General features: G+C 35.2%; 8 protein-coding genes across 8 annotated transcripts; 1 reads left to right on the top strand and 7 right to left on the bottom strand.

The window, feature by feature from the left end:
- Nucleotides 1–7868: 7868 nt before the first annotated feature.
- On the top strand, nucleotides 7869–8834 carry LOC131909315 (olfactory receptor 8U3-like). Its single transcript, XM_059260833.1, has one exon. The coding sequence runs from the start codon at nucleotides 7869–7871 to the stop codon at nucleotides 8832–8834; it is 966 nt and encodes a 321-aa protein (XP_059116816.1).
- A 6528-nt stretch (nucleotides 8835–15362) lies between these two features.
- Nucleotides 15363–16295, bottom strand: LOC131908216 (olfactory receptor 5M9). The gene has a single exon (XM_059259265.1). It carries the CDS (start codon nucleotides 16293–16295, stop codon nucleotides 15363–15365), a length of 933 nt encoding a protein of 310 aa, XP_059115248.1.
- Nucleotides 16296–20545: 4250 nt separating this feature from the next.
- LOC131908215 (olfactory receptor 5M3-like) lies at nucleotides 20546–21490 on the bottom strand. Its single transcript, XM_059259264.1, has one exon. The coding sequence runs from the start codon at nucleotides 21476–21478 to the stop codon at nucleotides 20546–20548; it is 933 nt and encodes a 310-aa protein (XP_059115247.1). The 5' UTR covers nucleotides 21479–21490.
- Nucleotides 21491–27579: 6089 nt separating this feature from the next.
- Nucleotides 27580–28512, bottom strand: LOC131907762 (olfactory receptor 5M3). Its single transcript, XM_059258860.1, has one exon. It carries the CDS (start codon nucleotides 28510–28512, stop codon nucleotides 27580–27582), a length of 933 nt encoding a protein of 310 aa, XP_059114843.1.
- Nucleotides 28513–35710: 7198 nt separating this feature from the next.
- Nucleotides 35711–36643, bottom strand: LOC131908214 (olfactory receptor 5M3-like). Its single transcript, XM_059259263.1, has one exon. It carries the CDS (start codon nucleotides 36641–36643, stop codon nucleotides 35711–35713), a length of 933 nt encoding a protein of 310 aa, XP_059115246.1.
- Nucleotides 36644–44241: 7598 nt separating this feature from the next.
- LOC131908213 (olfactory receptor 5M8-like) lies at nucleotides 44242–45183 on the bottom strand. Its single transcript, XM_059259262.1, has one exon. It carries the CDS (start codon nucleotides 45181–45183, stop codon nucleotides 44242–44244), a length of 942 nt encoding a protein of 313 aa, XP_059115245.1.
- A 9343-nt stretch (nucleotides 45184–54526) lies between these two features.
- Nucleotides 54527–55483, bottom strand: LOC131908212 (olfactory receptor 5M5). Its single transcript, XM_059259261.1, has one exon. The coding sequence runs from the start codon at nucleotides 55481–55483 to the stop codon at nucleotides 54527–54529; it is 957 nt and encodes a 318-aa protein (XP_059115244.1).
- Nucleotides 55484–62817: 7334 nt separating this feature from the next.
- LOC131907761 (olfactory receptor 5M11-like) lies at nucleotides 62818–71221 on the bottom strand. The gene is made up of 2 exons (XM_059258859.1): nucleotides 70631–71221; nucleotides 62818–63792 (listed from the first exon to the last, which is right to left on the bottom strand). The coding sequence occupies exons 1-2, from the start codon at nucleotides 71219–71221 to the stop codon at nucleotides 62818–62820; spliced, it is 1566 nt and encodes a 521-aa protein (XP_059114842.1).
- Nucleotides 71222–72089: the final 868 nt, after the last annotated feature.

The following is a 72089-nucleotide window of genomic DNA, read 5'->3' as shown; positions in this document are numbered from 1 at the left end:
TTCAGGCAACATACCCATACACATAAAACATAATAAATCTATTTTAAAAAAAGAAACAAGAGAATGAGTGATTATAGTGTTTCACTATATTTGCAAGTAAGGAAATAATCTTAGTTGAAAAACAAAAGTTGCTTTGGCTAAGATATTTGATCTTAATACAGTAGAAAGAAAAATACAGCAGAAAGAAAAAAGATACATCAAGCAATCAACATTGCATGCACAAATGTATGTAGTATATATGGGTCAAAAAATGTATCCAGTGGTACTTGTGAAAGTTCATCACAGTAGGTACAAGGGAGAGACCGTGACTTGTTCCACTGTGGGTGAAGTTCAGGGTCTACTCTGAAAATAGAGTGGAAAAGTGAGGTTCCACAGGATGGAGGGTACAAGTGGATTTGAAATGACTGTCAGGGAGCAGAAGGAATAAAGGGGATCCTGCCTAAACAAAACTGACAGCTATTAATGGAAACAGGCCATGTTGATCAGACATCTCATGATGGGATGGATGAGGAGGTTGATTGCTTATTGAGAGTGATTTTTTTTTAAGCTAGAAGTGATTGGAAGTCATTGCTGAACTGACTTGGCAGGGTTCTTTTCTAAAGCTGAATAATACAAACACAGATGGGTCTAGAAAGAAGCCTGATACCCCAAATAAAATTTGATCAAATAAATAGCATTAACCTATCTTTTATTTATCTATCTTTCTGTCTATCTATCTACTTAAACAATACAATATTCATTTATTTCATTTCTAGAAGTTACATGAGTATATGCAAGTTTGTTATAGTTCCTAAAAGGATAATATATTTTGTGCTTGTGTGCCTAATCATCATTGAATAAATATAGATGTATAATTATGTACATATATGTGTGTGTGTGTGTGTGTGTGTGTGTGTGTGTGTGTGTAAAACAGTGACTAAAAGCATCAATCTTTCATATAGGCAAACTATATACATAATTTGAGACTTCATTTTCTTATCTGAAATATTAGAAAATTTAACCTAAATTATGTAGCACTTGTAAGGATCAATGGCACAATGTATAAACACATTTTTAGTGACTTGCTTAGGACATATCATAGGCACTCTTATCGTTAATATTGAAATTAAATTGTTCTCTGTTGTAAATAGTATTTTCATTTTGTAATTGAGGTTTGGACTTTATGATCTTCCCATGAGTTCCCAGGCAAATTGTAAAAGACTCTGGGCACAGACTGAAAGCCCTGCTCGAAATTTTCCCACTAAACTATTTGTTTCCCAGAGGAGAGTGCTTCAATGTAGAAGAAAGAGCTGTCCCTAGGGAGTCATAATTATCTCAACATATTCAAACTAAGTTCATTAATCTTAATGAAAAAGTTGAAACTTTGTGTTTGCTGAAACTGTTTTCAGATAATATGTCCCCACAAAAAAGCAAAAGAACCCTTCACTCTAATAAGGCCCCAGGAAACTGATTATCAAGTAAACCGAAGTTTTAGTATAGGGAATTCTCTTTGCAATGAGGAGTTTTATAATAAGACCCAGAGAGACAATTTCATCATCAACACTGAAATAAACTCTGGCTTCAGTTTCTTTTCCCAAATGATCAATTGTTTAATTAGAATCAAGAAATGAAAAACTGCACTTAAAGAAAATGGCACTTTGCTTGCTATCTTTTTTCATCTGAATTTTTGAGGTCTGACTAGAATTAGAATGATGAAGCTCTCTGTTTTCATGTTTTAAATTATGGCCCACAGCAGGGACTTAGGAACTCTTAAAGTCTGTATTGAGATATTACAGTGCACTGCATAATTAGAGAACATGATTACTCATTAAAACTTTTCAGATTCACTAGGAAACTGCAACTACTAACCTAATTAAAATGTTTGACATTCACTATGACTAGAAGTTACTGCAAGACAGAATGCATTAAAGGAAACGAAAAGGTGGCTCCTCCTTTACTCAACAGAGAAATCCAGGAGTCAATCAGTACAGGCCCAATTCACCTAAAGATATGAAATAAAACTCATGTACATCTTAACAATGTGTAGTGAGATATTCTGTGTGAGAGGCTTGAGTAAGTGTGATAGTCTGCAAGCTGCAATGATTAAGTAGATTATTGATTCCTGCTTATGCATAATAGCATTTTGAGCTGAGCTTAATTAAGTTGCTTATGACTATGGCTTGATCATTTTCTGAAACACAACCAGCCTCAAACACCTATGTTTCCATAAGCCACCCTGATTTATCTCTACTGACATAAATTTGCTTAAATGAGAAGTCTGAAATTTTTGGTATAAAATATACAGAAATAATTTCATGCATGCTGGTTTTCAAGGGAAAACATCACAGAGGATATCTACACACAGGCACTCAGCCTGCTTGAATTTCACAAGAAACTCTGAAAGTAATGTTAAGAATTAAGTAAGGGAAGCCTATGTGCACTGGAATTTGGATTAAAATGAAAGAGAAGGTGAATAAAAAACAGAAGTCAGTACGGTCTACACCAATGCAATAGAGACTATTGACCAATGTTTAGAATAGAGAAAAATACCATATTGATATTTTTGACCATTGTTTAGATAAGACAGAAATACCACATTAGTTTCTAATTTTTTTTCGTCTATTACACAAATTTGCAAATATGACTGAAAATGAAATTGCATTTTGTCAGTATTGAAACTTGAAGTCAAGAGCTATTTTGTGTTCATTGAATCAACCCATGAGAAGGCCCCAGGAAAAAATACCACCATGCTGTGTATACTGTAGGAGGGGTTCAAACTAGAAATTGTGATTCTATATTCAACATCATTTAGGAGTTATCAACGGAAAAAAAGTATGGCCATAGAGAAAATGGACATTAAAAGTGTAATCTGGTAGAAATAGATAGTGAAAATTTTAAATTTTGTCAAGATAATATGTCTATTTTCTTTATGTTATAAACATTAATCAAATAAAGTTTTCATAGTTTGAATTTGTTGGTATAAGTCGATACATTAACAGCAAAAGAGAAAGAAAAGAGACCTGAAGAGATGGCTGAGCACTTGCTGCTCTTGCAGACCTGAGTTTGGTTTCCATCACACAAAGGTGGTTCACAACCTCTATACCAAGCTCCAGGAAGTCTGACACTCACTTCTGGCCTCTGTTGATACCTGCACACATGTATGAACACATACAAACAGACACAAGCACATGCACATATATAAAAATAAAAATAAATCAAAATATAAAGAGGAAAGACATTCTTTCAATGAAATAATAGTATTAATTTCAGTATTTATTAATAAACAGAAATATAGAATTAGGAAAGCAGCAATAAAAACACAACATAATAAATTTCTGTGTTGTGAATAAATTTTGATTATCATGTAAATAAATGAAATTGAGAAGTAGAAGTTGCTTTTATCGTCACATGTTTCTCTCTAATCTCTAGTGTAGGGCTCTTTGGGAGGGTGGCAGGTAACTGAAGACATATAGAAGAGGCAAAAAACTAGCAAAGAAATGAAAGTGAAAAGACTAAAGTACTAGCAAAGAGGAGACAGTTTCCTATTATTTCTGAAGATTGTATGAGAAGGGCTAATGAAAACTATTTAAATAGTGACATGGTATTATGAAGCCAGTTACAAATATTTATGTATACAAACCAATGTACCTATGTTTAATTGTTTAGTCATACATCACTGTCAGTCACAAAATCCTACTGACTATAACACAGGAAAGAAAGAGCAGGTGCTGGGAAAATGGCTGAGTAGATAAAGTGATTATCTTTATAATCTGCATAACTTGAGGATGTAAGTTCAAATCTCAACCCTCATGTAAATGCCCAGTGGGCATGGTGATCCTTCATACATACCCTCATACACACTGTAAACACATATACATATATAAAAAGAAAAGGATCACAGAATTGCTATAAAATATAAATACTTGAGAAAATTCAGTATAGTATATTTGATATATATAATATATATATTAATTAATATAAATAATAAATTAGCACTGTATATTTCACAAAAGGATACTTCTAATATTTCAAAGAAGTCCATTCTACCTTGAAACTAAATTGCAAATGTCTAATTAAAATCAAATAACCAGTGGCTTTTCTTTTTAAATATGTATTCTAAACTTGTGCACACATAAATTTACACAGGTATGTAACATATATAATTTATAAATACATGCATCATAAAATATGAATGATTTTGTTGTATTTTTCAAGAATACATAATGTAAGAAAACAGTTTGTGTCATGGTAAGAGATGTTAATTCTATAACAGTTTTAATAATATGGCTCACAATGGTGAATAAAAGCAGTGTAGCTGTTAACACATAGGTGGGTGGAGGATGTAGTGGCCTTATCATCAGCCCAAAATCCAAAAGAATAGGTGTGAAGGATATCAGAGTTCAGAGAAAGGATTTTTGTCACATGAGGTTTCCATGCACTATGCATCAAATAGGAACCAGATTGAAATAGCAACAGTATGTTGAACCTGATAGTCTAGATTCAGAGGACGGCACTGTGTGGGGAGATGCTTCAAAATATATATGTATTGTACCTACTTGTTGAGTAACTAAAATCAATTAAATTTAATAAAAATTAATTTAATAAATTAAGAATTTCAGCAAAAATATGACAAAATAAAATATAATAAGATAAAACAAGACAAACCAACAGAAAGAAAAGAGACCAAGAAAAGGAATAAGAATCAGAGTTCGTTCACAAACTTGGGAATCCCATAAAAGTACTAACCTAAATTATTTTTTTTCTTCCTTTTGTGTCAGATGACATTATCACTCATTTAAAAGAAAAAATTATGTAAATAAATGTTGTATTTATTACTAGTTTAAAAGTCAAAATAAACGGTGGGAAAAACCAAGTTTTCCCTATCTTAATGAGTATTTACAATGAGTGGATGGTTACATATATTTTACACTGTATTTTGAGTATAAATTTATATATACTTTATGACATGAAAGATTTTTTTACAAAAATCAAAGAAATAGTAAATTATCTTACATGTATTAGTATTTTTTAAATTCCAAGATATTTAAACTTTATGAAGCAACTAGTTGATTTTAATTGCTTTTGGAGATTTTTATAAAATTATCATTTCTCACTTCACTTTCGTCCTCCAAACCTTCTTCTTGTCTATGTTTTTAACTCAGGACCTCTCTTTTATTAATCATTGTTACATGCATATAAGTATATAGTTGATTTTTATTAAATTATTTTAGTCAAAAACATTGTCTAAATTCCTATTGTGAGTGAATACTGTAGATAACTTGTTCAATTCCTTAAATGGTCAGTTGTTTAGACAGTCACTTTAAGCTTGCACTGATTATATGAAAGTATGAGGAGTATACATTTTTAAAAGTAAATGCTTAAATATATGTACATGTTTGCATATATATGCATATAGATGTAATAATATTTAAAAATATAGGCCATGGATTTAGGAGGCAGAGGACACAGGAGAGTTTGAAGTGGATGGGATGGGTGAAAGTGATGTAAATATAGTGTTAATGTATGAAGCTCTCAAACAATATTTTTAAGACAAATATTAGCTGTGTATAATTTAAATAAAGATAATTTTTATCATTTTCATTTTTATACTCACAAAAGAAAAAAATGAGATAAATTATATATTTAAAAATCTCTAGCTCTACCCCTGGTGTATGAGCTGGGTTTTTGGAGCCCATTACCTATGGTGGGACACCTTGCACAGCCTTGATGCAGGGGGAGGGGCTTGGAGCTGCTTCAACTGAATGTACCAGACTTTGCTGACTACCTATGTGAGGGCTTACCTTTTTGGAGGAGGGGATGGGAGCCTGGTTAGGGGGTGAAGGCTGGGGGAGGAGTGGGAGGAGGGATGAGAGGAGGATCTGTGGTTGGTAGTTAAAACAAATAAAAAAATTTCTTAATAAATAAAAAAGTTGTAAAAAAAATGTTGAAAAAATCTCTAACTCATAGATATAAAACACAATATTAGGAGCTGTTAAAACAAACTATTCAATTGAAATCCCCTAACTAAGCTGGAAACAAAGCAAGAGATGAAGGTAAAAACAAAGTAATTACAATAGAAAGAGGTGTGTTACTTCCATGGTTTACTATTCATTCAAGCTCAGTCTTGTGCTGTTTGCACAAATTAGAATTCATACAGATAAGCAAATTCTGTTACTCCATGGTGAGTGAGATAATTCTAATTCAAATATGACCTCATGATACCTTTGCCTTCAGAGGCCAGTCATTTTCTCCTTAGAATTACCAAATGCCAATAAGACCCAGGAGAGCCAGTGGCCTTGGAGACTACTGTGTAAAGAATACTAGGAATTCACACTGAAAAAGAAACATCACAGTGACATATATACGCTAGCATCACTCACTAACTTAGAGAAGAGCCTTATAGAGAATGGTAGCACTCAGGCCATGATTTCTTCCACAACCAGGTAAGAAGAGACATTCTACTGATGGTTTGCTGTAGACCCTCCCTCAAGTCTTCCATTAATTTTCCTACTCAGAAATTGTCCAGCTGTGCTGAAGCTACACAAAAAAGCTGATGCCCACACATACAGCATTTCAACAATCCTTTGCACAAAGTAAATATTCCCTCAACTGCTCCTGGGCTCTTGCAAATGCTAGAGAAAATTTGATTAATAGAATAAACTGTTCTTGTGCAAAAATAACATTTTTTGATTGAGAATTGTCTTTCTCATAAAAGAAATTTTGAACGGTTTGAAAGAAAGTATATGTCAAATACAGACTCGTGAATGGAGACAATACACAAGAAGGAAGGTAGTCTTTTCAAGATGTGAAATTTAGAAAAAAAAATGGTTCTGATGGGACTTCATGTGTTTAATAACTTTTTCTTTTACTATGGATGTTCCAGGAAGGAAAACAAGCTTTATTTCGGTGAACTTTCAAAGGAAAGTACCCTGTGCCAACAAAGTCCTCATTGTTTTCTTCTCAGGATCCAAAGAGAGAACACGGAGGACTGGAAATGAGGTGCAATCTTTACATCCCCACAGCCAAAGTTGAGCAATATTGATCAGTATTAATCACTGTCTAGTTTCCTATTTCATTTGCCTCCCAAAGTGCTGATCTGAATTATTGAAATTGTTTTAATTACCCAGGTGAGTTCATCAGATTCATTCTACCACCCTTCTTTCAAAATGGGCTTTGGCTCTACCAATGAGAAGTTAGATGGTTGGGGGAGAAACTTTCTGGTGGCATAGATAAATAGGTAGGTAGGTAGACAGACAGATAGATAGATAGATAGATAGATAGATAGATAGATAGATACATACATACATACATACATACATACATACATACATGCATGCATACATACATACATGCATACATACATACATATATGTATACATAGATGATAGAAATATATTTATATGTATATAGCAAAACAGTAGTAAATATATATGGTTGGTGTCTAGGTTTTGAAGAATACATCAGTTAAAACATATATAATATTAATTTTAGGTTAAAATGGAGAAAAGTAAATTAAAATGATAAATCTCCATATCACCCACACCAAACTATTAGAAAAGTTTTCTTATTGGCAATATGATTGTGGATGATAGGGTAGTGTTTTTTCTGTTTTAGATATTATATGCTAGGGAAATATCAACCACTGAACAATAACCACAGCCCAATTAGTTTCTTTTTATTTCTACAATTTACCTTTGTTTGCTTTAGAAAATTAGAAGCCATTGGGAGAGTTGAAAATTGACATATTTGCCATGCTACTGTATTGAACAACATTGTCTCACAAACCATAACACAACACAGTTGTATTTGATTACAATGTCTTTGTCTCCCCCAAACATTTTTCTTAGTCTTGTCTTGCTTTTGCTTTTCAGCTGTTAACACTTGAAGAAATGATTGGAAAGAACAACACTGGAGTGACAGAATTCATTCTTTTAGGGTTTACAGTCCATAGAGAGATAGAAATCATTCTCTTTCTGCTCATTCTAGTGGTCTACAGTCTGACTTTGGTGGGAAATGTAGGAATGATTACATTAATCAGATTGGATTCTCGACTCCACACCCCCATGTACTTCTTCCTCAGTAATCTGGCCTTTGTGGACCTTTGCTATTCCTCTTCAGTGGCCCCTAAGTTCCTGGAGACCCTCCTCACCAATAGACGGTCTATATCTTTCTATGCCTGTGCAACCCAGCTCGGTTTTTTCCTGAACTTCTTGATTTCAGAGATGTTCCTCCTTGCAGTAATGGCTTATGATCGCTATGTGGCCATTTGTAATCCTCTGCTGTACATGGTGGTCATGTCCCAGAAGGTGTGCCTACGGCTTGTAATGGGTCCCTACTTTTACAGCTTTGCTGTTGCTTTGCTCCACACAGTAGTTACATTCAAACTGATTTACTGTGGTCCCAATATCATCAATCACTTTTATTGTGATGATGTCCCTTTGATGGCTCTTGCCTGCTCAGACACCAGCCTCAAGGAGATTTTGATATTCATCTTTGCTGGATTCAACATGATAAGTTCTTTGACCACTGTCCTGATTTCTTACTTATACATTGTGGCTGCTATCTTGAGAATCCAGTCCACAGAAGGGAGGTGCAAAGCCTTCTCTACATGTGCTTCTCATCTCACTGCTGTGACTATATTCTATGGGACACTCATCTTCATGTATCTGCAGCCAAAATCAAGCCATTCCCTCGACACAGACAAAATGGCCTCAGTGTTTTACACAATTGTCATTCCCATGCTCAATCCCATGATCTACAGCTTAAGGAATCAGGAGGTAAAGAATGCTCTGAGGAAAGCCCTTGAAAAATGCTATGTAGTACCTCTAAGGCACCTTAAGAAAGGAATTTCTTGATCAGGACCAATGTGATGTACAGACATATCTTTTGTATCTCTGAAATAAAGTAATTTTTATCATACTTCTAATAAGTAAAGACCTTCCATTTTCTACGTACATGTTAGAGTTCGGTAGCATGACAAACACAATGGAAGATAGGTAGAGAAGTAGACAGATAAGAGATAAATGATACAGACAGACAAATAGATTGATGATAGATGGATGTATAGATAGAGATAGATAGATAGATAGATAGATAGATAGATAGATAGATAGATAGATAGATAGACAGATAGGTAGATAGAAAGATAGAAAGATAGATAAATAGAAGATATATTTCTAGGGGATGATTTAGTTGATAAAGCACTTATCCTACAAGCATGAAATCCTGACTCTGAATCTGCAGTTCCCACTTAAATTTGAACATGGGAATGGACATCTATAATCCCAGTACTCCTATGGGAAGATGGGAGGGTGAGACAGAAGTATCTCAGAAGCTTATAAGCCAACCAACATGGTATAGTCAATGATGAACAGTAGGAGGCCTTGTCTCAAACAATGTAGGAAGTGAAAGCCAACATCAGAGGTTATTGTCTGACCTCCACACAGATATCTTGGCACAGGTGTGCCTGTGCTTACACATGAACACACACACACACACACACACACACACACACACACAAGATTTTTTTTCAAATAACACTAGTTTAAGGTTGTAATAAATGATTGTTGACTGCATGTGTAGCTCTGATGTCACTGAACAGAAAGCTCCTATACAGTTGATAAATCTAGCTTCTGGCTTTCTACTTTCTTTCCTGTTTAGTACATTAGTAAAAGATAATAGATGAACCAAAGATGTGATCTTCTAAGAAACCTTTTTAGAATTTATTTCTTCTTTTTTTGTGCAAATAAGTGTTTTGTCTGCATATAAGTAAGTTCATCATGTGCATATCTGGTATGTTTGAAAACTAGAAGAGAGTGTCAGATTCCCTGACTCACCAGTTGGTGCTGAGTCTTTAACCCAGCTCCTATGTAAGAAAAGCAAGTGCTCTTAACCACTGAGATATTTCTCCAAGCCCTTGGATATCTCATGATCCTATGTAACTTCTTGCTCCTTATCTGTACCATATATGCTAGCCATCACTTTTTATTGTACCATTAACAACCACATTTTTTTTTTGGAAATTACTTTAGGTAGCAGTTAACTTTATGTGCCAAGTGGACTATACAATGCCAATTCTTTATTTCTAGATGTGTCCATGGGGGTGTTTTTAGAAGACATTAGCACATAAAATCTGCAGAGGAGACAACTCTCATTAATGTGAGCAGACATAGCCTGATCTGTTGAAGACAGAAACAGAACAAATAATGTAGTGGAAGGGTGATTTTCTCTTGCTTCTTTGAGCTGAGATATCTGCCTTCCCTCAGGCACCAGATCGTGGTTTTCGAGACTTTAGACTCTGGGATGTATGCCATCAGCTTGTTTTAAAGCCTTCAGCCTGAGCCTGGAAGATATTTGAGTTCACAAGATATACAACTCATATTGAATTCAATCATCATCTACCAATACATATGATATTTATTTGCAAGTAACTTATTTTGGAACATATCAGGTCTATCTATCTATCATCTATCATCTGTCCATTTATCTAATCCCTTTATATTTATCACTTTAGAAAAACTTTCTTGGAACCAATTAACACATACACTGACAAGTTGTCATTTTCATTACAGAAATCTGAAAATCAGTTTCTGGAGACTATTTCTTTCTGTTACCTATCTGAAGCAAAACTGAAAACTTATGTCTCAATTACCTAAGCAAAGTAGTGATTTCAATTTTTTTTCAATTCTTGAAAAAAATGAAGATATTGCAATAGAGTGAGTATAAAATGCAGTGTCTTAAAACTAATTAGCCAATACTGCAGCTGTCAGGAGTCTAAGAGTCGAGCTCTGCTTGGGAGTAGTAGTTAAGAAAGTAACACAAAACACATAATGAGGTAGCTCACATGTGTTAGAATGTAATAATCCATGCCTTCTAGGAGTAACGTTTTCTGCCTGGGAGGGGACCTTTGTACAAACTACATTTTTGAAATCATACTTTAAATTATCTAAAAACTAGTAGGTCTTCATGGGTTTGTCCATATATGTTTAATTTTGTTTAACTCACCACTTCCCTTCTATTCCTCATCTCTCTGCCTCCCTTCCATATAAACCTTTAAACACAATATCCCCTTGACATCTTTCTTTCATATCTCAAGTATTCTGTTATCTCCTCCAAATATTTTAATTGTGTTTCAAGAGAGTAAGCTTCTATCTGTCTTCTGTATATGTCCTTCGTTTTGATTAACCCATCTTTCACACTGCCTCTTCATTTTTTTTGAAATCTATGCCTGCCTCCATGCTTATCTGTTCCCAGAAGTTCCCTTTTCTATTTTCATTTTACCTCTCTTCTAATATCTATGTTTGCTAGTGAGGACTCTTTAGAGTTTCCTAGTTTTCAAATGTGCTCATGTCAAACACAAAAAACAACAGAATTGAAACTAGAATCCACATGAAAGAAAATATGAAGTATTTGTCTTACTACATCTTAGGACACTCAGTGTCCTAAGTTATGTTACAAAAAAGAATTAAGTCAGGAACTCATCTTTGAAAATTTTATGGGCTTAAGTCATTCTATATTATCTTAGAACAAATGTCATGATTAAATTTGGATGTTAGAGATTAATGAGATGATGTTTTCATCACATTGAACTATGTGTTTTGTGATTTTAAATTTAAAAAAGTCTTTTGGATGTTAAAATTCAAATTTCATGCCAAGTACATGTGATATTAAATATTACATTCCTTTTCAGCCATTTAAATATGTATTTTAGTGCCCAGGCCATATGAAAACAGAATGAACAGTAAGCCAGTTTTAACCCATAGGCAGCACTTAGCCAAACCACAATCTGGGTGAATAATGTCTTGAAATTTCTATTTCGATATATTCTTTTGCTTTCTGAAGTATTATTATTTTATTAAATTTTTTACATTGTACAAATGTAGGGTTGATTGTAATGTTTTGATATATGCCTGAATTGTGTACTTGTCAAAACAGCATAACTATCACAACTTCCACCTGAAACATTTGCCTTTTCTCTGAGTTGAAACATTCAAAATCTTTTTCAAGATATTCCATAACGTAATTATGAATGACTATAGTTACCCTGCTATGCTATACAAAACTAGAAATTATTTATGCTTTCCAACTACTGCTTTAGATTTTTTGAACAATGTTCTTTTCTCCTATCCTCTCTAGCTCCATTAAGCCATTACACATTTTTGGCAGAAAAGTAAAATGGTATGGACTTTATTGAAAATCACAGGTAGGTTCTTCAAAAAATTAACTGTTGGACAACTATATGACCTAGCGATCCTACAGTTAGTCACAGACTCAAAAGAAATAACATCAATATATTTAATTATTTTTTCAGCTCTCTTCACAGTATTAAATGCAAGAAATTAATAAACTAAATGTCCATCAATGGATGAATACATCATACTGGTATATATGAAGCAATACAATATTATTCATCCATTAAAATATGAAAATTTGTCATTTTCACAGAATAGGCAAGCATGGAAGTCTCAATTAAGTGAAAGAAATAGCTACAAGAATAGTTGTATTACCAGAACTCACTCATAATGAATACATGGAATGAAGTAAGATACATTGACTATATTAATTTTCAAATTTTCAAAATAATAGAGAAAATCAACCTAGAGAAGGAACAATGTATTTAGGCTCACAGTCTCAGAAATCTTAGTGCATGATTCTTTGGGCATATTTCTGTGAGCCTGTAGTAGGTCAGAACATCATGGTGGGAAGGCTGCAACAGAAGCAAGTAGACTGAGGAAGGCACTGGGATCAAAATGTCCCCTTCCAAGGCACACCTCAGTAATGAACTTCTTCCATCTGGGTCCATGCCCTAAGTTTTCATCACCTCTTACAACACCAACAGTTGATAGCAAAGTCTTTTGCATATGGATTTTGTGGAGATTTATTTTTCAAGCCATAAAAATGGCTAAATTATGGTTTTATATTTTAGAATTAATTTTTACATATGTCCCAGCCAACTTCATTAATCACCATCTTACACATTAACCATCCATTCAACTTTCTTCTCAAGGTACTAATTTAACCATTGGAGAGCTTCAATAGTTCAAAGAAGTAAGTGATAACTCAAAGACATAACATGAGCCAGAATATGATAATCAGTAGAAGGAAGCATTAGGGTACCCTAAGTGTAATAAAAGATTCATCTTTAAATGCAATGATATAGCAAGACAGAAGTTAGGGTGTGGATAATACATGAACTCATGTCATGATCTAACACAGCCATTTCAGTCACAGTACTTTTTATTCTTTGATGATTTCACAAATGTATATGAATTTTAATCACTTTCACCCCCATTATTATCTCACATGCCCCTCCCTCTCCCTCTGATACCTTTCTATTTTCCAATAAGTTCCCTTCTTACTTTTGTGTAATGTATGGGTGTACACGTGTGTGTGTGTGTGTGTGTGTGTGTGTGTGTGTGTGTATTAGTTTTATTAGATTTGCTTGCATCTGCACAGGAGATTATTTATTGGAAAAAGGAAGGGGATCAATGGTGATGCCATTGGAGTACACGATCACCTTTTCTTCAACAACTAATTACTACCATTAGTCCTTCAGAGAGCAGAGGAACATTTTTTAAAGATGAGGAGAAAGTCTATTGACTGAAGCCTTGAATAGAAAGTTTTAAGTACTTTCTATGGCTAAAGCTTAGTATTAAAACTACACCTAGCTGAAAATAAAAAGATGGAAACAAGGTTACACAGTTTGAGTATCAATTTTTTTTCTAAAATAGAAACAGAAATAATGTATACTGAAGGGATTTCTTGACATGACCATCACAAAAAACTTAGTCACTAAGTTACAGTACCAGGAACATTGTGACAAGCTACAAGTCTAGAGATTTTCCATGAGAAACTCTAGAATTGATATTTCATTCTAATTCCAATGAAGTAATTATAGGGAGTTTGAAAACATAAAGAAGTTGCAAGCACAATCACAGTTCAAATCATTAATGCCATCCTACCCTCAATATCAAAATTTAGAATTGTACGTACTAGCACTCTACATTTCTTAAGATGCATTCTAAATCTTTGGATAAGAATCATTTGACAATCACCAGGAGTATCATTACTCTCTGTGTTTAAATTACCATCTTTCATTCTCTTACTCTGTTTCCTCTTGCATATACTCGATTCTGTATCTCTGTTACTGAAATAATAGTTACTCAAAAATAATCTCAACCATCAGGAATGACTCCTTTCCATTTTGCTGTGTGCTGGTAACAGAGCAGTATTTGCCAAGTATTTATAAATGTGCCCTTTGCCTTCAGCAAGAACAAACTAAGAATGAGTAAGGGTGGATAGACCCATCAAGATAAATTAACCTTTTAGGATTTTACATTGGGCCTCAAAAGGCTACAATTTTTAACTGTACTGATCACATTTGAATGCATACTCTAGTGAGACTTTAGTGGACTGGTTAACAGCCTGAAGCAGGTGGGAGACTATTCACTTTTAAATTAATCCCCTGTGAAAGGGGAGGAAACAGCAATGTTGTCATATAGTGAGACTTTATACCTAAAAGTCAGATTAACATATCACAGAATTTATCCTTTACTTCTCTTTGGTTTGGTGAAGACAAGAAAGTCTTTTGTAGCCAGGCGGTGGTGGCGCATGCCTTTAATCCCAGCACTCGGGAGGCAGAGCCAGGCGGATCTCTGTGAGTTCGAGGCCAGCCTGGGCTACCAAGTGAGTTCCAGGAAAGGCGCAAAGCTACACAGAGAAACCCTGTCTCGAAAAACCAAAAAAAAAAAAAAAAAAAAAAAAAAGAAAGTCTTTTGTACAAGACATTTTATCATTTAACTGAGAATTCAAACACATAAGAAAGCAAATTACTGAAACACAAACAGTATTGGCTAATGAAAAGTAGATATTTCAGGAGATTGTACTATGTATGATACTTGCATATTCTCAATATAGTTTCTGGGCTAAAATTTCATTTGCATATGAACATTTTATAGTATCCTTTGTATATCAAGATCGTCAAGTTTAAAAGTCCTTGGAAATAAATGAGTTTTGCCATTCCTGCTGAAACTATAGATTTTATGGAAAATCTATAGTAAAGACAGACATGGTTAACAAAAGCCTTAAGAGGTAACATTCAGCTCTAGTAAGGGACTTGTACTTTAATACTTGTTAACCAAACTTATTTGCAAATACTTCCAATAATTGAATTAACACAAGTTCTTAAATCATGTAAGTTTTTATAATATGGTTGAGTATTTAAGAGAAAAACGTACTTAATATGGGACATTTGTGCTGTAAAGCATCACTGTGGGAAGCTGGATTTGTACAAGGGTTGTATGTAGAAAGATTTTCAAGCTAGAGATTTTATGCTTAGTCATATACATTTGAATTAACAGGCCTATAAAATATCTGCTTCAATGTCATTTTCTTAAGTTTGCCTTGGCTATTGCCTTGCTGACTGCTTCCTTCACATCTTTATTTCTGAGACTGTATATCATGGGGTTCAGCATGGGAATCACAGTGGTATAAAACACAGCCACCATCTTTCCCTGTTCCACAGACTCTTCCGTTGGTCTTCTGAGATACATGAATATAAGGGTTCCATAAAACATGGAAACAGCTGTCAGGTGTGATCCACAGGTGGAGAATGCCTTTTTCCTGCCATCAGCAGAGCGCATGCGCAACACGGCGACTACAATGAGCGTGTAAGAGATGAGAACCACTGACAGGGAATATGTGAAGTTAATTCCGGCAATAACAATCATCGTGTACTCTTTGATATGCACTCCTCCACAGGCAATCTTGATAAGAGGAGGGTCAGCACAATAGAAGTGGTTGATTTCAAAGTTTCCACAGAAATATAAACCATACGTCCACAGAGTGCAGATAAGACTCACAGAGAACCCGTAGACATAAGGCACAGAAATGAGGCGGACACAGACAGCCCTGGACATCTTGCTGCCATAGAGCAAAGGATTGCAGATGGCCATGTAGCGATCGAAGGCCATCACGGCCAGAATATAGACCTCCACGTGGACCAGGGCAATGAAAAAGTAACACTGTATCAGACACCCCACGTAGGAAATGGTTTTTGTTTCTGATAGTAAATTTTCCAGCATTTTGGGGGTAACATTGGAGGAAAACAACACATCCACAAAGGACAAATGACTTAGAAAAAAGTACATAGGACTCTGAAGCTGGGGGCTGACGCTGATCAGAATGATCATACCAATGTTGCCCAGCAGAGTGACCATGTAAACCACCAGGAACACCACAAAGAAGAGGACCTGGAGTTCCTGACGTCTTGTCAAGCCCACAAGGAGGAATTCTGTCACATCTGTAAAATTTGGCATTGCCTTAATACAAAGTCTATGCTTCCTGGAAAGAAAAAACATATTTATAAATACATTTTTTATTCTTAAAAGTTTTTATTTAATTTTCTATCCTTGGTATACACTTTATAAAATGTTGCAGATTTTTTTCATATGTCTACTGTTGGAATTAAATATACCAACATGTAAAATGGTTTGTTTGATCATGTAACAGAAAAGCTTGTGAATTTTCAAATCTGCTACAGGGTAGCCTGGTATAGACATCCAGAATTTTAATAAATCTGTTGTGAAGGAATTTTAAATGTTATAAATTGTTAGAAGGATGAAAGCTGCAGGAACTCAAAGATCCAGTTTTCCATAGTGATGCTTTACTGCATGATTATCTCTTATTTAGCATGTCTTATCCTAAATACTCAATCATATAATGAAAATTGACATGTAGTCACTCAAATTGTAATTAATTTCTGCTAATCCAATATTATTTGGGGGTAATTTACAAATTAGTTTTAATTAATATTACTCATGTGAAAATCTCTTACAACAGGAAGGGGAAAACTGTGGTCAAGATGTATTTTATGAGAGATGAATAAATAAAAAAAGAGTTGATTATTACCTCTTAGGGAAACTATTATGCAAATATTTCTTCATTGTAGATTTTGTAAAATCTATAATTTCAGCATGAATAACAAAATCAGAATTAATTCATTTCTATACTCATTTTGAGGAACACAGAAATTTGATGATATTGGTATACAAAACATACTGTAAAATGTTCATACACAAATTAATATTTATCAGTGAAGCTGCATTGAGAATATACAAATATCCTTAGTACAGCCTAAGGTTCCTTCAGTTTATGACATTCAGGTGAAGTCATGAGCTTTCCTATGTAAAACACCTTGACTTAAAAGTAAATAATTCATATTTTCTCATTAGGATTTAACTTGGCAGTACTTGTAAATAGTATGCAAGTTTTACATATAAAATATATAAACTACAGCATCATGGCATTTAAGAAACGTGCACTAGGGCCGGGTGGTGGTGGCGCACACCTTTAATCCCAGCACTCAGGAGGCAGAGTCAGGCAGATCTCTGTGAGTTCGAGGCCAGCCTGATCTACAGAGCTAGATTCAGGACAGGCACCAAACCTACACAGAGAAACCCTGTTTTGAAAAACCAAAGAAATGCACACTAAAACTAACTCCGTTTGTTCAGTAATGATCAAATGTGTGCTCTTTCAGTACATATAATTACAGCTCTCTGGTAACAGGGATTCTCTTGATAGTGGAATTCCTTAAAATGCCTAATATATATATTTTCACACATACAATGTCTAGTGACACAGTTCCAGGTTTAGAATATTTGTATAAACAGTCAATTATTTTTTTCATAAATGGTGCTATAAATAGTTTTCTGTCTGCATGTCAGTTTTATAAATGAGGGCATGGAAACAGTTAGAGATTTAGAAGCTCTCCTTGGGTCAGAGGTCTACTAACTGGCAGGATCATGCTGCTAAGCAATTAATTTAGTACATCTTTTGTGCTTTTAATAGACTCTTTTCAAACTCATTTGATAACTTAGCCTAATAACATTTTAATTTTAATTGAAATTTATTATTGATTATTCTTCAAGGCAGAAACAAACCATTCAATTTTCACTTAAGTTTCCATGAATTAATTTGGGTTTCTGTAACCCCAGAGATGTCTAGGCTTCAGAGACCAAGGGCCATCATTTCTTTATTCTGCCCTAAATTCTGATGAAGTCTCAGACAAATGATCAGACAAGTGACTTCTGTGAAAACACCAATTTATCACATAAATGAATGTTATCTACAAAACAGTAGAATGTGTAAGTTACAGATAAGAAAATTTGAATGTACTAGCACTGTACTTTTCTCATAAAGATAAACAACAAAATTATATATAACTTGATTCGATACTCCAATAAATTCCCAAGTCCATTTATGCTTATATTTTTAAAAAGCAGTCCAACAAATTCTTTTGATAATAAATAAGCCAGTGGAAAATGATATTAATTTTTCTTTCAAGGTGGCACCTAGAATTACTGTATCCAACTATCAATCTATACTGTAACTATCCTAAAACATACAGACCTACCTTGAAGGACGAAAAGAACAGAAAATGGTAATTTCTCAATATTTATGATATAGTGTTGCTCATTAAGAACACTGAGGTAATCTCCCAAAGGTACTACCAAAATAATCATGAAAGAAATGATGGCTGAAACACTAGCAAGATCTCCTGGGTGGAAGTCGAATAAACTTGATAGAGTAAGAGCTCTGTGGTCAGCAGTCTTGACATCTTCTCATTTCTTTCCCGCTGGCACATGGTTCTGTCCTCTTTCCTTCACAAAATGTCACTTGCAGATCCAAAATATCTGTGTGAGGATAGATGACTTCCACAGTGCATGCCAGATGCATCTTTGTGTCCATTTCAGATGTCAAAAGCAGAATTTGGGCAAATGGATAGAAATACAAGTATACAGTAAATTAGGAAATGAACTAAGAAATGAAGCCCATCTGCAGTCAAAACCATACTTTTAATACTTTACTTAAATTTGTACAAATATCTTTTTCCAACTTTGATAGTCATACTTATAAGGATTACAAAAAGTTTTCATAGTGTGGATGTGATGATTTCAGATAGAATGGGATAACCATCTCTTTCAATACCAATTACATACAAAGAATTGAAAAATATGTAATTATTTGTGTGATCCTGATTTAACAGACTTCAGTATCTGACTTCCTTTATGGGATTGAAATTAGTATTATCCTCAGATGGAAGAAAATATGCATATGTAAAATAACTATGAGGGACTATCTTTAAACCAGTTTAGACAGCTGACAAGCTGAAGAAAATAATACTGTCCATCAACTCTAAGGTATGTTCTACATCAATTTGGTTGGCTAAGTTGAGGACAGAATTGTACTCAGGCAAAGTTTTCCTCTGCATCTTCAACATCTAAGAACTAACATGTCTTAAATTCCTTCGTTCCTATTATGAAGAATGTCCATTGTAGGAACACCTTTGCACCAAAAAATTATAATTTAATATATAATAGCACAAGAAAATAAAGATTAAAAAACAATAAAATACTTGTTTAGCCATACTTTTTCTATACCAAAGCAAAATTAATTTCTAAGAAAACTAATTTTAATAGAATAAGTTGCTAAATTGTTTGCACATCATGTACTTTATAAGTGAATACAAAAGAACACATATCATCATTTGACAGATTCCAATATAAGTTTTAAGACATGGATCACCTTGAATAATTTTACTTTCAAATGCAAAAACAGCTAAAAATTGGTGGCACTATATCATATATACAGATAGACAAAATATTTGAGAGGAATGTCAGTTTAATTTACTAAATTTTTACTTTTTTTTTGTTTTGTTTTTTTCGAGACAGGGTTTCTCTGTGTAGCTTTGCGCCTTTCCTGGGACTCACTTGGTAGCCCAGGCTGGCCTCGAACTCACAGAGATCCGCCTGGCTCTGCCTCCCGAGTGCTGGGATTAAAGGCGTGCGCCACCACCACCCGGCAATTTACTAAGTTTTTAAAGAGAACATACTTTACAGGGACACATAGACTCTACAATGCTACTTGCCTTTCAGTTAGTCTAAACATAGTTCAAAGAAGAAATATGAAAATTGGAATATGTGACCACATGAGTATTAAAAGTGGAAGCATGGGAAAACAATGAGAAATCCATCATGTCTAAAAGTAACAACAAAAGCATTTTTAAAAAGCCATGTTTTCATTATAAAAATCATAGTAATTGAATGAATCTCCCATTCACATTTAAAGAATCTGTGAAAGAAAACAATCACATAAATATAAGAAGGAAAAACAAAGTCGTGTTCTTGCTAAGATCATAATTTAAGTATGCTATTTCATGTCTCCCAAAATCAATTTCTAAATGTATAAAAAAACCATAGACTCACATGATACATTTAAATAAGAAGGAAGAGTATATTCTAGTTCCAGCAAAGCATATTATATTAACATTTAACAAAGTGAGCCTATGAGTTAAACATTTTGTCATTTCAATTATTGTATGCACTTGAATCTGTTTTTCAGTGCATTCATAAGTATTTCTCAATACATTTTATTTTTCTCTAATTTGCATGCCCTATTTTTTTCCCTTTCTACCCATAAAGTGTCTTAGGATTCCTGTTCTCATGTTTGAGATAATAATCTGCTTTCCTAGAAAAAAAATAGAAAACAAGATAGGAAAAGTTTTATATTATTTTGTTAAGAACTTCCTGCTAATCACTTTGTCCATGGCTTCCTTGACATCCTTGTTCCTCAGACTGTAGATCATGGGATTCAACATGGGGATCACTGTGGTATAGAACACAGCCACCATCTTTCCTTGTTCCACTGACTCTTCAGTGGGTCGTCGGAGATACATGAAAATGAGAGTACCATAAAATATGCCAACTGCTGTGAGGTGAGACCCACAGGTAGAAAACGCCTTGCGCCTGCCTTCTGCTGAGCGCATTCGGAGAATGGCAATGAGAATGAACAGGTAGGAGATGATGACAACAATCAAGGAATATGTAAAGTTAATGCCTGCAAGGAAGAGCATTGTATACTCTTTCACAAAAGTCCCTGCACAGGCCATCTTGATGAGAGGTGGATCTGCACAGTAGAAGTGATTGATCTCCGTTTTCCCACAGAAGTACAAGCCATAAGTCCATAATGTTGCAGCCAGACTAGTCAGAAACCCATATATGTAGGGAAAAGAAATGAGCCGAATGCAGACCACCCTTGACATTTTGCTGCCATAGAGCAGGGGCTTCCCAATTGCCATGTACCTATCAAAGGCCATCACAGAAAGAATGAAGATTTCCACGTGCACAAGGGCAATGAAGAAGAAGCACTGTACCAAACAGCCAGCATAGGATATTGTTTTTGTCTTTGACAGCAAGTTTTCCAGCATTTTAGGAGTGACGTTGGAAGAAAACCACACATCAATAAATGACAAATGGCTGAGGAAAAAATACATTGGGCTGCTAAGTTGTGGACTGATTTTAATTAATATCATCATGCCAATGTTGCCCACCATAGTGACAATATAGACCAAGAGAAAAATGACAAATAAGAGAACTTGCAGTTCCTTTTGGCTGGTTAAGCCCAAAAGGACAAATTCTGTCACATCTGTGAAGTTGAGCATCTTCTCACTTCTGCTAATATGAGTTATAAGTATCTGTAGAACTAAAATTAAATAAATGAATTAGAGCTACCAGTGTTCACAAACATTTTCTCAATATAACATTCTTTATTAGAGACTAATAATTGGAAAAAGATTAGTAGTATTTTGCATACCTAGAATTACAATTACTAGATATTTTGCAAATTTACTCTAAAATGTAACTATTACTACTCAACACAGAATAATTATAATATGAATAAGAATTTTATAGAAAGCATTTTACAAATTTAATATCTTATTTCTTCTTTAGGGAGCAGAGATCAGCTTTCATGCAGTCCAGTGTGTAGCTAATGATGACCCTGAACTAAAGATCTCCTTGCCTTCACTGACCATGTGCTAAGGGTCACAGGCATGAGTCTCCAATACAACTTTACAGTTTATATTTCTAAAGAAGCGGTAGCATATTAGCTGTACTAATATTTTGGAGGACAAAAATTTTGTATTTCTTTCATTGAGTAATAGTAGGAGAACTTTATATTGTCTTAGTTTCCTAGAGAGACCCAACCAGAGTTGCAGGACAAGGAGATGGGCAGAAAAGAACAGCATTGCATTTACTCTTCCTGTTTAACTGAAAAACTTGTAGCATGCATAGATAGATACAATAAATTACAGAACTACACATAGACAATGTAATAATGACAGATAGTCCACTAAAGTAATGGATATTTACATGCTACAAAATGTAGTATCAATTTTATCTAATGAGAACTTGAAACAACTTTTAAGCAGAATGATGAGTAGAATAATAGACTCATGCAACTTTCTGCTGGCTAAATGCCATGTCTAGAGCAAGTATTGTTACCACAACTCCAGCTTAACATGTAGTATCATGCTGTCTTGAAAATCATTTTGTTGGATGATATCCATATTCTCCCTAGTTAATCTAAAGGAAAAGTACAAAGCAGAGAAAACTTCATCATTTTAGGGAAAATACATGGACACTAATCTACAATAATGCCCTCAAGTGTTTTTTACTCATTCAATTTAGGAAGAATTTTACTCAATGATAGCAGGAAAGGTTACAAACTAAAATAACTCAGAGTAACTTCATATGTCTGCAGATTGTTAGACTAATTAATCAAATTTTAAGACTTAAACTGGTGGATAATTCATTTAAAAAGTAACAATATGTATAAAGCTGTCTGAAATCTAAATAAACAACCTTGCATAATATGGCACAGAGTACTGCCTAGAAGGCAGAGTCCTGTATTTATTCCTAGCATCACATAACTGGGGAAGATGACTCAAGCTTGTAATCACAGAACTCAAATGGTGCAAAGCACAAGGATCTATGGAGTTCAAGGTCATCTGTGGCTACATAGGGAGTTCAAATTCATCCTAGGTTATATGAAACCTTATCTCAAAATAAGAAAAATAAACTTAAATGAATAAATAATTGTCTTAGAACACACCTTTTTGTAAATTGCAAAAATTAGAATATCATAAAAAATTCTCTGATATCCTAAGATCAATATGAATGCAGTTCATATACACAGCTGCAGATCATCATCCCTTTTATCTAATACAGCATAAGTGTTTCATATGTGAGTGCTTTTCCTATTTATCTCTTGTTTGAATAACAATAAAGGAATCTATGGTTGAAAAATCAGATCTGATTATGGGATACAAGGATGATCCAACATGAAAAAAGATATAAAATAGGGTATTTCTACTTACCAAAGGTTAAATTCAAGCAAACTTGAGTGATAGTTCATCAGGACACAGATAACAATAACAAATATAGGAATCTTACACTGATTACTGTTCATAGCAGTATGACACCTGTTAAGAGGTAGAAAACTCTTCAAGGTGATTTAACTGAATGCCTCATGATTTAAGGACAAAACCATATATAGGTATATAAAACAATCTCAAAATAGATTACCAATATTATGAGAATTTCTTTACAAATCAGGTATGAAGCAAAAATGCATATTCTACTTAACGAATTCTATTTCTATTGCCAGATCCTCACTGAATCTAGTCTCCAAGTCATATTTCCTACTTTGGTCACATTTTATACTAGGTCTGTTCTGATCTAATATCTCTGTTCTTCAATATGTTAGTAAATTTAGTCTATTATATGCTACTCAATATGAGTTAATAATACATGTTTAAGCTATGTTTCTACATACATTTCTTATGATAAGTAAAATAAATATTCAAGGAATAATTGTTAAATAAAATCCAACAGTAAAAGGTAATTATAAAAATCAATGATTGTTGGGAATCCATGTTTTCTTGTCTCTATCCTTTTAAACACAGTGTATCTAGATAAAGGATGCCTACAATGAATAAAGCAAAATGAAATATAAGATGTAAACTGCTTTGATATGGACATTTGTTACCAACCTGAATGTGAAGAGAAGTATTTCAATAGCATTTCATTTTTTTTTAAAAAAAAAAAAAAACCTGAGCACTATGTAGGCAAGTATTAGGCAAATTGGGAAATAGCTTACATCTACAAGTTTTATAGAATCCTACCTTACATGTTTGCCTTGGATAAATGGATCAATGTTCCCCAAGGATTGACCCAGGGGAGAGAGATCCCTTGGAAGGAGAATATACTCATTATTTTTGTATAACAGTTTGGCACACATTCATTTTCCCCAAAGTTCCAATTAGTTCATTCTCCTAAATTCTGTTTTGTTATTATAACCAAATATATGGATGAGAAATTTACAAATAATAAAAAAATAATCTCACAGTTCTGGTGGCTGTGAGGATCAAATCAAGAAATTGCATTTGGAGAGTCCTGAGCTCTGGGGATTCAACACAGTTCTAATGCCACACAGGTCACGAATATAGAAGAGACAAACATACGAAACAGAGGCAAACTCACTTCTATAAGATAGCTGTGCTCTTGATAGTCCATTGACAAACTAAACTGTGAGTTGGCTGTTCAGTGGACAGTTCATTCACCATTCATGACTCAAGCAGATCCAAATGATCCTACCTGGTCCCACACTTTACCACATAAAAACATGAATTGGACATGAAATATTCACATGAATTTTAGGGGGGATATTTAACTCTCACAGCTGGTTCTTTATATCAAACAGTATACTATGAGGTTGTGTCTAAATCTTTTGATGGCATTACCAAACTACAGCTACTCTTTTCAGGCTATGACACTTGTGTATTCAGTGAAGTAGAATAATATACTTTTATCCCTGATTAAATCTACCGCATATTAGGGATGAGAAGAGAGTTGTTGTACAAGCATAAGGACCAATTTCCATGTTAAAATCCAGGCATGTCCCAGTCTATAACTATAACACTATTTCTGTCAGGGGCAGGGAGCAGGATATCACTGAAACTTTCTGTTCACCAGCTTCATCCCAGTTTCAGTGAGAGATCTGGTCTAAAATAAATAATGTGGGGATAGGGACATGACTCAGCAGGTAAGTGGGCTTACTGCTCTTGTGGAAGGCATGAGTTTGCTTCTCACTGGCCATGTTGTGTGGCTCACAACTACCTATAACTCAAGCTCCCTGAAATCCCTTGCCTTCTTCTAGACTATATGTATACACACACATACACACACACACACACACACACACACACACACACACACACACACACACATGCTCAGATACACACAGAGACATATATGCTTCAATTTTCTAGACAATAGGGAAGGACATTCTGAACAAAACTCCAGTAGTATAGGAACCAAGAGCAAGTAACAAATGAGACTTCATGAAATTAAGAAGTTTCTGTACAACAAAGGATACCATGTTTAAGGGGAAAGCCTGCCTGCAGAGTGGGAAAAGTATATGACAGCTATACTTCTGATACAGACTTGATGTCTAGAACATAAAATGAACTCAGAGAAATAAAATAAAGCGTGGAATTAAGGAAAGTTCTCCAAAGAAGAAATACAAATGGCTGAGGATTTTGTTTAATTGTTCAACTTCCTTAGCAATCAGTGAAATGAAAATTAAAACTACTTTGACTTTACATTTACCCCAGTCAGAAAGGCTAAGATATACAAAATAAAAAATGACTACAATGTTACCAGATATATGACCCAAAGAAATCGTAAATGGGAGTTCAAACTGATATAGCCATTATGGAAGTTCCTTAAAGATTTAGACATAGGTCTATCATAAAATACAGATATAACAGTCCTAAGCATATACCAAAACGCCACGGTCCTGCCACAATAGGGTTCATTTCTGGAGAACGGCAAGGGGCATTGGTAAAGAGAAAAAAGTATCTGACCACCAGACAAGTTTCACACAAGTGCCTGCCCTAGATAGCTCAAGCTGTCTATTTATACTTCAAAAACAAGCAGGTTTTCCCACCCTCCAGCATTAGTCTCTGGAAAAAAAACAGATATGTTTTTCTCAACTTTTACATCAACACAACTTTTGCATCAAACACACACACACACACACACACATGCATATAAAAAGCATCAAAACAAAAGTTCTTTATGATGCAATTTTGGATATATTAAATGAAGAACCTCCCTAAACACAAACATACTTACACATGTTTTTTCATTTTGATAACTTGTAATGCAGTCAATCATCTTCATAAACTGGAACAGTATGTTTTGGGGTATTCCCATGTCCTTGCCAAGAATAGCCAATGCTCTTAACCTGCAAGCCATCACTCCAGCATCCAAGAACTTATTTTATTTCTCCTAATACTTTTTATTTATTTTTTTGTTTTGTTTTTACATCTCAATAAAAAATTCCCCTCCCTTCCCTCTTCTTAATTCCTCCCCTTTTCCTTTTACTGCCCCCCACCCACTCTTCCTCCACTGATTCTCTTCAAATACAGGCCAGCCTCCCATGGATATCAGCCATGGTATATAAAGTTGGAGTGAGACTAAGCACATCCTCTCCTACTAAGGCTGGATGAGGCAATCTGGCAGGAGGAAAGGATTCTAAAAGTAGGCATCAGAGTCAGAGACAGCCCATGATCTCACTGTTAGGAATCTCACAAGACCACATTACACAACTGTAACATATATGCAGCCTAAGTCAGTCCCATGCAGGCTCCCTGGTTGTTGAATCAGTCTCTGTGAGTACACAGAACTTATTTCTTATTTACAGATTCAACTGCCCTTCTTTTCTTAGGCCTTAGGACTTATCCAGTTTTATATTTCATGTTACATCTCTTCTTTCAGTACTCATCTGATGATAAGAATACACATGAAAATGGTAAAAATATAGATTAGAAAAATAAAACTTTCTTTTCCTTCAATCTTAAAGGTTAGTGAGGAGTGAAAATAAAGTAAAAGATGCAACATTACATGAGGTCAAAGAAAGATTTCTTCCTTTAATGTTGAGTTCAGAAAGAACAGAAAATGAAGAGAAATCCCATTACACAATGTTTATTCTCCCAGGTGATATACATCATTCTCTTTGCCATCTTCAGAATGAAGGTTTCCATTTTCCAATATGTCAGAAACACTTGGATGTTTTCAGTCAATTTTATACAGGAAACATGCAGGAATAATTTTACAATTTACTTTATTTGACATCCAGTACATTTTTAAAGAAAAACAAAGCATTTTGGTGCTACTTTAACATAAGAACAATTTAACTTAATACACCAAAATATTTTCATGAAATCTTTCCAATCAACTATTTGTAATTTTAACAACCAATTTTTGTTTATTTATTTTCTTGTTTTTCCATTCTGATTGCAGTTTCCCCTCCATCCTCTCTTCCCGATCCCCTCCTGCCTCTCCATCTGCCCTATCCAGTTCTCCTCCTCTGTTCTCTTCAGAAAAGGATGAGCCTCTCGTGAATATCAGCCAAGCCTAGTATAACAAATTACAGTGAGACTAGGCATCTCCTCTCCTGATAAGGCAGGACAAGTCAATCTGGAAGGAGGAAGGGGTTCAAAAAGCAGGCAACAGAGGCTAAGGCAGGCCCTGCTCCCATTGTTAGGTTCCACAAGAAGGCTAAGCTACATAACTGTAATATATGCTTTCATTTTGTTTTTCTTTTCTTTCCACAAAACTTTATGTTTATATTTCCACTAATGAGGAAATAGCTTTTACTTAAAAAAAAAAAAAAGAAAGTGAATAAAGCTAAATTTTATTTTGTTAAGCACTTCCTGCTCATCACTTTGTCCATGGCTTCCTTGACATCCTTGTTCCTCAGACTGTAGATCATGGGATTCAACATGGGGATCACTGTGGTATAGAACACAGCCACCATCTTTCCTTGTTCCACTGACTCTTCAGTGGGTCGTCGGAGATACATGAAGATGAGAGTACCATAAAATATTACAACAGCTGTGAGGTGAGACCCACAGGTAGAAAACGCCTTGCGCCTGCCTTCTGCTGAGCGCATTCGGAGAATGGCAATGAGAATGAACAGGTAGGAGATGATGACTACAGAAAGTGAATATGTGAAATTAATGCCTGCAAGTATTATCATTGTATACTCTTTCACAAAAGTCCCCGCGCAGGCCATCTTGATGAGAGGTGGATCTGCACAGTAGAAGTGATTGATCTCAATTTTCCCACAGAAGTACAAGCCATAAGTCCATAATGTTGCAGCCAGACTAGTCAGAAACCCATATATGTAGGGAAAAGAAATGAGCCGAATGCAGACCACCCTTGACATTTTGCTGCCATAGAGCAGGGGCTTCCCAATTGCCATGTACCTATCAAAGGCCATCACAGAAAGAATGAAGATTTCCACGTGCACAAGGGCAATGAAGAAGAAGCACTGTACCAAACAGCCAGCATAGGATATTGTTTTTGTCTTTGACAGCAAGTTTTCCAGCATTTTAGGAGTGACGTTGGAAGAAAACCACACATCAATAAATGACAAATGGCTGAGGAAAAAATACATTGGGCTGCTAAGTTGTGGACTGATCTTAATTAATATCATCATGCCAATGTTGCCCACCATAGTGATGAGATAGACCACGAGAAAGATGATGAAAAATAGAACTTGCAGTTCCTTTTGGCTGGTTAAGCCCAAAAGGACAAATTCAGTCACATCTGTGAAGTTGAGCATCTTCTCACTTCTGCTAATATGAGTTATAATTATCTGTAGAACTAAAATGAAATAAATTAGCTAAATGTCCTATCATATGAAAATACTATATCAACTTGGAATATAGTCCTTAACGTGTAAAATCAATGAAAACATAGAAAAACAATTGAAGCTACTTTGAGACTACTTTGAGAAAATTCCATTCTTCGGTGATTTGAGAATTTATTTATGTATGTAGAATATATCACCTGTACTTTTTGTAGATATTTTATGTCATATTTTCCTAAGAAAACCGTTATGCTTTCTGTGATGTTAGGCATTAATAAGACAATTTCATAAGTATTCTTCCATCAGAAAAAAGTTCAAAACCTGTAAGTTCTTTTAGATTCATAGAGATATATGTCCCTGATGCTAAAATTATGTTATGAGAAATTATGTGGAAAATAGTTCTAGAATAGCTATCCTTCCTATGTCACTCCAAACTTGATACATAGAGAACTATTCCACTAAAGTCAATTAACAAGAACTTAGAAGGTTGTTTTATTGGTAATGTGCTTACTTGGCAAGCATGTAGACCTAAGTTCATCCCTGGAACTGAAGTAAAAAGATAGGCAAGATGGTAAGTATACTGAAGAGACGGAGATAAGAGGGCTGCTTAGACTCTCTGTTCAGGCTATGTAGTCAAATCACTGAGCTTCAATTCCACATGTCAAACACTGTCTCAAAAAACGGTACATAGTACCTGAGAAAGAACAATAGCAGATATTTTCCTTTGGCCGGAACAAACATACACACACAAATACATTCACACACATATACAAACACCACTAACATAGACACACACACACACACACACACACACACACACACACACACACACACACACACACACAGACATACCCTCACATGCAAAAATATCAGTGAAAATTCAATTTCTGTGCAATATACAATTCAAGTCTATCTAGTGAGAACTGAAAATCTCTTTTCTCATACTCATAGTTGAAGAAGAATTATTAGTGTATCTGATCATACATGCTCACAGATACAGAAGGCTTCATATAATTCATGCAGTTGACTGCATTCCTCTACAAATATCATTAAAATTTGCAGCAGTTAAATTCTTATTTGGAAAATCTAAGCTGGTTATGTGGTACCAAGATACATGTAACATGCATGAAAAAAAAAAAAAACGTATAGATGGTGGTATTGTTGAATCCTTCCAAAAAGCTAGTGTTTTTTTAAAATATTCTTGAGTGATGGTGTCCTAGTTGGTGGATAATAAACTCAAATAGAGAAATTTTTGTGTTGGATCAATATAACCCCCCAAACTTTAAGCACTGCAATGAAGTAGGAGGCCAGTTATCTGCAGGGCATGTGGAAGATTACTTGTGATCTAAATTTAAAAATGTATACATTAGCCTTCCCTTATCCTATCATTCTATTCCAAATTAAGTAATCTGTGTGAATATATGTTTTCATAAATCAGGCATAAAGTAATATTTAATATCCCAGTTAAATATTTCTGTTTCTATTGTTGCATCTTGGTTGAATTCAAGACCTAACACTTATATTCTGGATGCGGGCATATTTGAAGCTTGCTTCATTTCTGTCTGGATTTATCTGATGTTCAATATGCGATAACCATATTCATAGTCTGTTCCTTGTTTTATGTCACATAATATGACTCAACAATAACGATCATACATAATTGATTGTACATTTACAAATATGAAAACCTACGTAATCTCTTAATAAATAATGAGCAATCTTTTAACAAATAATGAGCATACAGGGAACATTTATTAATTACTAAATGCATCTAATAAGAATATATAATAATCAAATATAATTTATATTGAAATCCTGCCATTCTTTTGTCTCTATGTCTCATATATACATATACACTGAAAATGGGATCATAAAAGTCTTCTTGTAAATAATACAATTAGATAAAAAGTAAAGTACAATCTTTATCTGATAGACTATTTTTAAGCCAACTTGAAAATCTGTGTGCTACATAGGGAGATGCAGAACATCTTAATACATACCGTAAACCAGAGAGAACTTGGAGACTTTCAAAAGAATCCTCTCTTAAATGTTTGTGGAGGATAACAAGGAACAATTACAGATTTCCCTCAGGAATGTCTCAGGGGAAGTGTATCTCTAGAGCGAGAGATAACTCATTATTTTTCATCACTTTAACACAAGTATACCTTGCCCCCAAGATTCTGCTGTTTTTATAGTTTTTGCATTATTTTCTCTTATTATAACTGGATATGAGCCTGGGAAATTTATATAGCACCAATGAGACAAGGAAAATAAAGAATGGTAAGTCAAATTATATATAATCTTTGAAAATATAAATTTGTTTATGCACACAGGAAGAAAACAAATGACCTTTAAATGAAACACACAGCATATATAATAGGTGATCGGCTCACTAATGTGGTTAGCAAATCTGCTCCCTAAGGCATGTTCCATGGAGAGTAGCGATAGATGATCGGCTCACTGTTGTGGTTACCACACACTAGGCCTGTTCACATAGAGTATATGATGTAGTTATTGAAGGTTGGTAAACACAGAAATATCTTCTTTCAGAGAATTTGAAGTTCAATGAAATAACATTATTCAAGCCTAATTAGAATAATAACTTTATTTCAGACATAATCTGCCCATTCAGAGTGGTATGACAGTAGACTGAAAATCTTGCTTCAAACAATATGGTTGTTGAACAGAAAACAATACTAATGAATAGAATTCAGATAATTCAAATGTCCAAGTAGTGTGTTGTGATACTTAACTCTATTATTATTCAAATATACCTAACTTTAAAAAGTTATGAAATTTTCTGTCTTTTAAAAATTGATCAAGTTTTATCATCTAAAGTCAAGATCTAGCTAACGAAAATTAGGCATTAAGATAAAGTAGGTATTTTGGGGTTGCAAACTTCATTGTAATGGAATAAAGGAAAAGACTTTCAATAAAATTAGCACATGACATGACAAATGAGTACAATAAAAACACGGTAGTGTGACACCTTGCTTTCTAAAATAAAATGTATTTATTGAAATAATACACATTTAAGGATTAAAAACTCACCTAATATACAGTTAATTTAAGCTGCTTACAATTTATAATTCATAATATTAATAAGATCAAAAATCCAGAATCAGGGAATTTGGCTCCAAAGATAACAATATACCTAAACATTTTGAAATAATCTCTAATTTTTCAGCAGAACTTATTTATTTGTAAAATCAGACCGAATTATATTTTTTTTTTAAACAATTGGCTTCAGAAATTCCAGTTGTGAAAAAGATTTCTGAACTGTCAATTATCGGTGGCCTTAGGGAAAGGCTGCTCCAAGGCCACCTCCAGGGTACTGCAAGGAAGTCCATGAAGGCAGTGAGGGCTAGACTTTCTCTATCTGAGGGTATTTAGAAATAAGTTTCTATCTATCTGACTGGTAAAATAAGAAAATACACATGCTTTCTGATGTTAACTTTCTCTTTTACTTCATCTTAAAAATGGTCTCTGACTCTTTCTGTCTTTATACATCTACATATATCTCCACATTGCTACATTCTATACATACAGCTCAGCTAAATGTCTTTCTTTAGGTACCTATGACCATACATCTTTATGCACAGTTACATCTGTTTTCACATGTCTGCACATCTATCTTTTACATAAATTTCTCGTCTATATCTTTTTTCTATACAGCTGCATCTTCCTTACCTCCACACAGTACAAATCTTGGCACAGCCACAGCTAAGCATCCCTCACCACAGAGCACTTTACACAGTTCCCAGGCATAGCTCCTCTAAGTAGCGGCAGCTCTTTCACATAGCTCTTTCTCTCTCGCTCGCTCACACACACATAGTTCTACATTATTCACTCACGCCTTACTCATTCACTCTGTCACCTACTCACTCCCTCACACTTCTCTCATGCTCCTTCTTCTTCTTCATTTGTCCCTCAGCACGCACGCACGCGTGTGCTCACAAACACACACACACACACACACACACACACACACACACACACACACATTTCACGCACATTCTGCAGCAGCTCTCACAAAGCTCTGCACAGCCATCTCTCTCCATCCTACCACTGCTGCGCTCTCTGCCAACTTCTGGACAATTATAAGTCACATTTTCAGAGCCCTACCCATTCTCAAAACATAAGATAAGTCACATAGTTTCTCTGAGGCTAGCAATGTCACATTGACCCATGCACATAGCTCTAAGTTGGTGAGGGGTCCCAGACATTAAACAACTAGCTGAACCTTGAGTGGTCAGGATGTGTGCAGAAAGGAACTACTGCAAGGACTACGTCTTAATATAAACAGCCTGGCCTTGATTTAACAATAAACAACACCTGGGAATTAGTTTTTGTGTATTTTCTGTAGGGGAAGCTTAATCTGTTTTGTACTTGTTTTAAGGTCTTTGCAAAATGTCTAAAAAGCTCTCTTTGAGACTGAGAATAAGGTTGAGGATTTAGCTCAGTGGTAGAGTGCTTGCCTAGCAAGCACAAGGCCCTGGGTTCATCCTCAGCTCCTGAAAAAAAAAAAAAAAAAAAAAAAGGAGGAAGGGAGGGAGAGAGGAAGGGAGAGAGAGGCTGAGAATATTTCTGTTAATCAGAATTATACAGCTTAAGCAGAAATCCACAGCTAAATGTGTGCAGCAGAGTGCTGTGGGATGGTCTGTATGTCAAGTGTGTTGCTGATTGGTCAGTAAATAAATCACTGATTGGCCATTGGCTAGGCAGGAAGTATAGGCGGGACAAGGAAAAGAATTCTGGGAAGTGGAAGGCTGAGTCGGAGAGACACTGCCAGCCGCCATCAGGACAAGGAAGATGTAAAGTACTGGTAAGCCACAAGCCACGTGGCAAAGTAAAGATTAATAGAAATGGGCTAAATATAAGAGTAAGAGCTAGACAATAACAGGCCTGAGCTAATGGCCAAGCAGTTTAAATAATGTAAGAGTCTGTGTGTTTATTTTATAAGTGGGCTCTGAGACTGGCCGGACTTGGTGGCGGGAGTTGGAGAGAAATTCTCCAGCAACAGCAGAGATATAAAACACCACTACCAAAGGGCTTGGAAAGCACCCCACAGCTGTTCTTGTTAGGGAAGCTGCTGGGGACCAGCTCCAGCAGAGATCAGGACTTGAAAAGGGTGAACATAATAGGCAATATAAAGAAGTTGTACAGGACAGCAGTTTGAATCTTTTTCTAAGCCTCTAGTAATATTTTAATTTTTACTCTGGGAGGTAGTGTATATGAGAGAATATATTATATATATATATATATATATATATATATATATATATATATATATATATATATATATATATATATTTCCCAGGGCCACAGAATTTATTTTTATATCTTACAACAATGATTACATCAGTCTATATTTGCATTTCAAAAAATATCTAATCTGTGACTAATTTCCCAACACGAATCAAAACATCCTTAAAAAGTCATAATCATAAAATTCAATGATCACAGTTCCTGGAGCAAGTAGATAAAATATAACTAGGGAATGAAGGAGAGACCTTTAAAATTTCCTCATGGTCATCGTTGCTAGATAATTAAAATCTAAAAGAATAATTCTTAACTTATAACAAGCAAAACAAAAATTCTTATCAAATTATACTCTAATCTATTTTAAACATTTACATATATCCTAATTTATATGTCTATATAATTTCTGCAAAGTTCCTATCTTTCTTATTTTATAATTTTCTAATGATTAACTCATAATGTGAAATCAAATCCTTTTTCTTGATTCTTAGTTTTCGAATTTGAATTTTATATCTATAAAAGCACTAATATCTTCACTACAAAATAAGCAGAAAATGTTCCGAAACTCATTTGTGGATTGTGGTGATATTGTGTTCCCCAAAATATTGTGCACCCTAATAAATTTATCTGGGGTCAGATAACAGAACAGCCACTAGATATAGAGGCCAGAAAATGGTGGTACACACACCTTTAATCCTAGTATTCCAAAGGCAGAGATTCGTCTGGATCTCTGTGAGTTCAAAGCCACACTGGAAATAGCCAGGCATGGTGACACACACTTTTAATCCCAGGAAGTGATGGCAGAAAGCAGAAAGGTACATAAGGCGTGAGGACCAGAAAGTAAAGCTAGTTAAGCTTTTAGGCTTTAGCAGTACTTCAGCTAAGATTCATTCTAGAAGAAGACTCAGAGGCTTCCAGTCTGAGGAAACAAGACCAGCTGAGGGATTGATGAGGTGAGGTTAGCTGTAGCCTGTTCTGTCTCTCTGATCTTTCATCATTCACCCCAATACCTGGCTCCAGGTTTATTTTTATTAATAAGACCTTTTAAGATTCATGTTACAGTGGGTTTTTGTTTTTGTTTTGTTTTTTTTACTTTCTCAATCTTGATCTTCATCTCCATCCTGGGATCTAGTTAGAATATCATTTTCAGCCATTTCATCAATATTGATACTTTCAAATCTATTGGTTTTATATTACTTTTTTAATTAATTTATTCATTTTATTTCATTTCCCAGACCATCAATATTTTGAGTGCAAAAGAGAAAAGTCAGTGAATCCAAAAACCACTGTACAAATGATTTTATTTTTTAAGTAATGAAATTAATGGAGGAAGTGAAGCTGTATCCACTCAACCAGAAACTGAAACTTGGTCAAGTGGTTTCTTTAGCCAAACAACAATATACAGTCTACTTAACTAAATGGCATTCGGCACCACCAGGAGGCATAGCGGTGGCACCTGAGAAAGTGACAAGCAGAAAACAACTGGTTTCCACAGCCCGCGACCCCACGGCGTTGACAGGTGGGGCTCCCTCCCCATCAGGAATTACACGTCTGGTGAGTCTACTTATCAAACACTAATTGTCACCTGCTGTCACCCCATGGCCCTCAGCAGTCAATTTACCTATTAAATTTGAAATTGGTTAGAAGCCCAAATGTGTGTGTATGATGTTGGTGGTGTTTAATGACTAGTATGGCATGACCCAAAGCCTTTTGCAGCATGTTTTTCTAAGCTCTGCACAATTTTTCTATTTTTAATATGAAATAAATGTATGAAAACATCAAAGAATAACAACTATTATTTTAAAAATTCACAAACAAAATTTTATATTTAATCAAAATAAAAATAAATTCAACGCCATCCAAAAGTGTTTTCTTATGAACATTAAGTATCATTGTACAGTTTAATCTTCTATTTTTCTGAAAATGCTCTAGTGATGGCCTTGCTCATGGCTTCTTTGACATCCTTGTTCCTAAGACTGTAGATCATGGGATTCAACATAGGAATAACTGTGGTGTAAAACACAGCTACCATTTTCCCCTGCTCCACAGATTCCTCAGTTGGGCTTCTGAGATACATGAAGAAAAGTGTTCCATAAAATATGGTGACAGCTGTCAAGTGGGAGCCACATGTGGAGAAGGCTTTTTTCCTTCCTTCTGCAGAACGCATCTTTATGATAGCAATAAGGATGAATATGTAAGAGACAATAATAACAAGTAAGGAGTAAGAGAAGTTGAGACCCGCTAAGGTGCGCATGGTGTATTCTTTAATGAAGGTCCCAGCACAGGCCATCTTGATGAGAGCTGGGTCTGCACAGTAGAAGTGGTTAATCTCAATGTTCCCACAGAAGTACAAACCATGAGTCCACAATGTGGAGATTAAACTGATAAAGAAGCCGTAGATGTAAGGGAAGGAGATCAGTCGTATACACACAGTTCGTGACATTCTGCTGCTATAGAGCAGAGGGTTGCCAATTGCCATGTACCTGTCAAATGCCATCACTGCCAGGATGAAGACTTCCACATGAACAAAGGCAATGAAGAAGAAACACTGCACTATGCACCCAGGGTAGGAGATGGTTTTCACTTCAGATACTAGATTTTCCAACATTTTAGGGGTGACATTAGAAGAGAACCACACATCTGCAAAAGACAGGTGACCGAGAAAAAAATACATGGGACTACTGAGCTGAGGGCTGATCCTGATTAATATGATCATTCCAATGTTACCAAGCAGGGTGACAATGTAGACCATCAAGAAAACTATAAAAAAGAGGAGCTGCAGCTCAGGACGACTAGTCAACCCTAGAAGGATAAATTCTGTTACATCAGTGAAATTGGGCATTTTCTTAAATCTCATCCAGAGACAGAAGCATTCTATCTGATAAAACAAAGAAAAGCAGTAAGTATGCATGTGGAATATAGACAATCCAGACATTTGTGTTGATATAACATTTTCCTAACTCATTTTCTTCAGAGAGCACTGATGCCTTTGTCTCTCTTCTCTTGCATATGCCATATTACATAGTATTTTGTGCAATGCATGTATACATACATATATACATACATAAATTATAGTTTTTACACTAGAAGATCATAAAATACCATAATCACAATATTCGGCTTTACTTGCTTAGAACAAACATTTTACATATATATAAATATGCATATATATGAAATTATATATATGATTTCAGTGACGTATATAGAGTTTAGTCATACCTTAGAAATGCATCAAAAGATACTGCAAATTGAGAGTAAAATATAAACCTCTATTAGGTCTTTAAGTAGTAACTTTATTTTTTAAAGAACCCTAAGACATTATTGAATATTTGTCAATCATGTCTCCATTATGAACCAATCCATGAGAATCACCCCAAGTTTCATCTTCTCTCTGAAATTTATACTTTTGAACTTAAAAAGACAACAATTTTTAAGCAATCTTTGTCTTCTTTCATTTCAGTTAGAACTCTGAGTAACAAAAATATACATATATGTAATAACAATTGGTGAACGAAGAGGCCATGGATTTGAAGGAAAGTGGAGAGGTACCGGTATATGTGAGGGTTTGGAGGGAGGAAAGGAAAGGGAGAAATGTTTTGATCATACTATAAACTCAAAAGAAAGATAAAAAGGAATTGAGTGACCCTAAATATTTTTCACTAATAAGTGTTTATAACTTAAATTAATGGCATTTCTAAAGTGTACCAGCAAGCTACAGAAATCAGAAATCTGTGGTGTGTGTAGTGAAGGAGTTTCCATTTCTGACTATATAAGATTAAGGGACATTCCCTCAGTTTATTTCTTTCTTTCAAAATAACATTCTTATGGAGGACTAAATAAGACACAAGTAATAAGAGTAAGTGTTTAAAACAGCATAACACTGAGCATTGTTAAGCAATACTGATTTATAAATCATCACCTCTCCTTAGTATATCAGTAATCACTTCTGCTACATCCCCCTACTATTAACTTTGCATTGAGTTCCCTACCCACAGGTTATTTCACTGCTTCCAAGCCATCATTTAATCTAATATTGCTCGCTAAATTCAGTTTATGCATATGACATTATCTTTCCTAACAATATAAATTGAATATCATTATGTTTGAAGCTATGTTAACTTTAAAGCTATATTTAACTACTTTGTTTATTTTAATGTTTTCCAGAAAACTCACTGGTTCTCCTTCCATGCACCAGTAACAATTATTAATAGTGTATTTCTTGTGTAGAGAAATCATTTTCCTACTCATTTAGAATTTGTTCTCCTCCCCTTCTTCCACCCTGTACTTCATGTTCCATCAATTCCTCCCATTTCTGATGAGACTTTATGTGATGGGTGAGTGACAGAGATAGAAAAAATAAGAAATTATTTTCTTTTTATGTTTCAAATGGTTGAAGTCAACAAAAATGTACAGTTTAGGCAGTAATTAGCAAAATATAAAGGACTAATAGATGGATTTTTAAACTGTGAATTCATAGAAAAAAGAAATCAAGACAAATCTTTTAATACATCTTTATTTCACCAGAAGATAAACATTAATCCTTTTGACCTCCTCCAAATAATTGACCATGCTACACATTTATAGCTCATAAAATTGTTTGTCTTGTCTGTCTGCTCAATTCAGGTACATTGAAAGTATTTTAATAATATTTTGTACTTTGTAGGATATCACTGGTTTATTTACTACTAAACTTCTTATGGTTACATGAGCTTTTTAAAGTTTTTATTAATTAATTAACTAGTTTTTTTCCCCAGCACCATCACAGTCCCCCCCAATCTCTCTCCACTCCTCTCAGTTCCTCCCCTCAATCTCCTCCCCCATCTACTCTTGCTCCTTTCTATTTCAGAAAAGTGTAGGTCTCCCATGTATATCACCCAGCCATGGCATATCAAGTTGCAGAATGACTAGACACCTCCTCTCCTGTTAGGATGGATGAAGCAACCAGTAGGAGGAGAGGGTTCCAAAAGCCGTAACAGAGTCAGAGACAGACCCTACTCCCTCTGTGAGGAGTCCCACAAGAAGACCAAGCCACACAACTGTAACATATGTACAAAGTGCCTAGGTCAGTCCCATGCACGTTTTCTGGTTGGTGGTTCAGTCTCAGATCTCAGGTTAGCTGATTCTATGGGTTTCCTTGTGGTGTACAGAAACTTTTTTATTTGCTCCTTTTTTACTTAAGGCAAATCAATACATGAAATACAAGAAAAGAAAATGTGTGTGTTGTGCTTTTTATTATTTTTTATTTGCTGTTTAAAAATTCTAGTTTGCTTTGATTTTTTTGGCCATTTTTAGCTTAAGAGGGAGAAAAGGTATAGAGTTAGATGGCTGGGGAGGTAGGGAAGGTCTGGGAGGACTAGGGGAGGGAAAACTGTTTTCAGAGTATATTATATGAAAGGAACGATTTTCAGAAACAAATTCAGTTAAAAGAAAGTGATGATAACAGGGTACTAGTATCTAACTACTGAGTGTATCAGTATGTCAAGACAAATGAGACATCTTGGGCTTCAACGAGCCTTCAAAATTTAGTTTTTGTTCAATGACTAGATTGAACTGGAAACGAGATCAAATTACTGACGCCTTGATGAAACCTGCCTACATCTTTACCAGCTCTCAGCCTGTGGTATGGTATAGAAACAGGTGCCTAGCAGTTTGAGAATTTCCTTGTTTGAGAATTCTGGGAAACACCCTGGTCCCTAACAAACCAGGTCATCACGATACAAGGTGTCAGAGCTAATGACTGAAGCTGCCAGGTGTCTTAGAGACACCTGCAGAATTCTATCTCTGACAGAGCAGAGATGTATACAAAATGGTGAGCACAACTGACCAGTGTCTCAGACTGTCTCCAGGCTAAATCCAAATAATTAAGATGAAGAGAAAACATGTTTTTTTTGTTGGTTTATTTTAAAAATCCATGGTTTTTTTTTTTTGGCTTTTTGACACTTCTTAATGTAATGTGAACAAAAACTTCATTCACTTTGAACATTATGTTACTGATATCCTACAAATGTTACTACTGTATATAAGCTCAGTTCTGACTTGTGTATATGTGACAGAAAGACAGACAAATTAATATTAGCACAAGTTTGAAAGAACCACAATATAAATGAAACATACTTCTTAATTACTGCTTGATAACACTCTGACAGGTTTCTCGTGGTTTGCCTAGTTTATTCCTGTCCCATAAGATTCTCATCCTTAGATTGGAGCAGCAGACCTAAAGAGCCATCCACAACACACTCCCATTATGTCTGTGAAGTTTATCCAACCCTCCCATTTAAAACTTCTGTTTGTCTTTTGGTGAATGGATACATGAACGTGGTTATTTAAATTGTATCCATTCCCTGTCCTTTTACAACTCCTCTCTGTACACATTCTCCACAGAAGATCCTCAGCAAAATATTCTATTGTTCCTCAGAATGTTAAGGGCAGTCCAGAGGGCTGACACTTTAGACTGGTTTTGCTGAAAAGTAAGCAAGCACAGGTAAGCTGTGTGATGAACCTACCTGTACATGAAGTATGAATGTTCTCAAGATCATTGCATCTGTCAGCATCAATGAGTAACTTGGACACATTTATAAGAACCTAACTGCCTGCCATGTATAACTTACAGAAGGACCCAGAAGATTCAATTAAAATGTTCCATATTACATCATCTATCTGCATATCAGAAAAGTAACCTCAAGAGATGAACAACTCTCAGTAGAATTAGAACGTTAAATCTATGCTAACAGAATTTTTCCTTCTTATTTTAAAATGTTTTCTGTGAATCTTGATGGATACATTGCATCCCTGATAAAGGCCATAGTTTCCCATGTGTTGACACCAGAATTGAACCATTTGGCAGTATATATATTTTAATAAGCAGTACTTCATAATAAGCAAATCCAGTATATTTTCTATTAGTGAAATCTGTTTCCCCATTTTTTTTTCTACTAAGAATTAGATTCTTTAAAAGAAGGTAATGGGACTGAGGCAGTACCTCAGATGGTTAAGGGCTTGCTTGCATTCATGAGGACCTGAGATCAGTCCCTGAAAGCCACATTGTTTAAAAATCAAGGTTGCAAGAGATTGTATCTCAGAGCTGTAGAAGACAGAGATGAGTGGATCCCTCAGACTTACTGGAGAGCAAATCTAGCACACTGTGTCATATTCTGTCCAGCGGGAAGGCCTATACCAGAAAAAAAAATGATAGACAGCACCTGCAAAATAATACCTGAGACTGACCTCTGGTCTCCATGTGCAGATGCACACAAGCTTGTGCACACTAGCATGCACAAATAAACGTACATAGAAGCACTCACACGCACACATATAATTAAAAACTAAAGTAGGAGCCATTTTCTACACCCACATGATTTGTTAACTTTGAGTTTCTTTTGTTTTGAAAGATTAAGTTTATTTCTCTAATACACAGCTTAATTCTTCAATGGATGTTGACAATTAATGGAATAAAATATCATTTTCATCAAATAATAATTCATGCAGTGCTTACCTGGTGGAAGAAAAGCCCTTGCAAACACTTTGAAAGCAGTACCTGAAGAATCAGTTGGCATTTTAGTGGAGAAACATTTGCTAGGGTATAGCTATACTCTTTCTTTTTATTATGTTTTTAATTGAAGTAGAATTACATTGCTTCTCCCTCCCTTTCCCATCTCCCCTACTCTCAAGTTGTTAATATATTTGGTCATCATATTATTGTTGTATATATATATATATATATATATATATATATATATATATATATATATATATATATATATATATACTGAGTCTGTTTTTGTTGTTTGCATCCACTCTGCATTGGACAGCCAATAAGGGAGTTCATTATAGGGAAAGGCTAATTATTTCTCCTTCCAGCAGTCAATAGTGGTCTATTGTTCTTTGTATAGGGGTAGGACACCCCCAAATTTCTCCCTCCAGTGCTAACATGCCTCCTGATATTGCCACTGATCTGGTGTTTTTAATGGTTCATTCCCCAGACAGTGGAATCAAGGAGTGAGCAAGAACTTTAAGAGACAGAGTATAGAGGGAGCTCAATGAACTTCCAGACATTTGCCCTTGAAAGAATAGTATGACGCAACTCTCACCTTTCAATTTCCTCTTAGAGATGAGCAGCATTGCCTCCTGATATGTTCCCTGCCAAGATGTGCAGTCTTAAAGAGTCTTAAAAACAGCTGGGTCAATCATAGACTGCATCGTCTAAATCTATAACCAGAATAAATTTTCTGACAGTATGAATTGATGACCTCAGATATTTTATGCAGACACCAAAGCAACCATGGCCGTACATCTCAGATGTTTACGTAGTATCTCACTGTCACCATGGCCCAGAGTCCTTTACTACCTCTTATCAGAAGCACATCAGCCAGAGCCTTGGGGCTTTCACGTCATTCTCTACCACACCACCATAGCAACGTCTTTACATCCTCTGTTGCTCTTGTCAGTATCTGAGTTGTTTTTTTTTTTAAACAAACCAGCTTTGTTTATGTGTCTACCTATCAGATTTACACACTCAGCAAATGACTCTTTCTGTTCTATTCATTGATGAATTGAAATTTGTCATATATTGCATTAACATCAATATAAATTGAAGGATGAAATTCTTTTACATTTCATTTTCATTTAGTTAAGGTATACTTATATTATTTCTTCTCTTCCTCCCCCTAAATGCTCCCAGCCCCTTCCCAACTCACTCCCAAATTCATGGCCCCATTTTATTTAATCATTACTGTTATATATACATGTGTATATATATCATGTGTGTTATACATATGTTATACATATATGCATAAATATAAATATATATGCATTAATAAATACATAAATACCAACTCCTGAGTTCATTTAGTGTTGTGTGTTCAGGGTTGATCACTTGATATTGGCGAAGCAATTAGGGGCTCATTCTGTGGAATGATTCCTCTTTTCTCAGTAGTCACTACAGGAGATTCTTTAGACAAATGATAGAAATCACTTTCTTTAGATTAACAACTTGGCAAAAAGCATATAAATTTAGGTGGGCCACTGATTACCCATTGTGTTAGAACCTGTAATAGAAATTGTATAGTTCAGTGGAAACTTGGGGTAAAGTAATTACAAAGATAAAACAAAAAATAAACCAACTAGAAATAATTTTTATATTCACGAGGATCAAATTATTCAAAATTTGCAATCATAGCATGAATTTAGTCCACAATGTGGTTACAATTAATATAGTTGCTGCTTGTTTCAGAGTATTATTTCAAAGACATAATTATTACATAACCATAATAAAATTAGTTTTAATTAAAAGAAATATTAAAACATTCTATTGCAAAATAAAAAGGAATTGCTGCAGGGCAAGAGTGAAGGAATTAGTAAAAAAAAAACACAAACACTTAAGTTTAATAAAAAGATACTACTAAATCAAGTTCATATTAAAAAATAAGTAGATATAAATCATGATTCAAAATGGGCTAATTCTTCAAAGAAATAAAGATAAGTTATTCTGTGTAAAGAATTACAGGTGAAGTAGAAATGAAACAGACATTTAAACTCATTTTATAAGAGTATTTGACATTTATATATATGGTGCTTAGTCTTACTACAACTTGATATGCCATATTTTGTTGAAACTCACCAGAAAACTGTCCTTTCCTAAACAGGGACAGGGAAGGAGTAGATTGGGGGATGGGAACAGAGAGAGGGAGGACCTGAGAGGAGAGGAGGAAGGGGAAACTGCAGCCAGCATGAAAAATAATAAATAAATAAATTTATCTTAGAAAACTATATGTATATTTAGTCACCAGTAATTTTAAAATTAAGTAGAACTAAATTCAGCCATTTGTATAAATGCATAGAAAAATTCTTACAGAACACAATATGTTGGAATCTGTGGTGTTTGACACTCAGCCAAATAAGGATCATTTCATGTTGTAGAAACAAGCACACTCAACAGACAGCAGCTCTCCTAAAAACAAAAGGTACCCTTCACTATCTTATATTACTAGTGTGTGTTGTCTTAGAATCTTATGCCATATCTTATGACCAAACAGCCAAGATTGTAAATATTGGTAGTCGTCGTGGCAAAGGAAAAAAATTATATACTAGAGAGAAAATAATGAGTGGTGTTAAAAATGAAGTGACATTTGCGAATTCTAACATAATTCCTCTCCCAGAAGTAGCCACAAATCCAGGGTGGTGACAGATAAAGCTTCTATGTGCGGTAAGTGCAAAGAATATAAAATAAGTGCTGAGCAAAAAGAGAGACAAATATAGTTATGTAAAATTTTATAATCAAAATTTATGTTTGCATGTTAGAAAAAAATTAAACTTAAGCAATCAATCCCCTGCTCCCTATTGTCTTGCAACACTCAAATTTCTTGTCACTCTCATTTCCTGCAACTTAAAAAATAGTAATACCTAGGAAAACTGCCAAGAGTGCAAAAGAAAAATAGTTCTTTTTCAGAAAAATGCTCTTTTTGAAAATGCTGACAGTTCTTTGCTTATTGCTTCTTTCACATCTTTGTTCCTAAGGCTGTAAATCATGGGGTTCAACATGGGGATGACAGTGGTATAGAACACAGCGACCTTCTTGCCTTGTTCCACAGATTCTTTGGAGGTTGGTCTGAGGTACATGAAAAAAAGAGTTGCATAGAATATGGTAACAGCTGTCAGATGGGAGCCACAGGTGGAGAAAGCTTTGCGCTTGCCTTCTGTTGATTTGATCCTCAAGATAGCAGGAAAAATATACAGATAGGAAGTGAGAATGATGAGCAGGGAGAGAGAGAGGTTGAAGCCAGCCACAACTAACATGGAGGTTTGTTTGTGGTAAGTGTCAGAGCAAGCCAACTTAATCAGTGGTGGGTCAGCACAGTAGAAGTGGTTGATTTTATTGTGGCCACAGAAAGCAAGGTTGTAAGTCCACATGGTCTCCATGAGACCAGTGAGTGCCCCATACACATAAGGCACTGTGACAAGGGATGTACATACACTCCTGGACATCTTGCTACCGTAAAGCAGAGGGTTGCAAATAGCCATGTACCTATCAAAGGCCATCAGAGCCAGGATGTAGAACTCAACGTGGACCAAGGCAATGAAGAGGTAACACTGGACCAAGCATGCCGGGTAAGAAATAGTTTTCTTCTCCGAAAGGCAAATCTGGAGCATCTTTGGAGTCACGTTGGAGGAGAAGCACATATCCACAAAGGATAAGTGGCTCAGGAAAAAGTACATGGGAGTGTGGAGCCTGGCATTGGCCTGGATGAGCATGATCATGCCTAGGTTGCCTGCCACTGTGACCACATAAACCACCAGAAACACCACAAAAAAGAGGATCTGAAGCTCCACCTGGCTGGTAAGTCCCAAGAGGATGAACTCTGTCATAGAGGTGAAGTTTCTCTTCATGATGGCCTGCAAGAAGAAATGGAAACCTTACATTAGAATAGACATACCATAAAGGGTCACCATTTAAATAGTTTCTCCTTCTGTGCTGACTCACTGATTAAGTTAGCTTGCTCTGACACTTACAGCAAAAGACAGTTCCATGTTTGTTGTGGCTGCCTTCAACCTCTCCCTCTCCCAGCTCTACAGAGTGTTTTCACTTTCATTTTTTTCTTTTCTTTTTCTATCACCTTTTTTTCCTATTTCAGTAGACTCCAGTTTGTTTTAAAAAACACTTGGCTACTGAGTCTTAATCTATTTGGTAATCTTTTTTGTATTTTTCTCTTAAACTATAAATACTCTTAGTCTAAATTAGAATTCTTACCTAACTCCATTTCTTCACTTTATATTTTAGTTTTAAACTTTACATCAATTTCTAGTTCTAAGATTTTTCCACTCATTGTAAACGGACAAATGAATTTTTCTACTTATGAAAATTTAATTTTCCAGGTAATTTTATTCAAAGTAGTAATGACAGTAAGACATTGCCTGATAGATAGCATTGACTCTAGACCAAAACATGTAAAATATTTATGCTGTGTGTATGCAGGTTCCAAATGATAATTTAAAACAATCTTAATTGTTTATAAAGTACAAAAAGTCAGTATGTTATATTTTCTAATTAGAGAAAATATTTTTAAAGTAAATAATTAATTATAAATCCTATATTCATGGTTTTGGAAAGTTTCATAGTATTTTTTCAGTTAACTCAGTAAACATTACATGGGCTAATTATTCAAATATCAGACCTAGATTGGAATATAAAAATGACTTGGTTTAGGATGATCATCTATAGTTGGGAATGCAGACAGATGCCTAGCAATCACTCAAATCACAGACTCGGATTTCAGACTCTGGGTGAAACATTCAATTTTACCCAATAATCATACACATATTGCTTCTCAAAGTAAGAGCTGATCTTAAAATATAGCTCATGGGGAAAGGGAAACAAAACTAAAACAAGCAAAATATAAAACAAGCAAACACAAAAAATGGCAATTCTTTGTTTTTATTTATTTTCAATTTGGATTTGTTACTGAGATCTGACTAACAGGATAAAACCCAGTGTACAATTGTAATCCACTCCTCCATGACATAGGCTAAGGTATTTTCTTGCCTTTCTCTGGTTGTGATGGAAACATGGTTCTGATTCATCCCCTATTACAAGGCCTAGGAAGACTCTTCAGAGAGCAAATAGGGCAGGCCAAGTAAATCAGATAATCTACATTCTCAACAGAGTGTAACTAGCTCAGAATTTTATATGAAGTTGAAATACTCTTTAAATTTTTCCTAGTGGTTGTTATTTTGCTTTGCTTCAGCAGGAATACATCTTATTATGTAACTAGTATAAGCACTGTAGGACTGAAGTTCATGATGTCAATAGAACTGACTGTAATTCAGATAAAACAATATGAAATGATTACTTTTGTTATTATTTATTTAATCCCTCATATGTTGTACCTAAAATATATGGTATAAAATAGTGTGCTGGCTCTTATCTTCCTGAAGCCTAACTCTGGAGACCTTTTTAAACTGTCTGAAACCTGCTTTGCATTATGAAATTTAGAAATACAAAATGTCCCTAAATACAGATACACGTTAATATGACAAAATGATGGAAAGCAGGTGAAAGATATGTATACATGTGTGTGTGTGCATTTATTTGACGCAAGAAGAATAAATGTTGCAACTGAAAACATTCGTTCTTTAAATCCCCACCTACTCATGAACTACAGAGACTCTTCACATGCTGTTCTTCAACAATTAATACCCAGGTTCATCAGTCTTCCCTGGTTCCTCTTACATCTCTTTCCTTTCCATGACTTGTTTCCACCTTCTTTTTTCTCTGAAATGACCTATGAAACCTGCAATACTCATTTCCATAGAATTCTGAGCTACTAATCTATTCCTAGTTCCTAATCTTACCTCTAGGCATATTTTTGTTTATGTACAAATTGAGGTATTTTGCAAACTAAGAAATGTCTACATAATAAGAGCCATCATCTTTATAATACTAAGTTTTCCTCTCTCTCCTTGCCAATTATTCTGAAAACTTACCTTGACAGTGTATAGTGTATATATGCACATAACATAACATGTGTAAATGTACATGTCTCCACATGTACAGACATACAATATACAGGTTTAAATTATTTCACTATGTGTGCATGTATGTTCATGAGGTTAGGAAAGTGGAATGGTTTTACAAAGGTTCATCAGTGTGTTTTGAGATGGCCCAAATCTTTAAACATCATTCTATTCTAAATATGTGCAGCAGCCACAGTACTGTACTCATCTTACAAACTCAAATCATTTTAAGAACTAAAAACATTTTACTAAAATCTCAAGTGTGATATGTATATTGTTGTAGTTGTTGACAAATTTCTAAGAATTTAATTTCCTTATTTCATAATGCTGTTGGAGGATTTTAATAGTTTACAAAGTATTTGATGATCTAACAATATGTAAAGTACACAAAACCCTTATAGGGATTTTCAGGTTTTTTTAGTTTCTTGTTGCTTCTTCTCTCTTTCTCTCTCTCTCTCTCTCTCTCTCTCTCTCTCTCTCTCTCTCTCTCTCTCTCTCTCCCCTTTCATATATATATATATATATATATATATATATATATATATATATATATATATATATATATGGTAGATAGATAGGTAGATAGATAGATATAAATTTTATTTCAGCACTTATTTATTTAGAAATGCTCTTTATATATAATACAGGCTGACCTTGAATTCACAATCTTCTGCTTGGCTTATGACTATTTGTTTAATATTTGTAACAAACATTTCTAAGATCTTGAACCTTGGTACTATAATACACATAGATATGTGGAAATAAACATGATTATATAGTTATCTAGCTGTAATTACTTCTGAGAATAAATGCTTGTATTCCATGAAAAACAAAATGACTCATAGAGCTGCACTTTGGCTATTTTCTAACAACTTACCTGTAAATAACTATGGAAGTAGGGAAACGGGCCTTCAAGACCAATAAGTGAGGAAGATGTTTCTTATATTTATAAGGTAGACTTCCTTTCACTACAACATTAAAAATAGAAAAAAACTGAAGTCATCAATCCCTCCAATTATAAGTCCCAGAAGACAGCTCAGGTAGTTTTAATCTTGGGATTAGGAAGAACTAAATCATTTCTTCAGGGACTCCCTCTGTCTTGGTAAGGATGTCATGACCACTGTCCTGCATGAGCTGGCATTGTATAAGCAAACAACAGCACTAGTGCAGGAAACGCAAGTTCCTTTCAAAATCGCCATTCTGAGGCAATTTTAGCTCCTTGGTTTTGTTTGCTTATTTTATACTGTTATGTGTTTAGGAAAATGCAAGAACAAGTGAATGAAAATGGAGAAATTTGAAACAAGTTCAATAATTGAGGAAACTTCTTAAATTCATTGTTTTCCTAAGCCATACTATATATTTCATCGTCACTGAATTTCATAGAGGTTATGTGTTCTTAATATATATGTCTAGTAAAGCACCTTCATTTCATAATGAGCATACTTAACACTCCTTTCAAGACTAATACTAATAGAAACTCATTAAAGATCTTATATTCATCTTCAAACCATTTATATGAAGGAGCTAAGCTATAGAAAAATAATCATTTTTTTTTCTGTTGCAAAAGCTGTTAGATGCACTGGCTGAAAAAGCAAAGCATATAGGACAGAGTTAGTTCTTCCCATTTCATAAGTAAACATACACTAAAATGAATTTTAAAAAATTACACATTTACATCTAGATGAAACACACAAACCAAAGAAAGTATTTTTGCCCCACTGAGTAGTTCTGGTTTTCTAAGCCAGTGATTTTCAACCTGTTGTTTGTGACCCATTTGGGGGTCAAGTGACCCTTTCACAGGGTCACCTATGACCATTTGCATATCAGATATTTATATTATGATTCACAATAGTAGCAATAGCACAGTTATGAAGTAGCAATGAAAATAAATTTACGATTGGGGGTCACCACAAATGAGGAACTGTATTGAAGGGCCATAGCATTAGGAAAGTTGAGAATCACTGTTATAAGCTATTCTTTTAGGTTCCTCACTTTTAAAGTATAATAATAAACACAGTCATATATCCCTGATAAGTTCTAGTTCAAAATCATGCAGATATCTATGTCTATTAATGTATGAAACTATTAATCTTAAGTGAGTGGGAATTCCTTGGAAACTTAGTGGAAGCATAGAAGTAGAGATCTTGAAAAAGAATAAAAATGACCTTAGGAAGAAGACTTTATATGCTAGATAGATGATGGCTGACAGCCTACAGTCATTACTGCTCTCCTTGGAAACAAAACCATTTCTCTTTACAGAATTCTTTAGCCTCATTCATATCTAAAAAATGACTCAACAAACATTATCCTACCATCACTGCTTAGATTAAAATATGTTTGTGATTTCTCATTTATGCCAAGCAGATTAAGAGAAAATATGTACATATAACATTCTATGCCCTTCTTATCTCATTCTGTCTCAATCATCTTTGTTTTCATTCTAATGTATAGTTTGTGGATTAATCAAGTTGTCCTTAATGCATTTATTTGCTTTTCATGTATTTTGACCTTATTCCTCATACTTTAAAATTCACACACATATTTCACTACCCAGTTCAGCTGCTGTCTCCTCAAGATAAACACTTTAAATTATTTAGAATATTAGTTTTATAAACTATTCCAACTTTATTTCTTATCCAAAATTCATAAATAATAAATGTGGGGGTTAGCCAGCTGTTAAGATATTGTGTTCATTGTTTTTTATTGCTATAATCACTACCTGACAAAGTAATGTTAGAGAGCAAGGGTTTGTTTTGACTTACTGTTAAGTCAAATTTTCCTCATAGTATGGAAAGGGAAGTAGTTAATCATATTGAGCCACCAATCTGAAAGCAGAGAGAGAGGAATGTGAGTGCTCTGCTTGCTTCTTCAATTTTATTCAGGATAGGACCCTAGCCCATAGATAATGATTCCTATAGTTAAGGCTAGTCTCCTCGCCTCAATTAACCCCATCTAGAAATTATCTCACAAACATGCCCATGGGTCTATCGTCTAGGTTATTCTAGATCTATTGAAACTGACAGTCACCTGTCTGTTATAATTACGTATTCCATAACTGGGATAAACACAAGAAGAATTTACCGTGACCTGAGGCTCTTCTAGTCACTTAACCTAAATTAGTTCTGACCAACGGAAGGGCCATAGTGACATTTTGGGTTTCCTGGAAATAGTGTCACAAATAAAAAACCAGAAGATAGGGAAGTGTGCAGATAAATGCAATGTTCCCTCCTGGACATAACATTTTTATTGAAACTCTGTCCACACAGGAGCCTTGTTACCTACACAAGACCTACTGATGATCAATCCAGAGTAAAATTCTGCTACAGATGCTCTCCAGGTCCCCTACCTTACTAAAGAGCTAATGGCAATGGATTGTTGCTGGAGGAAGGAGAATCATTTCTTCATGGAGGTTATGGCAAATAGTAGTATTCTCATACTCTGGTGGATTTCTCACATCCATATACACATAGGCATCTCTGACTGAACTTACTACTAATCAGAAACAAGTGAAGACAAAAGGGCGTATATTGGTAGACAACGTGGAAGGAATTGGAAGTGAATATGATCATATATGCTTGTATACAAGCATGAAATTTTCAAAAATAAAGAACAATATTAGAAGGATTCAGATTTTTTTGTCTTTGTTCACAAAATATTTTTTTTTTCTGTTACTCTTGCTTCACAAGTGAGAGAACCACTGTGGAGATTCTTCCCACTGCTAAAGATCTTGTACCTGTTACTCTTGCTGTTGTGATTGATTCCTATTAAATATAACAAAAATCAATTATTATGGTTTATGATTCCAGAGAATGCAGTTCATTGTGGCTTATACTTTCAACTTTCAACCGATGCTGTTCAAGGTATGTTGTCAGAAGTTTGAGGCATTTGATTAACTTGTGTCCAGAGACAGGAAACAGCAAGATGAATGTAGATCCTCAGGTCACTTTCTCAATTATTTCATTCCTGGACCCCAGCCTAGGGAAAGGTGCTACCTACATTTAGAGTTAGTTTTCCCTGCTTAGACAACCCAATCTAGATATAAAATTAACCATCATGTTTGGTTTTGTAATAATAATACTTTTTTTACTTCTGTTTATTTGGCAGCTCAAAAGCAACAAGCACATAAACCAGATACATTTTCAGTTTTACTAATGATTCCTTTGTTAAGATCACATTACTTCTTAATATTTGTTTGGTAGGATTAAACATCCAGCAAGTTTTCTGGCCAACAAAGTAGAAAAAAACCTGTATTTTGATAAAATGTGTCCCTGGGTCTTCTCTAGACTCCTCAGCACATTCTGGATGACAACATGGTCTGTTAAAATCCAGTTGTAATTGGTCTGAGAGGTGGTGAAACACAATGATTCTCTCCACTACTGGCTCTAGAGAAAACAATGAGGAAATTTCATAATTCAGTTTGCAGTACACACATTGACCATAGCATCCAGATAAATATGAATCACTTTGGAAGGCAAATGACCAGGTGAGTGTGATTCAACAGGAATGTAACTCCTGTGAGTTGCCAAAATACACACACACACACACACACACACACACACACACACACACACAAATAAATAGATGTCATGAATTTTAAAATGAATGTCTTTCTCTTCTTCCTATGCACATGTATGGATATGTGCAAATGTTTTCACAGGTCAATTAGTTCCATGAAAATATCTGACATGAAAACTATGTTAAGACTATAATGCTGTATATACCATTATTAGTGAAGCTTAATTTGTGTCTTTCTAATGTAAGTATAGAGGCATACATAGAGCCTCAGATCTGAAAAAGTAGGAATAATAAAGGGACTTGGTTTGCAAAGTTAAAGGCATGTTTAGATAGCAATGTGTGCATATTTTAAGGAGAATCCAACAAACTAGTTAATATTTAAAAATCATTTTTCATATGTGTGTTTTTTCAGAATGTAAAAAAATATGACATTCAAAGTAAAGATATTTAAATTATATCATGGAGCATAAATAATTTTGTAGCTTAATATATAAATAATAATCTGAAAATGTCATTCTATGTGTATCATTGAACAGAAATAAACTTTCAGATATAAAGAAAACTTTGAAAAGCAATTCTGTTGAGAGGAATAAGGACACTATGTGGCTCTCTCTTTTCCATTGATATTCAAATCAACAAATGCAGTTCCAGATTTACGCTCCAATTCCTGCCTGGTGGTGAAGCATAACAAGTTTGTGTCTCAGTCATGGAGTTGGCTTCAGTTTACTGAGAATAATTTGACATGTCTTCCACTTCATAAGCACAAGGACAGCCTTGTATATAGCTCCCAGAAAATTGTATTGTCTGTATTTATTCTCCTTATAAGGTTACAATCATTACAAAACTAAATGATCTGAGACTCCTCACAAACCCCTTGACACTAGGAGCAATGCACACCTAATGAAGATACTTAGTAGACATTTGCTATCTTTGCTTAGACAATAGAACAGAAAAGTTACAAGAAATACAACATAAAAGAAAAACTTGCTTTCTTTAGCACAAAAATACTTACAAAAGAAGGAAGATGTTTCATTCTAAAAGTATGAATCATTGTACTCATAGTATAGAACAATAGTGGATAATAATTACACTGTGGCACAAATATCAAATATTTGGCACATCCTAAAAGAAGACAGATTAGTAAAAAAGAAATGAGGAAAGGTGTGAAAGATACTTGGCTCAAGGAATGTGAAATGTCACTGGTTAATTCCACCAAAAAAAAAAAAATGTTCATAGGACACAAGGTACCCATAATGCTTTGTGGAAACCCTTCTTTGCATGATTCAAGGCTTAATATATAGGATCTGGGAAGGTGGTTCACCTGTTGAAAACACATTTTAATCTTAAAGAGAACCTGAGGTAAGTTCTCAGCACCTACATGGTGACTAACAACTAACTGTAACTCCAAATACAGGAGATTTTATGTTCCTTCTAGCCTTCACTGCCAATGCAAGTGCATATGTGTGTGTGTGTGTGTGTGTGTGTGTGTGTGTGTGTATGTGTGTGTATATGTGTGTATGTTTTTGTGGGAATATATATATGTGTATATATATATATATATATATATATATATATATATATATGCCTGCATGTTATTGTGTGTATGTGTGTGTGCATCTATAAACACCTCTACAATAGAGAAAAAAAAGGAAGAAAAAAAATGTTGGAATTAAATTATAATTTCAAAAACTCTCTAGGTCTGGAGAGATGGCACAGCAGTTAAGAGCACTGGCTGCCCTTCCACAGGACATGGCAGCTTACAACTGCCTGTAGTTCCTAGGGAGTTGATACCCTCTTCTGATCTCCAATGCACCAGGCACACATGGGATACTCAGACACATGCGCGCGCGCGCGCGCGCGCGCGCGCACACACACACACACACACACACACACACACACACACACAGGAAAAGCATCACACATATAAAATAAACAGACGAATCTTTAAAGAATTAAGTTAATGTTTAACAAGAGAACCACATTGAAGCTCTGGGATTATACTTGGACAGAGGAGTGTTTCTGCTGAAAGTGATTCTTTTGTTATTCATTTGTTTATTTGTTTTGTTGTTTGGGGAGGTTGCTTTCTTTTATTGGCTTTGAAAGGGATTCTTACAAGTAGGAAGAAGTAAGTGACTGTCAGGGATTGAAGCTGAAGATACCAAGTAAGAGTCACCAGCACAGCTCCCAATAGTCCTGTAATCTACCAGAATGGAACTCCTGCGTGGATACAGCTCTGCCCTTCAATATGTATTTTGCCCATTTTGTGTCTATGTGTACAAACACAATTACACATTTGTTTGTAGGTGTATAAATCCCTTTTCTAAAAGCTTTTAAAACTACTAATAGTCATTCTGGGAATTAAGAATGGAAGATGAAGATGGAGGACAGAAATGGTTCACTCAGTTTGTGCATTTACATTAAGATTGCATGTTTAACTGTAACAAATGCATAATTTTTATAATGTGAAAGTAATATAGAAAGACATGAACGTAAACATGCAAAACAGGAGAATAAAACCTTCCACATTTATACAAGCATTGCACCTTCACATAGTATGTAAACTGTTTATCTTTTGAACCTGTATATTATATATTTTGTTGTAAGAATATAGCTTTTCATCTTGTACATAAAATTGAATTTCTGCTATAAAGTTGGGCATCATTTTTATAAACAGAACTTTTTTATTTATAAAAGTAAAGTGATTTTACTTTGAAAGCACATTTCTTTTGACCAGCTTCAAAAAAGCACGTTTCACATCCTTATTCCTCAGACTATAAATGATGGGGTTCAACATGGGGCTTACAAAAGTGTAGAACACAGCAATGATTTTGGATTGCTCAACTGACTTGTCTGTGGGAGGTCTAACATACATGCAGAACAGAGTCCCATAAAACACAGTCACTGCCACCAGATGGGACCCACAGGTGGAAAAGGCTTTGCGCCTACCTTCAGCAGAACGCATCCTCAGGATGGCAATGAGAATGAACAGGTAGGAAATGAGGATTATAAGCAGGGAATTGGAGAGGTTAAATCCTGCTACCACAAACATAGATGTTTCCTTAATGAAAGTGTCCGAGCAGGAGAGTCTGATGAGAGGGGGGTCAGCACAGTAGAAGTGGTTGATGATGTTGGAGCCACAGAAGGTCAAGCGGTATGTCCACATGGTTTCCATCAGGCCACTAAGGAAGCCATAGATGTAAGGACCGGCAATCAGACGCACACACACCCCTTTGGACATCTTGCTGCTGTAAAGCAAAGGGTTACAGATGGCCATGTACCTGTCATAGGCCATCACAGCTAGCATATAATATTCGGTAATAACCATAGCAATGAAAAAATAACACTGAACTAAGCAAGCAGCATAAGAAATGGTTTTCTTCTCAGATAAAAAGTTCACCAGCATCTTGGGAGTCACGTTGGTAGAATAGCACAAATCCAGGCAGGACAAGCTGGCAAGAAAGTAATACATAGGAGTGTGCAGGCGTGAATCTACCCTGATCAGCACCATCATGCCAAGATTCCCTCCGACGGTGACCAGATAGATTACCAGGAAGAGCACAAAAAGGATAGGCTGCAGCTCTGGACGATCTGTTAATCCCAAGAGAACAAACTCAGTCACCAAGGAGTAATTGCCTCTGACCATTTTCTCAGGTGCCAGCATGTTCACTTAGATGGATTAAAGAAGGGGGAATGAGATACTTGTTAGATATTTTCTCTCTATCCCCCGTTTCCCTACCTCCCTCTTATTATTCATCCTCACACAGCTATTACAAAGGTCTGAGAATGTCAGAGCTAGTACACTGGGTTTTCAAATCCTTTTTTAAAAAAGAAACTTTGTGTGGAGCGTGTGTGTGTGTGTGTGTGTGTGTGTGTGTGTGTGTGTGTGTGTGTACATGCACTTCCAAGCACATGAGTGGCATGTGCATGCTATAATTTGCACATAAAGGTCAGGACAAGCTTGGATATTGGTCCTTCCCTCTCACATTGTTTGGGGCAGGGTTTTAGCATCTCTTCTTGTTAAATGACCATGTCAATACAGGAACCCTGAGCTTACAGATGCATGTTACCACAACCAGCTTGAATGGATTCTATGGAACACATGTTCCCATGTACATGGGAAAGGGGTAAAGGCAGGTGCTTTAGCACTGTTACCTCCCCAGCCAGGGCTCATATTCTTAAGAAGATCACACACAGCCCCAATTAGCTAACAGCACAGGTGAGGTTCATTCCTACCCAGACAGGATCCTGTGTTACCAAATTGCTTTCGGGTGAGAGAAAGAAGCATAATACAATAACAGTTCAAATTGGGATGAACTTTCAAATTTACATTATAGTTTGTTGTGAAACAATAGCCTCCTCATTAAAAAATTAGGAAAGATTTTTCCAGTGACCTGACACTGTGTACATATCTAAAAGCCTCCCTTTAGAGAATTTAATTCCCCTTGTATTTACTGGAAAGCACAACAGTGAAGATATCAGAATTAAATCCTTCAGGGTCAATTTTAGTACTGTAATCTTAATGTTTTAGAATATAGCATTTCTATAGAAATGAAAAAGTATGAATTTACATACTTGGAATAACTAATATCTATATGAGTTAATAAGTAAAAAGTGTTACACACAGCACTCTGAATAACAAGGATAAAAGAAATTTAAATCACATTTTCATTTTCTTATCAATTTACTTTCTCATTTGTTTCCCCAAATCAAATGTTTCACAACCTATGTCAAAATTTTGTCAACTCTATTCTGGCAGTGAGTAAAATTTAATCTTTCTAACTGCATGTAGAAAAACAAAGACAATTCAACTATCTTTGTTATAGTAAAGCAAAGATGAATTAAAGTAGTTAGAGTGATTCTTAGTACAAAGGACAGAATATCCTTTTGTAATTAAAAGATTATACTTCCAAATAGTATAAAATCAGACACTATCAACTCTAATGGATAAATACAACAACAAATCACTGCTGGGGACTCTAGATAATGTATTTTCATTAGGAATTTTAGTTCTATATTCAGCTTTTTTAAAGTTTTAGAGTAGATGGTTCAAGAGAGTAAAATTCATCTGACTATTAGAGCTATTTGTGTAATCAATCAGAGTGAGCAAGGTGGGGCAAGGGAATCAACTGTAATGAGCCAGAGAGTAATTTCTGTGCAAACAGTCCACTCTGACCATGGGCTGGGATTTTTACTTCATGGTAATGTGTGCCCCATGTTCTAATTTCCTATGAGATTCCAATTTTAAGTATCAGAATCCATTATTTTTAAGCAAAATCTATAAGCAAAATCTACCAAATTATTGTTAGAATTTAATTTTATGTTTCAATCTGTCCTTAACCAAGGCACAAAATAGAAGTCTGCAGGCTTGGTCTACTGTGGTATAAACAATAATCCCATATGTGCCCAATACACCAGCTATATGTGTCTAATATGTAAGCTGTTCCTGGTAGCTGAATCAAACAAAAGTACAAAGTATGTGCCTTGACTTGGTGGTGTCCTCAGAATGCTGCATACTTAATTAGACAACCTAGTATATAAGCAACATTGAACACCACATGCATAGAAGTTATCTAATAGAGAAATAAATAAGATAACCAATAATGATCTTTGCTTTGAAAAAGCTAGCTGTGTTATATGGTAAGGGTGATGAAAATTATAGTTAAATGTCAAAGTTCAATATAAATATTTGAACTAAATAGATAGTGGTGTTTTAAAATAAGAATAGACACCAAAAAGAAACGAGGCTTATCTGGGGTTTGAGGAATTTATAATAATTGTACAGAAGGACAAGACTAGAAGGGCTCTCAAGTAATTTGAACATCACATGTGCAGGCATTCCACTGGAGACTTTCAATTGAAGTGGAAGCTACCCAATATGTATGAGAAATATCACAAAGAAATCCCAAAGCAAGGCAGTAGACAGCAGACATTCTTCTAAAGAGCCATTTACTTATGACATTATTGACCAGTCTAAAAATTCTTGAGTAATTATGGGTCAATATGCATAGTGATGAGTTTTCAAACATATATATTCTTTATGAAAACAAATACAACAGAAACATAGCCCATTGCAAAATTTCACTGACTCTATAATTATTCTCTCTAGATTGGAAAAATCAAAAATAAATTAAATAATTTAATATATCCACATATATTTATTTTCTAAATGGAAATCTAAAAACTAACACTTTATTTGGTAAGTTATATAGTTTATGCTTTTAAATAGAAAAGACAGTTACATTTTTGGTAAGTTAGTATGCATTGTGAATATATAGGTGAAAATTGGAATGACTAGAATTTCAATTGTACAAATTAAAAGACAAAAGTCACAACAATAATAAAAAACATAAATACACCTATCAAATCAGCTCTATAGATGTCATTGGTATCTGAAAACCTGCTAGTTGAAATGTACATATCCCCATCTCAGGAACAGGTCAATATGCAAATTTCATGATAACAGAGTAGCCTAGGACTGTTAAAGTCACTATTGTATGTGCATACAGTCTTACACACAAAAGCTATTATCTACTCATTGGATTGAGTGTATGGAGTAGGAGAATACAGAAAATTTTAGTCAAGGAAAGGGAGAGAGAATATGAAAGTAGGAGTTACTGAATTTAAAATTCAGTAGTTGGGCACCTAAATACCTGGCTGAGCATAAAAATATACAAAAGTCAGTAAGAATAGTTGAGAAAATTAGATTGTAAGGTAGGAAATGAGACTACAAATGGATAAGCTGGATAGTTGTGGAGGCGTGTAGTTCCTATGAACTTCTTGGAAGTGCACACTGTTCTAATGTGTTCTAATGTTCTAATCATCATGGACTCCAGGATCTTCCTCTCCTCCTGGTTTCCACTGCTGTGCTTTTCAAATAAGAAGACAAGGTATGTTACCTCCTTACAATGAATGACCTTAATTTCTAAGTCATGTTAGACAATGGAGATACATATAATTTTCTATGTTGTTAGCAAAATTCTTTTAAGACTTCATTTAGATTGTGACATCTCCCTTGACAGAATGTTATTCTTTCCATGATATATGGAGTTCATTCATGTTCTGTGTCAGACACTGAGCAGTTTCCAAAGGACCTACCATTTCCACCATACCTATCTTTCAGTTATGAGTCTACCAAGTCTAAACTCATAATTCTTAATGTACTTTTTAGATATATTAAGTCTTATCCCATTTTCTCTCTCCAATATCTTAAAGATAAATCTTTAAATGTTCTATAATGTTTTTCTTTTTGCTAGAAAAAAATAAAATATCAAATTAACCTAATTTCTTTAGATTTTTGTAAGTTGTATTTTTTGAGATTGTAATATAAATTACTTCATTTTTCCCTTCCCCTTCCTCCCTATAAACCAGCATTTCTCAACCTGTGGGCAGTGGCCTCTTTGTTGGTTGAATGACCTTTTCATGGGAGACACCTAAGGTCATCCACAAACACAGATATTTACCTTATGATTAGTAACAGTAGCAAAATTATAGTTATAAAGTAACAACAAAAATGATTTTATGGTTGAGGTCACCACAGCATGAGGAACTGTATTAAAGGATTACAACATTAGAAAGTTTGAGAACCAATGCTCTAAACCCTCCCATATACTCTCCTTTCTCTCTTTCAAATTCATAGCCTATTTTTCACTAATTTGTGATGAAAGTATATTGTGGCTGTTTAGAGAATTCCCCTTTGAATATTTTCTGAAAGTATCAGTGAGATGATTAAATTATTCCTTCGATGTGACTATTCTGTGTATTCTTTGAATTAATGATGGAAATGTAATTTGTCAACTAGAATGCTTATCACAAACATATAATTTCAATAAATTTTAATATTTTCCAATGACCAATCTAAGTAACAAATATGTACTCACTTATTTCAGTGAGATGAGACCCTAGACTGGTATTCAAAAGGATTTTGTTGACACTTGACTCTTCATGATGAATATCAAAACTGAAACAAGTGGAAAAATTGGTAATACAAAGCTCATGATTTTGATTCCTACCTGAACTCAGGAAAAATTCTCCCAGAAACACTAGAGGTCCAACCAAGGAACTGCTGAAAATGATTTATGCCCTATTTGTATTTGGCAGTGTTTATCCCTGAAGTATTTTTCATCATACCTCAAAGCAATAATTAAAGAAAACATAGTAATTGGTTTAGATATATACCCACTAGAACCTTGGGATTTGAGCAATGGAATTGCATCACCTTTTAAGCATCTTGAGCTATATATTTTGTGTGATTATGAACTGATGCTCAGGGGATTTTTTCATTAAGAATCATTATTTGTTGCAAGAAAATGTCGAGAATAATTAGTAGTGATATAATATTTTTATTATTAATAATTCAAGGAATTTAATTTATCTGATTCTTTCAAAGATGGAATTGTGCACTGTACAATCTCTCCCAATGAAGAAAAAGCTAAATAGTCACATTACAAATCTCAATATACATAAAATACTTTCTAATAATTTTATCATTTTAATGATTTATTAGACCATAAAAATAATATAATTAAACTTAATAAAATTATTAGAAAGCAAATTTATACAATATAGACATCTCTTAAATATACTAAAATTTTTCAGCAAGATTTCAGAACATCATAATTATCAATAAATAATATACCCTTCTGATTTGATTTTCTGTCAAGGAACCAAACTATATCAACAAATTCCTCACTAACTAAAAATGAAAATGAGAATAATCATCGATGTAGAAATTTGGTTTTACAATCCTAAACTCATGAAGAATGAGGTGTGTCAGCAAGGAAGGAGTAGGTAAAATTGTGTATGTGTGTGTGTGTATGTGTGTGGGTGTGTGCATCTGTGTGTGTACTAAGAACTCCAACCTATACTACATTGATGAATAGTGATTTTTAGTCTAAAGATGACTGATGGTCAGAGTAAAGGGTGACAAAAAGTAAAGTATAGGGTAGATATAGATTATACTCAATATACAACAATTACTTACATGACAATGCCCTTATTAATGTGATATACTGTCAACAATAGAAATAAATAATGAAAATTGCAAAGACATAGGCAACACTGTACACTAGATATGTATGAAATAAGTATCCCCAATAATGGGGAACAAGGATGGCATTCATCTGTCTCTTCACAAAATTGTTGTTCCAGAATAAGGAAGATTAAAAAGGAAGGAATAAGAAATGAGCCTAATGAAATTTAAGGAAATAGGGACAATTTTACTCACAGATAAAGATGAAAATGTTAAGGAATCTATAAAATAAATGAACATACTAAGGTCACTAAAAGAGACTAACTAATCTTCAGAACAAAAGCTGAAGCTTACATTTAAATGTACCTACTACATAGCCTTGCAACAAACAAATATGGAATAAACAATATGATATAAGACATCATGTTGTGAGCTTATAGTCCTGAATTATGTTTGAACACTGATTTGCATCTCTATTCCTATCTTGAAAGCTGGAGACTTTATGAAATATTTGTAACAAATTCTTTGTTTCCTTAGATATTTTCATGGGGCTATATGAATTGTAAAATGAAGTAGCCAGGTGATTCTAAACAAACAACAAAACATGTAACAATCTTATGATATAATTTCTTAGTATGCAACTGGAGGCAAATATATGAGTATATAGTTTGATCTTATTTAATGGTGAGATAGAACTTGCAATACATTCAGCACAAGAGATGGTATGTGTTGTTCCCAAAGCTCATCCTCTTAGCACTGATCCTGAAGTTTTGAGATTTTTGTGCTGCCAAAGAAATTTTATTATTTGTTTACAGAAAAATCCCCAGTGGCATGTGTTACAAAGAGTAAAGCAAACATTTCTATCCTGAATGTAACTGGGATTTGAAGAACCAGTCAATGCAAGGGAATCACCATCTGCTATGGCTTACTGCTTCCCTAGTTTCTGTGTCTCCCCTTTCTGTTTTTAGTCTTTACTCTCAGCTCAGCTTCCTCTAAATTGTCAGATGAAGATAAAACCAAAGTGATTTGACAGCCCTGAATCTTAGGAGAAATAGGCTTACAAAAGACAGAGACCTGGATCAACAGTCTTATACCTACAAAAGCATCGGCATAATCCATTAGTCTCATGCTACTTGCATGACTCCTTCTCTACATAAGTACATCAGTAAGACACAGAAAAGCACAATCATGATTCATTTCTTCATCTTAACTTTTAAGTAGGTAAGCCTTAAATGTCCTTCATCAAAAAAAAACTGATGGCTCTATCAGTGGAAGGAACTGAGAGCACCTGTATCCTGGTAACTCTTGTGAACAGCAAGCGCCAACTGGGGATGCATACAGACCCTTTGGCATAGCACTTAGAAGTTTTCACTTAGAATAGTCCTTCTCCAAATCTGATGTGCATGTCAATCTGTACATCTGTCTACAACATGGATTTGAACAGGCAGATCTGAGGTGGAATATGATCCACCATTTTAATATTTGCTGCAGTGATATCTGTGTTACTGGTTTGTATCAGTTGTTGTGGCTTTTGCTGAGAGAAAACATCTGACAGGAGCAACTTAAGAGAAGTAATTTGGGCTCATTATTTAAGAAGGTATATAGTTACCACAGAAGGAAGGTAGAAAGGCAGGAAAGAGTCAACTTGGTCACAATGTGCTCACTCTCAAAAAGCATGAGTTGAATGACCATGTCTGTGCCTTCTTCCATGTTCATTTTTATTCAGCCATGACCCCAGTAAAGGGAATGATGCTGTGTGTTTTCAACATGTATGTTTTCCCTCAGGTTAACCTCTATAGAAGTACTTCCACAGGCAGAGGAAAAGGTGTGTCTCCTAGGTGAATTTCAACCTAATCTAACTATGAACATTGACAATCACTTATCCATGAAGTACAGGCTGCAAAACAGGACTGAAAATAAGGCCAGATGGTTTATCTCAAAACACTTAACTTTTAGTTGGGACACCAAAGATATGACCACAGAGAATATAAAAAAAGTCATCAAAATACAAATGTTTTGTCTCAAATCTATAGTTTCAGTTTATTGAAAAATTGAGGCATTAATACTCTCCTGATAACTTCTTGTCTGAGTACTGTTTTCAATGCCTGCTTTACATCTTTGTTCCTCAGGCTATAGATCAATGGATTCAGCATTGGACTCACAAAGGTGTAGAAGACAGCTATTATTTTGGATTCCTCAACGGTCTTGTCAGTGGGTGGTCTTACATACATGCAGAAGAGAGTCCCATAAAACAATGTGACAGCCATCATGTGGGAACCACAGGTAGAGAATGCCTTACGCCTTCCTTCAGCTGATTTGATCTTTAGGATGGCAGCAATAATGAGGGCATAAGACACCAGGATGATTGTGAGGGAACCGGAGAGGTTGAAACCAGCTGATATTAACATGGCATGTTCTTTTATATAAGTATCAGAGCAAGACAGCTTAATGAGTGGTGGGTCAGCACAGTAGAAGTGATTGATGACATTGGATTTACAGAAGGTCATACTGAAGGTCAAGATGGCTTGGAATAGCCCATCTGAAAAGCCATAGACATAAGGACATACAGCCAAGCAAATGCACACCCGCCTGGACATTTTCACACTGTAACGCAGAGGATTACATATGGCCACATAGCGGTCATAGGCCATGGCTGCCAGCATGTAAAACTCAGTGAGGAGAAGGGCGATGAACAGGTAGCACTGGATGAAGCAGCCAATGAAGGAAATGGTCTTCTTGTCTGATAAGAAATTAGTCAACATCTGTGGGGTTGCAGTTGACGTATAGCACAGGTCCACAAATGCCAAGTTACTGAGGAAGAAGTACATGGGTGTGTGAAGGCGGGAGTCCAGGCTGATCAGGGCCACCATGCCCATGTTGCCTAAGACAGTGACAAGGTAAACCAGCAGAAACAGCACAAAGAGGAGTGGCTGCAGCTCTGGGCGGTCCGTGAGCCCCAGTAAAATGAATTCTGTAATTTTGGTGCTGTTTGTGAGGGGCATCTCCTTAGAGCTGGTTCTGTGATCCAAGCTGTGGAAACAAGGCAGACACGGAGATAAAAACTGACAGTTAAAAATCATGTTTTTCTTAAAGTGTTACATGTGATGCAAATTATACAATAATCCTCTTTATATTTCTATTAAGCCCCTTTCACTTTGCTTTTATTCCTCTGAGTTGTGCTTCTAACTATATTCCTATACTAATCCACACATCTATGAGTAAATCTTTGCTACATCTGTCCTATCTCTCTGAATTTCTTTTTTGCCTCCCAATATATCTAACTTGCAATGCTAAGCAGACTAAAGTCCCTTTGTGAGACAGTTCTCACATACTTTCCTCATATGTGAATCTAACGCAGTTTCTTTATTTTCTTGTTTTCAGAACACCTTATATACCTATATATTCACATCCAGTTTTCATATTAGTATTGCAAGGCTAAGGGGAAATTCCTGCTATTTACTGTACTGTGAGTATTCAGCATTTATTTAAACTCTGGTTATGAGAGAGAAAAAACAAGCAAAAGGTTTCCAAGAAGTAGGAATTATTGCCAATGCACCAAAAATTGTAAAGGTTTTTGTGATGTTGTATATAATGGAGAAACAATTACAATTTAAACATTTTGTGTACAATGGCATTTCTTAGAAAGCTTGCTCTTCAATTAAATTCACAGCCATTTCAGAATGATTAATTTATTTTGCTCTTTGATGAGATTTTATCCCATCATATGGAAGAAAGAAGTCATGTCATTGGTAGGAAAATATATGTAAGTATAGAGTTTTATGTTAAAAAATGAGCCAGATGAAGAAAAAGTAAATTAGCATATAGATAACACTTTCTTCCAATCACTTAGAGCGACTAAGTGACTTTTCCATTTCTAAGGTAGCTTTTTTTAATAGGAATAAAATTACTATTTAATTTTTGTGATATTTTGATAAGATATTTTGTGAGCATCAAAGAAGAAGTACATGTGTGTGTACTCTTTCAAAAAATTATTATGGAAATACTACTGATATGATTAATTCTAGTATATTCTCTCACATGCTTATTTAGTGTATATTTTTAATTCTTGATTGAATGATAAAAGTTAAGTGTGTAGCAATATGATTATTACAAATACATAATTCCAATAAATTTTTAACATTTTATGACTAATCTAAATTCTAAGCACATACTTATTTCAGTGTTTTATTGATAAATATCCAAAATGATATAAAAGCAAAAGTGTGAACAAAGATTTAATAATTTTATTCCTACCTTCCCTAGGAAAAATTCTCTCAGAGACACTAGCAAGAAAAAAGCTGCTGAAAATGATTTGTATCCAATTTATAACCTGTATCTTATAACTCCAAAATTATCTCTCAACACACCCCAAAGAATTAATTAAGGAACAGTAGTAATTGGTATAGATATTTACTCACTAGAACCTTGGGATTTGAGCAATGACATTATATCACCTTGTAATAACCTTCAGCTGGATGTTTCAGTTGCTCAAGAATTGATACGTATGGGATTTTTATATAACTCAATATTTCTTGCAAGAAGATGAGTTGAAAAATTAATCATGGCATAACATTATGCCCCAATCCATGGACTTTGGTGTATCTAAGATTTCTCTACTGTTGAAATGTGTGCTCTACAAACCTCCAAAAGAGCTGAAGCTATGCTGTTAAATCACAAAATGCACTGAATAAAATTATTACTGTTTTGACAAGACTATGAGTATAGTTATAGTAAAATAGTTTAACACAGTGGTTCTCAACCTTCCTAATGCTATGACCCATTAATAGAGTTCCTCATACTGTGGTTGCCACCCAACCATAACATTATTTTCATTGCTACTTCATAACTTCAGTTTTGCTACTGTCATGAATCATAATGTAAATATCTGATATGCAGGATATCTGATATGGGACAACAGTGAAAGGTCATCCTACCCTCAAAGGGGCTGTGATTAAACAGGTTGAGAACCACTAGTTTAATTTGTTAGCTTAGATGCAGAGAATTAATATTTTATGAACAACAAAGTAAGGGCTGGAATTCAGAAACATGTAATAAATAGAGTAATAGAAGTAGAATGGCTGCATTACTTATTAATGGAGACTACTATAATTCTAACATTAATATTAAATAAAAGTTGTCGCCAATTAATAGAATTACATAGTACATATACTTACTACTGTACATAAAAATCTATTTTTAAGTAAGTTTTCAGGACATGTAGTCAACTTTATTCTGCTACTGAAAATTCTGGGGAGTTACACAAGAGCTGCCATATGACACCAGGGAAATGAGGGTCTTCCCTTGTGGTTCTTAATTTCATTAATCCAAGCATATAATAACAGACTTAAATAGAAGTTTGAGGGCAATTTTATGAGAATTAAACATAAAAAAACAACCCTAGGGCAGGCCAACTATAAATCCCAGCAGCTACCTGGGGAAAGAGAATAAAAAGAGGAGAAAAGCCATGCCTTTTTTAGTTACTCTGTCATGTAAGTCAGCCACATGGTGCACACGCAGGTAGAGTATGGAATAGATCTCTAGAGAAAGAGTAAGAAACTCTAGAGCATCAGAAAATCATACTTAGGCTCTATCTAGTCTCTACAACAAAAAGATATGAAAGAAGAATAAGGAAAAGGTATACTCTTCTGAGTTAGAACTCAGAAGGGGGGTCAGACACAGCAGGACCTCATAGAGGATTATAAGGATTTCACTAGGGGCAGACATTCTAGGAAGGAAAAGTATATTGTCTCATTAAGAGGCTAATTATTTCCTCTTAATTATTTAGTATTGCTTAAGATGAAGCCACTTTTCTAGGGTCACTAGTCCTTCCCAATCACTGACTTTCCCAACTGGATTAGCTCTTGACTGAAGAGATATTGTCATGTCTTTACCTACAGGAAGATTTCATTCCTTCAAGTAGGAAGTAATAACTTTCTTTAATAATGTTCAATGCTGCTATAACAATTTTCATTTGATTTTATCTCATAAAGACAAAATATATTAACAAATTTATCATTAGCTAAAAAGATTTATCATAGGACAAATAGTACATGAAGAAATTCTATTTCACTATCATAAACTCGTCTAAGATGAAGTGTATTAGCAAGGAAGGAAAAGCTAGGATGGTACACATATATTGTACTCATGAAAGTTTTATAGGGGACCAAAGGGCCTAATACTAAAAGGAAGAGTAAGAACAGGTAACTGGTAGGGAGATAAGCAATACTGTCAATGTACATCAACTATTTGTAGGAAAATGCCCTTATGTACCAAAATATATCATGTACAATGAAAACACAATAAAACAATTTTTAAATGTATGTAATATAGATAACTACATGAACTCTGGCTGTATATTAAATATGTACCACTGTCGCGTCTGCCTCGACCAGCAAGGAAGACACAACACCAGGCTCTTCTCCAAGCAGTTTATTCAGGAACCTTGAGACAATCTTCTGACCCCAGGGAGAGCCAACCCACAACCTAAATAGCCTCTGGGTATCCTACCCCAGTCTGCCATGTGGGTACTGCGGATAGGTCCAGGTGCACGGAAGCAAGCCAGATCCTAGCCTTAGCCAAATAAGGAGTTGTTTATCTCAGAGAGCACTCACCATTGGGAGGGTGGAAGGCAGAAGCCAGCGCCATCTTTGAGGCATGGCTGCACGCAGCTCTCTACATACCTCAGTGATGAGGAAGGAGAAATGACTGTCTCCTCTCCACAGCATCGTGCAATCACTCTAAAGATGTTCAATAAGGAAGGACAAAGGAATGAAACCAGGAAATGTGAGAAAGGAATGGAAGCATTTTACTCACCAGTGACAGTGACAAATGTTAAGGGATCTAGAAAAAATGATAAAAGTCATTAGTAGAATTAAGAAAGAGAACCTCAATTGCATGACAAAAGAAAAAGCTTGTATTTAAATACACCTGTTATGAGTTTAATGTATAGTCAGAGTTACCTAAGATTTCAAAAGACCTTAGAGTCTTGATTTTTATTTTGACATTGAAATACAACTACATGCTTGACAATGATTCTGAAAACTGTTCCCATGTATTTGTAAAGAATTACCTGTTTCCTTGGGTCCAAATTCTAAACAAACAATAATGACAAAAATCACAGAGCTGTTAACAATACAACATTTAATAAGTAACCGAGTAAGTATTAAATGAAGGTATTCTTTTTATCTTGTTTTTTTTTTTAATTTTTATTTTGCAATACAATTCAGTTCTACATATCAGCCACAGATTCCCTTGTTCTCCCCCCTCCCGCCCCCCTCACCTTCCCCCCAACCCGCCCCCCATTCCAATCTCCTCCAGGGCAAAGCCTTCCCCACAGACTGAGATTAACCTGGTGGACTCAGTCCAGGTAGGTCCAGTCCCCCCCTCCCAGGCCGAGCCAAGGGACCCTGCATAGGCCCCAGGTTTCAAACAGCCAACTCATGCAATGAGCACAGGACCCGGTCCCACTGCCTGGATGCCTCCCAAACAGATTAGGCCAATCAACTGTCTCACCCACTCAGAGGGCCTGATCCAGTTGGTGACCCCTCAGCCATTGGTTCATATTTCATGTGTTTCCGTTTGTTTGGCTATTTGTCTCTGTGCTTTATCCGACCTTGGTCTCAACAATTCTCGCTCATATAAACCCTCCTCATTCTCGCTAATTGGACTCCCAGAGATCCACCTGGGGCCTAGTCATGGATCTCTGCATCCAGATCCTTCAGTAGTTGGATGAGGTTTCTAGCACGACAATTTGGGTGTTTGGCCATCCCATCACCAGAGTAGGTCAGTTCGGACTGTCTCTCGACCATTGCCAGCAGTCTGTTGTGGGGGTATCTTGTTTTAATGGCAGTGTCCTTTCAAATACATTTAGCATATTTGAACAGTAAGATATTTTGATGAGACTGATCTGTGTTGCCTTAATTCATTCACGCTTCGGGATTTCCTGAAGACAAATTTGTACTGTATTCTTTTGATGTTTTTGTTTAGGCAAAGAAATGTATTCCCTTGCTTGTATAGTTCTCAATACCATACTACATATAAGCATGGCATGTGTTATTTGCACTTATGAAAGATAAAACAAACATTACTATCCTAATCATAGTTTGGAACAGAAGGAATGGTTAATGCAAAGCAATTAATATCTGCTGTAACTTTTGATTATTCAGTTTCTGTATTTATTCCTTTCTGATTTCAGTCTTTACTCTCAGGTCAACCTCCTCTCTATTGTCAGAAGATGATGAAACCCAAAGTCTTATGCAAGCCCTTAATCTTAGGAGAACATTGTAATCTTAGGCTTACAAAAGGCAGAGACCTGGATCACCAGTCTTACATCTACAAAAGCATCAGCATAATTCATCAGTTTCACACTTCTTTCATGACTCCTTCCCGATATAAGCACATCAGTAGGAAACAGAAAAACATCATCATGATTCACATCCTGGTTTTCACTAGTAAGCAGGTGAGGGAGAGTACAGATGTACCATTGTTTCTTAAGTGTCCTTCATCAGAAAGTCGTACGGGTCTATCAGTGGAAGGAACTGAACTGAAGAGCCTGAGTATCCTGTTAGCTTTTGTAAACAAATGTCCCAGAGGGATGCAAGCAGATCCCTTGTCATAGCACTTGGAAGTTTTCACTTAGACTATTTCTTCCCTAAATCTGATGTGCCTATCAGTCTCCTTGGGATCTGTCTACAATACAGATTTGAATATAGATCTGAGGTGGAATATGATTGAAAGTTTTAATAGCTCTTTCAGTGATATTTATGTTGCTAGTTTGTTACTAGCTGTGCTCTTTTGTGTGAGGAAAAATTCTGACATGAGCAACATAAGGGAAGAAGGTCTTATTCGGGTTCATGGTTTAAGATGGTATATAGTCCCCACAGTGGAAAGGCAAAGAGGGAGGAAAGAGGTGGCTTGGTCACTTTGTGTTCACATTCACTTAAGTTGAGTGATTGAGAACATGCTTCCTTCTGTGTTTCTTTGCATTAAGTTCAGAATGTCAAGCCATTGGATGGTGCTACTCCTCTTGTAGACATGTCTTCTTGCCTCAGTTCAATCTCTCTGGAAATGCCTATACTGATAGACCAACAAGTGTTACTCCAAGGTGATTCTCAGTCTAGACAAAATAACTATATATATGGACTATCACTGATCCATGAATAACATGGTTAAGATCAACACTAAATAAGGAAATGTAGATGTTCTCCAAATAGTTACTACTCAAGATGTGTGTGTGTGTGTGTGTGTGTGTGTGCGCGCACACGCGCAAGCGCATGTGCATGTGTGCATGTGTGCATGTGTGTGTGAAAGATTACTTGAAAGTGACATGGGGAATATGTGGGAGAAGGTGTAAATAGGAGATAGATATAATAATAGTACATTTTATAAATGTAGGAAATTGACAAAAAGCAACAAAAATGATCTAAGCATAAAAATATAAATACATTTGTCACAAAATTATAGTTGTATTTTATTGGAAAATGGAGGCATCATTGCTGTCCTGATAATATTTCTCCTGAGGACCGTCTTCAATGCCTGCTTTACATCTTTGTTCCTCAGGCTATAGATCAATGGATTCAGCATTGGACTTACAAAGGTGTAGAAGACAGCTATTATTTTGGATTCCTCAACTGTCTTGTCAGTGGGTGGTCTTACATACATGCAGAAGAGAGTCCCATAAAACAATGTGACAGCCATCATGTGGGAACCACAGGTAGAGAATGCCTTACGCCTTCCTTCAGCTGATTTGATCTTTAGGATGGCAGCAATAATGAAGGCATAAGACACCAGAATGATTGTGAGGGAACCAGAGAGGTTAAAACTTGCTGATATTAACATGGCATGTTCTTTTATATAAGTATCAGAGCAAGACAGCTTAATGAGTGGTGGGTCAGCACAGTAGAAGTGATTGATGACATTGGATTTACAGAAGGTCATACTGAAGGTCAAGATGGCTTGGAATAGCCCATCTGAAAAGCCATAGACGTAAGGACATACAGCCAAGCAAATGCACACCCGCCTGGACATTTTCACACTGTAACACAGAGGATTACATATGGCCACATAGCGGTCATAGGCCATGGCTGCCAGCATGTAAAACTCGGTGAGGAGAAGGGCAATGAACAGGTAGCACTGGATGAAGCAGCCAATGAAGGAAATGGTCTTCTTGTCTGATAAGAAATTAGTCAACATCTGTGGGGTTGCAGTTGATGTATAGCACAGGTCCACAAATGCCAAGTTACTGAGGAAGAAGTACATGGGCGTGTGAAGGCGGGAGTCCAGGCTGATCAGGGCCACCATGCCCATGTTGCCTAAGACAGTGACAAGGTAAACCAGCAGAAACAGCACAAAGAGGAGTGGCTGCAGCTCTGGGCGGTCCGTGAGCCCCAGTAAAATGAATTCTGTAATTTTGGTGCTGTTTGTGAGGGGCATCTCCTTAGAGCTGGTTCTGTGATCCAAGCTGTGGAAACAAGGCAGAAGTGGATGATATAGTCCTGGAGGCCTCAACTCTGTTATTAGAACTACTAGCAACTATGGAATGCTGAGAAGGGGAGAAGTCATCTTCACCCTTGATAGAACACATCAGTTGCTTATCTAGGGCCAAATGGTGAGCCCTGAAATCATACATGCAATACCATGTTACAGACTGAAGTAGTTATACTTATGTATGTATGAGTACACACCCAGATGTACACACAGGCACAGAAGAGACACATACATGTGCATACACATACACATGCACATACACATACATGTGTGTAACAGCAACTAATGAAAAATTCAAGGAGGGATACATGAGAGGATCATTGAGAACAAAAAGGGAAAGGAAAATGGTATAATTATATTATAATCTCCAAAACTTAAAGAAATAACTTTTTAAAATAAATATTTTTAAAGCAAAATTTTAATAACAGTAAAAATCATGTTTTTCTAAAAATTATACCTTCTGAAATAGGTTGTATTATAGTATTTTTTAGTATTCTTACTAAGCCCATATTTCACTTGATGCTGTTTTCATTTGGTAATTTTTTCTAACTAGCTAATATGTGTGTGTGTGTGTGTGTGTGTGTGTATGTGTGTGTGTATGTATATATATATATATATATATATATATATATATTAACTCATACATATGTAAATAAATCATTTGCTATACCTGTCCTGTCCCTTTGCATTTTTTTCTTACCCGAATACTTATTCTGCAAGACTAAGCAGGTTAAAGGTATTTTGTGAGACATTTCTTACATACTTTCTTTATACGTGAATATAACCCAATCTCTTTATGTTCTGCATTTCTAAA

Source organism: Peromyscus eremicus, chromosome 4 (genome assembly GCF_949786415.1).
Source record: "Peromyscus eremicus chromosome 4, PerEre_H2_v1, whole genome shotgun sequence".
NCBI lineage: Eukaryota > Metazoa > Chordata > Mammalia > Rodentia > Cricetidae > Peromyscus > Peromyscus eremicus.
Note: the sequence above shows the minus strand (reverse complement) of the source record. Positions and strands in the feature narration are given on the sequence as shown.

What these genes read in the sequence shown, in the direction of transcription:
- LOC131909315 (XM_059260833.1), top strand. Translation starts at nt 7,869, where the DNA reads ATGATTGGAAAGAACAACACTGGAGTGACAGAATTCATTCTTTTAGGG.
- LOC131908216 (XM_059259265.1), bottom strand. Translation starts at nt 16,295, where the DNA reads ATGCCAAATTTTACAGATGTGACAGAATTCCTCCTTGTGGGCTTGACA.
- LOC131908215 (XM_059259264.1), bottom strand. Translation starts at nt 21,478, where the DNA reads ATGCTCAACTTCACAGATGTGACAGAATTTGTCCTTTTGGGCTTAACC.
- LOC131907762 (XM_059258860.1), bottom strand. Translation starts at nt 28,512, where the DNA reads ATGCTCAACTTCACAGATGTGACTGAATTTGTCCTTTTGGGCTTAACC.
- LOC131908214 (XM_059259263.1), bottom strand. Translation starts at nt 36,643, where the DNA reads ATGCCCAATTTCACTGATGTAACAGAATTTATCCTTCTAGGGTTGACT.
- LOC131908213 (XM_059259262.1), bottom strand. Translation starts at nt 45,183, where the DNA reads ATGAAGAGAAACTTCACCTCTATGACAGAGTTCATCCTCTTGGGACTT.
- LOC131908212 (XM_059259261.1), bottom strand. Translation starts at nt 55,483, where the DNA reads ATGCTGGCACCTGAGAAAATGGTCAGAGGCAATTACTCCTTGGTGACT.
- LOC131907761 (XM_059258859.1), bottom strand. Translation starts at nt 71,221, where the DNA reads ATGCCCCTCACAAACAGCACCAAAATTACAGAATTCATTTTACTGGGG. An exon ending in ATACTTATATAAAAGAACAT is followed by an intron (nt 63,793 to 70,630) that starts GCCATGTTAATA and finishes AGCTCTAAGGAG; the next exon opens with ATGCCCCTCACAAACAGCAC.